The sequence below is a fragment of the Dryas octopetala genome, chromosome 5, assembly GCF_963921425.1.
Source record: "Dryas octopetala chromosome 5, drDryOcto1.1, whole genome shotgun sequence".
Classification (NCBI taxonomy): Eukaryota; Viridiplantae; Streptophyta; class Magnoliopsida; order Rosales; family Rosaceae; genus Dryas; species Dryas octopetala.
In genome coordinates, this window is record NC_141370.1 from 22501733 (window position 1) to 22573366 (window position 71634).

The 71634-nt window shown below is 36.1% G+C and overlaps 5 protein-coding genes and 1 pseudogene across 10 annotated transcripts; 3 read left to right on the forward strand and 3 right to left on the reverse strand.

The window, feature by feature from the left end:
• Positions 1 to 4778: 4778 nt before the first annotated feature.
• LOC147285893 (methylenetetrahydrofolate reductase (NADH) 2-like) lies at positions 4779 to 9369 on the reverse strand. The gene is made up of 10 exons (XM_086244660.1): positions 8595 to 9369; positions 8286 to 8346; positions 7911 to 8167; positions 7429 to 7602; positions 7217 to 7317; positions 6992 to 7103; positions 6636 to 6716; positions 6370 to 6547; positions 5261 to 5595; positions 4779 to 5095 (listed from the first exon to the last, which is right to left on the reverse strand). The coding sequence occupies exons 1-10, from the start codon at positions 8997 to 8999 to the stop codon at positions 5012 to 5014; spliced, it is 1788 nt and encodes a 595-aa protein (XP_086100786.1). The 5' UTR covers positions 9000 to 9369; the 3' UTR covers positions 4779 to 5011.
• A 2593-nt stretch (positions 9370 to 11962) lies between these two features.
• Positions 11963 to 19452, reverse strand: ASHH3 (histone-lysine N-methyltransferase ASHH3). Of its 5 annotated transcripts, XM_086243601.1 has the most exons (14): positions 19118 to 19452; positions 18234 to 18363; positions 17842 to 17953; positions 17374 to 17473; positions 16541 to 16619; positions 16279 to 16450; positions 16099 to 16179; positions 15751 to 15925; positions 13854 to 13881; positions 13671 to 13749; positions 13280 to 13328; positions 13117 to 13200; positions 12376 to 12430; positions 11963 to 12280 (listed from the first exon to the last, which is right to left on the reverse strand). In XM_086243601.1, exons 1-12 carry the CDS (start codon positions 19133 to 19135, stop codon positions 13129 to 13131), a joined length of 1095 nt encoding a protein of 364 aa, XP_086099727.1. In that variant the 5' UTR covers positions 19136 to 19452; the 3' UTR covers positions 11963 to 12280; positions 12376 to 12430; positions 13117 to 13128. The 5 variants fall into 5 exon arrangements, with proteins under 5 accessions (XP_086099727.1, XP_086099728.1, XP_086099730.1 ...); XM_086243602.1 differs by lacking the exon at positions 13280 to 13328; XM_086243604.1 differs by lacking the exons at positions 11963 to 12280; positions 12376 to 12430 and having other exon boundaries at positions 15751 to 15905.
• A 6414-nt stretch (positions 19453 to 25866) lies between these two features.
• On the forward strand, positions 25867 to 33407 carry LOC147285895 (E3 ubiquitin ligase BIG BROTHER-related-like). The gene is made up of 7 exons (XM_086244436.1): positions 25867 to 26393; positions 27106 to 27445; positions 27554 to 27594; positions 31850 to 31891; positions 31975 to 32096; positions 32170 to 32278; positions 33159 to 33407. Exons 1-7 carry the CDS (start codon positions 26148 to 26150, stop codon positions 33204 to 33206), a joined length of 948 nt encoding a protein of 315 aa, XP_086100562.1. The 5' UTR covers positions 25867 to 26147; the 3' UTR covers positions 33207 to 33407.
• Positions 33408 to 35223: 1816 nt separating this feature from the next.
• LOC147285896 (Tetratricopeptide repeat (TPR)-like superfamily protein) lies at positions 35224 to 38307 on the forward strand. The gene has a single exon (XM_086244762.1). The coding sequence runs from the start codon at positions 35579 to 35581 to the stop codon at positions 37898 to 37900; it is 2322 nt and encodes a 773-aa protein (XP_086100888.1). The 5' UTR covers positions 35224 to 35578; the 3' UTR covers positions 37901 to 38307.
• An 874-nt stretch (positions 38308 to 39181) lies between these two features.
• On the reverse strand, positions 39182 to 56919 carry LOC147285897 (Insulinase (Peptidase family M16) family protein). Its single transcript, XM_086243169.1, is given in 25 exon segments — positions 39182 to 39787; positions 40400 to 40517; positions 40951 to 41101; positions 41340 to 41441; positions 41552 to 41685; positions 41688 to 41842; positions 44274 to 44406; positions 44499 to 44625; positions 44714 to 44866; positions 44966 to 45193; positions 45386 to 45523; positions 46428 to 46577; positions 47444 to 47614; positions 47737 to 47940; positions 48712 to 48936; positions 49484 to 49618; positions 50920 to 51021; positions 51336 to 51635; positions 51747 to 51935; positions 52031 to 52138; positions 52387 to 52434; positions 52750 to 52948; positions 53121 to 53362; positions 55581 to 55824; positions 56581 to 56919. Coding segments are annotated over 24 exon segments (3897 nt in total). The 5' UTR covers positions 56757 to 56919; the 3' UTR covers positions 39182 to 39787; positions 40400 to 40434.
• Positions 56920 to 63565: 6646 nt separating this feature from the next.
• LOC147285898 (uncharacterized) lies at positions 63566 to 68954 on the forward strand (annotated as a pseudogene). Its single transcript, XR_015122352.1, has 10 exons — positions 63566 to 63887; positions 63991 to 64046; positions 64202 to 64373; positions 64464 to 64537; positions 64621 to 64702; positions 65238 to 65288; positions 67031 to 67131; positions 67776 to 67930; positions 68023 to 68235; positions 68602 to 68954. The product of XR_015122352.1 is annotated as an uncharacterized LOC147285898 (transcript).
• The last annotated feature ends 2680 nt before the right edge of the window (positions 68955 to 71634 follow it).

Sequence of the window (71634 nt, forward strand, 5' to 3'; positions counted from 1 at the left end):
ATAACACTTTCGTGGCATTCGACCTGGCAGGCACTGTTCTTCACTTATCAGGCACATGTTAGTGTCCTGGCCACGGTGGAGAAGATGAAGGACGAGATGTCGAGCTTCGTGGTGTGGAAGGACAGAGCGCTCTCAGCCGAGGAGAGGGTCGGTACCCTGGTTGCCCAGAACCAGGCGTTGCAGGCCGAGCTGCTGCAGGCCAGGAAAGAGGCAGACCAGGCTAGGCAGGAGTTGGAGCTGAGCGGGCAGGAGCTGAGCCAAGCCAAGCAAGAGGCGGACCAGGCTAGGCAGGAGTTGGACAATGAGTACAACAACGGCTATGCCATGGGCTTTGGCGATTGCAAATTGGAGCTCGAGGAGATGTGCCCTGACTTTGACTGGGACCGCGTGCGTGGTCTGCTAGGGGCTGGCAACGAAGTGCCTGGCAACGTCCCGGAGGAAGGTGCCCAGGAGGTAGAGCATGAGGACAGAGCATCCCCAGTTGGAGAGAATGATATCCAGAGCACCCTGCACAGGTACACAAAAGTGAGCGGGAAGGGCACCGGTGTGGTGCCGGCCAAAGCTCCTCCGACGCTCAAGTAAGTGTTCAGAGAAATCTGAGAGCAGAGTGAGTGAATAGTATAATAATGATTTCAGTTGTCCTTTTGTGACAAGAAGGTACCTCTTTTATAGTACCTTTGGAAGAGTGTCAACCAATCCGGTGACGACACGTGTCCTTTGTGGTGACTTGCACTGTACGAGCGCCACGTGTCATCGGTCTTGGGGATCCGAGTGAGTTGACACGGGTCGGGGGCCCGGGAGGCTTGAGCTTGGTAGGCCGGAGCCTAAGAGGCCGGGGCCCAGGAGGTCGTGGCCTAGGAGGCCGGAGCCTAGTAGATCATGGGCTAGGAGCCCAGGAAGGGCTTAGTCTTTTGGGTCTAGGCCCAAACCGCATGGTGTTAGGCCTTGTGTGACTTGTCGTTATGCCCAGACGATTAATCATACGAACAGAAGTCCCCCAAGTTTCCGAGCAAAAGATACTTCTTGGTTGGGAACTTTGTACACAAAAGAGTCCGAGCAGAACGACAAGTAACCACACACTTGTTCCTGCTTAAGCTACTGTCTAGACTCATCTTTCCGGCGGTGACCCCCTCCATCTTGTTCTTGGTGCCGGTGCCGTTTCCCCCTCCCTCTCTTTTCATATATCTCTCTCTCTCTCTCTCCTTCCCCTCTCTTTCCCTATCTCTCTTTCTCTGTGGCGTCCTTGCATTGTGTAAAACCCATATTTCGTAGTTCTTGATTTTTTGTAGGTATTATTGGTTGATTGTGTAAAACCCAGTCACCCACCCTTTGATTTTGTAAGAATGGATGTAGCAGCAAGGTTCAGAATCAATATCTCCGACCACCTCGAGCCATGTAGCAACCCACACGGAAAGGTCGTCATGGTCGCCGGCCGTCCTCTAGGCTTCCGCCGGTGACCGGTTAGATCTCCGGGGGTGGAGGAGGAGAGGGGAGGGGATGGGAACTGGGAAGAGGGGGAGAACTTCTGAACCTTGCTGAAGGAAGGTGAAAGAGCTGTTGAAATTTGATGGGTTAATGTGTTTTTATTTAAAAAATTAATTAAAACTTTTATAAATACATTAAATATAAAAGTTTTAGCTATAGTAAACTCATTTGACAGATGTCATGCATAGAAATAAGTGTACCTTAATTAAATTTGCTCGATTATGAGATATGGCTCTCGTTATTGTCTTATTACACGTAGGTTGGTCATCTAATTATTTTATACTATATTATTTTTTGGTGCTATTTTTTATACTATATTATCAATGCGTGCGTACCATTACAATTTATGATTATTGGCCAACTACAAAGTTAAAGATGACAAGAGTCTCTCTTGAGAAGATAGTCTTTATTAGGAGATTTTGTTTTTAATTGGTCATACTCATGACATTTGAAGAGAGATTTGAACTTGAACTTGATAGTTGAGACTTGAGTATTTCTTTTGGATATATAGAAGAATTTCTTTTTTAAAAATTTTTAGAGTTATTTTTTTAATTCCAAAATAAAAAATACAATGATAATCTAGTTTACTTTTAAAAAATCAGTAACTGATAATTCAATCTACATTAATGAAAAAATGCATTGGGCACCCCATTAGTGACTGATAATCTAGTTTCTTCATGTTTCAAATTATTGAATAGTGGTTGTTCACTATACAATAACTATAAAAAAAGAGTGATGTTATTTGTACACTTTTTTTTTTGCACACTCTAAAAACTTAATTTGTGAAATGACAAAAAACACCAAAAACCAAATTACCCAAAACCCTCATCCCTCTATCTCTCATTCTTTTTCTCTGCCCATCTCTCATTCCCTCTCTCTCCCCGTCATAGCACCCCCCACCCCAGACCCAAGCTCCATAGGAACCACCTTGATGACCACCATAGCCCGCGCCCGCTCTCTCTCTCTCTCTTTCACTCTCTTTGTCCTTTCCTTTCTCCTCTCCTTTTCTGTTGGGCTTCAAGACCGGCGACCTCCCCGCCGCCTCCCTCGATCTCCCCTCTCTCTCCCCGAAACCCAACCCCAGCTCCTCCTCTTTCTCTCTCCCCACCCTGCTTTCCCCCCCCCCACGCTACTCTCCTTTAGCGAGCCCCCAAAACATTTTGCAAAAAAAAAAATTGCAGGTTCGGTGGAAGACTGCCGAAAATATTAGTTTTGTTCGGTAGGTATCGACCGAATAGAACATAATTGTTCAACGGTACCTGCTGAACGAAACAACCAGTTTCGGCATTGGTTCGCCGAACCAGCAGCAACTTTTTTTTTTTTAAGGTGGATGTTCAAAGGGGAGAGGGAGAGAGATAGAGAGAGAAATAGGAGGGGTTGGGTGGGTCGAGTGAAGGGGGAGGGAGGGAGGGGGGGCTGGGTGTTTTTTTTTTTTTTTTTTGTCTGAGTTGATGAAGTGTGTTGTGGTGAGAAATTTTGTGAAATTGATAAAATAGGGATACTATGATAATTGAGAGAGGTTTGTATGAGAAGTGTGAGAGTGTAAAGTAAGAAAAAGTGAGAAAATAGTGTGCAAAAAAAAAAAAAGTGCAAATACCAGCTTTCTAAAGAAGGTATAAACATGATACTTATATTATATATTGTTTATGAAATCCATGGTGAACTAGGTTTTGTTTTAAAAAAAACTGTTTAACTAACTATATTTTGTCTTGCAGCATGTCCCAAATTTGAATATACCCATCTCCAAGGTTTGAAGAAAAGACAACATAATTTTTTTTTAATCACTCGATATTGGGAGATAAAGATTCAAACTCATAACTAACATTCTTATTCAGTAATTTGTGCAAATATCACCTCGACTATAAGGGCGTGTACATTTACCACCAAACAAATTTTTTTTTACTATTTGCCCCCTACACTTTGCCCCACGTAACAATGTGGCACCTATCATCTTCCGTTAATATTTCAAGGATATTTTCAACAAATCACAAATAGAACAATTAAAAAGCTAAAAAAAGTTTAAAATATTTATAATACACTCAAAATTGAATTATGAAAAACTAAACAGACCCCCACCACATTCGCTTTTTCCAGCGTTTTCGTCGAGGTGGAATCGATTCGGTTACCGAACTGAAATCCCATAACCAACTACCGAACCGACATTTGTCGGATGCCACAGAACGCAACCGCCGCCGGACAGAAGTATGTTGGTTACCGACATTTTAGGGTTCGGTCGGGGTTGGTTGACGATATTGGAGGTGTGGTTCGGGGTTTTGGTGTTTTGAGTGGGTGGTTTGCATACCGTTTCCGACCATCGATGGTGGCGGTTCAATTCGTTTTGCCAACCGAAAAGACACAAACACAACCGAACCGATTGGTTCGAATCGGCTTGGTAGGCGGTTTTTTTCGATAATTCGGTAAAAAATGCCAACCATGCCGTCGTCCACTCCCAAAAGCCGACAGATTTGCATTATATATCCTCCCATCCATTCTCCTTTTCTCTCTCTCTCTCTCTTTCTCTCTCTCTCACGGCACTATACCACCCAGCCCCTTCGCCTCTTTCAGTTGCTCCTGATACGATGCCGTTTTCTCCACATTGAATCATAATCGGTCCACATCGAAGGTGGTGACTGGTGAAGAGGCGTTGGCCGCGTTGCAAAGGAGCATGAGAAGCTCCCAATGGAGAAGCGTGGGGTTTGGGTGGTTTGAATCAAATTTGAAGTGGGGAAGAAAGAGAGAGAGGGAGAGAAAGAACAAGAGAGAGAGAGAAGAGGGGAGACTGATGGGGGAGGGTTGAAGATCAACACAGGCCGACACCGAAAAGATGGTTGGGGCTGGGTCCCAATCACATTGGGATGGGCTACTGATTTTTTTCTTTTTTTTGGACTAAGGCGAAAGGTTACTAATTAGGTGGGTGTTCTTTAATTTTTAATTTTTTTAATTTGATTAAACTTTAAATTTAAAATATTTGTTAAAGAATAATGAGCGAGCAAAAACTTTAATTTTAAAATTTTTATTTAAGGACAAAATCGGAAGTTGGTTACTTGGGTGAAAAAATATGATGATTTAACACAAAATGTCACCTAGGTTTTTGTGGTAAATGCACACCCCCTATATGTGCAAATTTTTCTTATTCTTATAATAAAAACTCAGTTATGCTAAGCACTCTGTTATTCGTATCTGTGGGTAAAATCATACCTAACGAAATATACTAATGCAGAACCAAAAAACCATCTATTACATTTCAATGAAATGTGGATTCCCATTGCCACAAAGCACATACTAGAAGCAAATGCATAAAGAACCAGCTCCCATCAATTAAACCAGACATTAGACTTTGATATAGGACAGTGATCAATCACAAATGCAGATGCAATTTGCACCTGGAAGCAGGGGGGTATCAAAATTCCAATGAGTTATTATTACACATCCCAGTGACAATAAATTAATAATCCGCCTTTAAGGAAAGCACCAGTTTAATGGCTTATGTGGCTTTAAGAATGGAAGAGCTAACAAAACCGCTCATTCAGAAATCAGCAAAAACAGCAAAAAGATCCCCATGGATGTAGTTATTATCTACCAAACTGACCAAGTAGCAGCTGTTCTGCACCTGCAGAAGTCATGGGAACAAGATCGTGTCACCATTAATAAACTAAATGATAGCCAAAAAATGAGTAAACAGGTGTCCGCAGTGCTGTGAGATAAGCATGCATTTGAAGAATCAAACCATAATTATGTAAACAGGTAAGGAGAGACTAGAATGAAGAAAGCAAACCTCTTCGAGCAATTTCCTAGATGGGTCACCCTCAGGGTATAAGCGGGCCCATCCTCTTGACCAGATTTCAAATGCCTCATCCTTCCAAACAATAAAACTAGCAGGATCCACGACAGTTGGTTGGATTATCTCCTTTGCTAGGAAGACTCCCCATGTTACCGCATTCACATCTGTTTGACCAATATTAGATATCCAACTCCCTTCTCTGTTCACGGCCATGTAAGTTAGAGATGGAAGAGCCTTGCATTTGTCAACAAGAGCATCCAACTTCTCCTTGGAACAGAAGAACTCTACATAGGCTTTCTGATAAACATATCCTCCAGGCCCACCCCATCCTGAAAACAAATCAGATGTAGTCTAGATAAATATGCAAGTTCCTAGATTTTGTATGATGTAGACAGAAAGGAAAGTACTATTAAGCAAGATCAAGATGTTCTCTTAGTCATTAACTAAATAAAGAGCTTCCATCTCGACCTCTTGAACTTTAACATTTGCGCATGGAAAGCTTTTACCAAACAGATAAGAAATATATTTGAAAAGTGAGGTACAAAAGAGGGTAATTTCGCAGAACATACGGTCAGTTTCACAGAAATAAACACAAAGGTACAATGAAAGCCACAAACAGATACTCAAACAGATTTCTATTAAGACTTCCCACTATGGTACTACTAGTAAAGGTTAAACCTCAATCTGGGATCTATCATCATCTTTCTGAACTCAATGTTGTGCTACAGTTATGACAAATGTAATACAATTTGGTCTTCGTGAATGGAAAATGAAAAAAATATCAAGTTTACATTGTACGCCACCATTAGACCACACAAAAAAAAGATGTACGCCATCAAGGTCAAGTCAGTTTATGGTTCCATTGAGACCTACACTCGTAATAATTGACTTCAGTGATTGATGTTAAACTCTTTCTTGATGAGAATTCATGTTAAACTCTTGATGATAAAAATCAAATAAACTATCATGAAGCCTCACTCACAAAAATGAGAAAGAAATTTACAATTATCATGACCCCATCCACCTACACACCCGCATTACTTACCCACAAATGGCGAATTAGATCTCTCTCTCTCTCACACACACACACACTTATTACTTACCAACAGATGGTGAATCAGATCTTTCCCCATTTACTGCTGGTTGGCTGTTGATGGTAAGGAAACCCTTTGTGTTAATTTTCCCAAGCAGTTCATTTATGATCTTCGTCTCTGGCTGAAGCCCATCGAGTTCTGACCAAGGACTGCTTCTCAATTTTCCAAGGCAGAATTCCTTAAATTTCTGATATATAGAAATTCCATTACATCAGTTTATATCTAATTTGCTGACAATTCAGAAGACAAAATAAACTGTGAGATGGAAATTTCACCTCATGAATATCTTCAACGCTTCTCAATGGGACAACCCATTCTTCAACAAGTTTCTTGTCACGTGCACGTGGCCGCATGAACTGTTAAGAAAATTAAGACTTCAGTCATACATACCCAGCCTAGTGCAAAGGAAAAATATAAAATAAGGGCATGTGTTTCAGCCAAGCGAGGTTAAAACTTTAATCCTAATAAAAATAAATTGGATTATGGTTAAAGGTAACTGTTTCTTTAAGAGAACATCGTTGGAAGGTTTAAATAGTTAACTATTTTGAAATTTTGATAAATATAAAATGATCCACCCAACTTCATCACAAAATTACAAGCAACAAGACTAAAGTTCAGTGATTATATGTACCTGATAATCAGTTAGTGCTCCATACGAAGGATTACGAGAATCACCCCACCGCCCATGTGGGTATAGGTCCCAGCCTATGGTCCTTGATATGTAGCTTTTTGGACGATTGGCCCTAAGACAGTTAGATATTTTGAATGACAAGAAGTCAGTGTAATGTTTTTTGTTTATTTTGTGTTTGTGTGTGTATGTGTGCGGGTTGAGAACAGTCTGATGCAGTTTGCATACCAGAATATTGGACGAACATCTTCTTTAATACGAAACACATTTGCAGGGCGTCTCCAAGGTAAGGGCCTTGATATTTTGGCCTCTTCAATCAAACCAAGATTCTGAAAAGGTCGTACAATTAGAAGGGCCCAGATTTGGTAGTAAGTATTAATCATGCAAAGTATATTATATACATCTCCAATCAGACAATTAGGAAGGTATGAGAAAAAAACCATTAATATAGCCAATGCTGATTTCTCCATGTTCAGTGTATAGAGATGCAATGTCCTAATCCCATGAGCTAAAATCTTCTTGCACATTTCCGTTCCAAGGTGAATTCCATAAGATTTCACAGCTTCTTCATTGTCCTTGATAGGCTCCAAGGCAGCAGTAATCTCAGCCGGTATCTACAGTATGTCATTAATTGCAAGCATTGTATTAATTCCTTTAACCCAACTTTAAGACCAAAGTTCGATGCAAGATATTTAATTTGAGCATCAAACTATAGGGTAATTTGATAAAAAAGTTCAGGAATGGCTATCTTAAGGCTGGACCTGGATCACCGTAGATGAAGCAACAAGGGAGAAGGAAGGTAAAGAAGAGGGCAGAGACAAAGGGATGCAAGCAATTCACAGAGCAAAGTAGAGTTAAGAAAATGTTAAGAAGAAATAAAAATAAATAATGTGAAGGGAAGAGCCAAGAGGGTTATAGCTACCTTGGTTTTGCAGAAACCAGTCATGCGCACGAAGCCTTTGTAGTTATTAATGGGCATAATTCCAGGAACAATAGGGCAAGTGATTCCAATTTGGCGACAGTCATTGACGAATTTGAGGAAAACATCAGTATCGTAGAATAGTTGAGTGACGATCAAATCAGCTCCAGCATCAACCTTTCTCTTCAAATAAGCGAGATCATTTTGATAGGCCTCTGGTGAGGCAAGGCCATCGTTTCCAATGGCATCCGGATGTGCCTCTATAAAAAAGGATGAGTGATGAGTGAGCATTGGTTTCATTGACAATTGCCATTCTCATTTTTAATTAGGTTAAAAAATAGCAAGAAAACAAGAGCATGAGTATGTATGTATGTATACCTGGATAACCAGCAACAGTGACGCCAAAGTAGTCACCATATTTGGCTCTGATATGGGTGACCTGCGTTCGCACGATTTAAAATCCTTAGCAATTTAGCATCTAGTAAGTAAGACTTGGGGTAATTCATAGTAATTGGTTGTGATTATGTGAGAGTATGCAAGCTGAGAGATTATGCCGAGATCTGAGATCGGAGATCTGGGCAATGTCATCATCAAAATGGCATTTGGCAACATCATCATCATCAATTGAGTGTGAGTGTGAGTGGGGAGTGTTGAGTGTGTTTAGTAAGACGAGGACGGAGGACTTACCAGGTCGAGGGCGCAGGCAAAGCCTCCTTGGATCTGAACAAACTTGTCCTGGCCATGGGGTGGGTCACCACGGAGAGCAAGAACGTTCTGGAGGCCGTTGGACTTGATGGTGTCGAGGGCGTGGTCGATCTTCTCCACAGGCATGTTGGTGCAGGTCAAGTGCATCATGCTCTCCACGCAGATGATGTTCTGCATCTTGTGCGCAATGTCCAGGGTCAGATCGGCGGTCGACCCACCCGCACCCCACGTAATGTCGCAGAACGTCGGGTTGTGCGCCACCATCCGCTCCATCCTCTCCAGCAGGTTCTCCACTCCATCCTCCGTCTTTGGCGGGAAGAACTCGAACGAGAACACTACCTTCTTCTCCTCCAACGATGCCTCCCGGATCTTATCGATCACCTTCATTCTCACTTCACTTCGATGATTTCTTTTTGTTTTTGTTTGTGTTGTTCTTTAGACCCACCCTAAACTTTATACCCACCTACCTCCCTCCAACACTGAGGCTCGTCAGTCACCGACACGGCACCTCTCTCTCTCTCTCTTTCTATGTAGTGTTACAATGTGACGTATGCTCTAATTCCTATTTTTTATGATAACTAATAATTTCATTTGCATCTAGATCCAGATTTGAGGAGGAGAACAATGCCATAACATAAATAAATAACTAAATAAATATCAATTCATGCGGTTGGAAGTTGGATTGGTCAGCAACGATCTCGTTTCTTATTATATATCCACATCCCCAATCGCCCAAAGTCCAAACCAAACCCCAAATCCCAATCCACTGGAGTTGGTGTGAGTTGGTGTTGGTAGGACTTACGAGCCCACTAATGACAATCACATCCCCCCATTTCTGATTTCTTTCTAGAAAATCTTTCCTTAGTCTTTACTCATAATCAAGGAGCTAACAAAATTACAAAATTACAAAATCATTCTTTTTTAACTTCTACAACTCTTAAACCACAAAATAAAATGTCCAAACCATTACCAAACCAGGTCAATTAATTGGGGTTATTTTATTAATATACAACAATTTTTTTTTTTTACTTTTCTTTTCTAAAACTTACTTTTTTAATCTTTTTACATATGAAATGTCGAATTTACCCTCGCAATAAAAAGCTCAACCTTATGTCGACCATGCATTTCACAACGTACTAGACCATAAATTCGACCATCTTCTTTCCTCTTCCTGAAACCTCGCATTCCACAAATGGACCAAAAAATTAACTAGTTGCTTTTTTTTTTTTCGACGACGATCGTACGATGATGACAGTCGTAGTTGATCAGAAAATGAAGAAAAAGATAAAGGTTGAAGAAGACGAGGAAAAGCAAAAATAAGCTGTTTAAGTTCAAGGAGGTTCTAGGTTTTCTAATCCGGACGACAATCTTTTTTTATGGCAAAACAACCCCCACCACCATCCCAGTAGATTCAACCCACTACCATCTTCCACCTCCCCCACCGACTTCTCATCTCTATCTCTCTCCTTCCCTCCCAAACCACTTAGAGAAAACACCTAGATCTAGGAAAAAAAACTGCTTTTTTTTTTTTTTTTTAGATTTGGGTTGAGAGAGAATGGAAAAGAGATAGAGAAAGGAGATGATGGGTCACTAGCCGATGAGGAAAGTGGTGGGGTTGGCAAGTGGGGAGGGAAGGGTTTAGGTTGTCGCTTTCAGTGGCTTTCGCCGTCTTCATGACTGCTATAGGAAAAAAGTGGAGGAAAAATAACTGATGAATTTTTTTGTTTAATATGCGGTCTACATATAATATATATATATATATAAAAAGGGTATTTTAATCTGAACAAATGTAAAAAGAATATAAATATTAATTTTGAGAGGTGAGAGTTAAAAAAAATTTATTGTAGATTAAAAGAGGTTATTTAATAAAATCACCCAATTAATAGCTTCATTCCAATTTCTTCTCAATTCTCATATGCTTTATAAACAACTATGTACCACACTACCACTTGATGGATAATGAATTCCCTTCCTCCAAAAAAAAAAAGAAAAGAGAAAGCAGCAAATATAATAAGACTCAGACCGATTTAATAGCTGACACTCAACTCAACTTGTCACATCCTTTCTACTCCCATGTCCCCCCTGTCCACTCTCACCAGCACCCAGAAAACGGTGGACGCTTGGATTGGGTTTGGTTTGGTTGGTGGCGTGGGTCCTACCACACCTACTCCCCTTCCACTCATCGCCACTAGCTAACGTAACAAGTGGAGAGAGGGACCCGCCTGGCTAGCAGTGATCTATCATCAAAGATCAAACTTTCTGTTTTTTGTTTTGCTAACGTAACTAAATGAATCAAATGGAAGTTTTAAGACAAAAAAGAATTGTAAGACCTGGTTAATTAAAGAAACTCGTTTGACACGACTTCTTATAAGACGTTTATGGTTGGTTGGTACTTGGTAGTACTTTTGCTGAAAGCAATTATGCTTAAAAGCACAGTGTTTCTTTTAACTTATACAAAATGTCTCTTACATAAAAAAATAATCATATTTTAAAAAACTTTAAAAATTAATTATATATAAAAAAAAAGCAATATTAAATTTAAATCACAAATAATATTTTAATATTTTATTAATTCATACATAATTTACCCTAAAAATTATTTATTTCAAAACAAGTAAAATACTAACATATATATATATATATAATCACACATCATCATTTGAGGTCCAAATTAATATTATTAATTAGAAAAACAAATCTCTATCTCTTTTCTCTCTCCCACCTGAGCACACCCCCACCCCACACCACCTGAGACACCAAAACCACTTGAAGTGATAAAGCAAGACACAATAAATTCTAGGTGGTTATGCGAGACTCGAAAAAACAGATAATAAGCCGAAAGAAAAAATTGAGAAAAATTGAGAATGACCGGATCAGTAGAGTACGGAAAAAAACTATGACATTCCAAAGGGAAGAATAACTCATCCCAAATAAAACAAATTTACACAATAGTGGCGTTCTTTTAAAAGGGCTCCTCTACTACTGTGAAAAAAACACTTTTCAGAATTAAGCATAAAAAAGAACACAAATACTGTAAAGTTGGCTCTGGGTCAGTGAGCACATAAACACAATAATAGTGCTCCGGCCCTGTACTGCGTATCAACATAAGCACATCCACTGCTATGAATGACCCTTAATACATGATGTATACCAACATTACTACATTAGTGAATAACCAAAATAATTTATCAGAAGCATAACGTTCAAAAGACTCGATCACTGATTCCAATATGTGAATCAGTGCACAAGTAAATAAAACCGCAGTTAAAGTTAACTAGCGCACATGGCAACCAACTTCAGCACCGGGCAAGTCACAACTCTCATGCAAAATCCCTCCTGCTGTCACTTGGTTTTCTCTCAAGCAATACCCTTATTTTCATAGTTTTTCCAGCCAAATACTTATCACAAAAAGAATTATCTCTTATGCTTATAGGAGAAAGTTTACACATTTATTCCCCAAAAAAGAAAAAAAAAAAGTGAAGAAATACATTTGATACATCCTCCTGAACCTTATCTGAATTTAATACCTATGTTTTTCTTTTTTCTGTTTTGGATAATCACTTAGGTTCATACATTTGTTACAACAGGCATTGCAAAGAATTGATCCTTGTTTAATGAAACCGCAGAGTGCAGGCCAAATCGCTGACACTAAATTTAGTTCCTGATACCTGTGACAGAACAAAGTTAATTATCAGCGTGACCTGGTTGTTTATTCAGTTTAAAGCAATTATTAGCCATGCCTCAGAAAGGAATGTGTACATACTGTTATACATGTTACAATTGCTGCTACCACAAATCATCCTTGCTTCAAAAAAATCCTTCAACCATGAAAATAATCACCAAAGCAAAAGATATCATCAAAACATTGCACAAGAAAACCTAGTAATACCAGCAAAAGGAATACGCAAGACACTACTTTTTTACACAAGGCTCAAGTAGCAGCCTTATAAACTACTAACAGAAACACAGATGTATATAGCACAGTGCCAAATAAGAGTGTTGCAAATTCTCCATGAAAATGAAAGTAAAGGTATGGCAACATAACCATGCAGCATCAATGCGGTCAGCTATGTCTTTGAAACTTTTTCCTCCTAAGCATCCTCCCCTTCCCCACTCCTATTAGACCATAATAATAATTGAAAAACAAAAACAAAAAACAAAAAACTCAAAAACTGTATTGAAAATCAAACAGGCCAATTGCTACTTCAAAACACAAACACACACAAAGTCCCCTTCTTACATATCCATATATATGTAAGTATGAATGTATATACTCAGTTTATAGATCTAGCCTTGCTACTGGGAGCACCCAATGCTCATCTTTGATCAAAATAAAGATGACACCCTTCCATATTACAGTTTTTGCTTAATTCTTATACTCAAGATTGCTTAGAAAGTGCAAAGAGTTCGCAAACATGATTGTGAGACATCATATGGAAAAAAAATTTGGAACAAAGCACTGAGGATAAGTATATAAGCTGCATTATTTAAAATTTGTACTTGCCTCACAATTATATCACAATGTAACAATTTCCCAATCTTCTTTCGACATGTCAAGGAATTCAACGTCACCGTCTTCAAACATGATCTGCAACCAAACACACATGATTTTTGTTACAACGACCAAATGTTTATTTACAAAGACCAAAAAGTAATTTGTCTCTTACTGAGTGTTTTTTGGAATATCTATCAAACTGTTTGATCATTCCAAAAGACCTGAAGCATTTGGAGAGTAAAAAGGAAACATTCAGTAGATTAAATTAAATAACAAGTGATCTGGTCCACCAAAAAAAACATGTAATTTGAGAATTCAAATCACCAACAGCAATTTATAGAAGCATAAAGAACCCACATCCATCTATGGAAAGACAAAAACAAGATACATAGAGATCAAAAGCAGAAGAGGATTCGGAGTTCTTACAAACAAAATGTTCTTGGTATACATAAAACAACTAACAACAGTGCATAACACTTTAAGGAATATGGAGCACTGTTTCAAAATGAAAGGTTCATAGACATTCAAAAATTACCTCTGATTGTATACAAAGAAAAAATTACCTCTGATTCATGGCGCGACTTATTTGAATCACTTCACCAATGCAATTACCTCTTTGGTTACGTGTAGGTTGTGAACTTCCTAACAGAGAAAGTAAGATGTGTAACAAGACATTCAAATCAAGAATATCGTCAATTTTGAAACACCAATAAATGACAATAACCATAGAATAGAAAAAAGCTCACCTATATGCAAACCCCCATTCTGATAAACCTTTTCCAGAAAAGAGTCCCACAATTAGTCCAAGTTTTGCAGAACTTCATATATAATCATACAATACACACAAAAAAGATAAGCATCCATTTGTGCAGAAAAAACTCTACAAAGCCAAAGATGCATCAAATCATAGGCAACATGACAATATTTCAGTGGCAACTCTTGGAGCTGATTTCACACATCTATCCTCCAGTATATTAGTCATAACCTACTTAAATCCAGTATGGGTAGGTTAAATTGGGAGAGCTAGGGTGCTGGGAAGGAAAATAAGCACAAAAGAGAATAAAAAAAAAAAATACTATCAGTATACAACTAGCCTTTCATTTCTACAATAGCCCATTAATTTGTAAGAGGGAAAAATTAAAATTATCATGAGCTAAAATTAATTTTTCCTAATAGGGAACCATCTAAAACTAAATGAATGGTGATTACTGAAAAATGGTCTACTACGACCAAACTTTAAAATTGGCAGTAAAATTTTGTAGGGCTTTGGTAGATTGGTGGTGATATTGATAACACAAAGCATGCTCGCTAAATTTTCTGGGTGAGGGATGAAGCTACAGCTTTGGACTTACATTCACCAAGGACAACAATTTTAAGTTGATACCTTTCTTGCTCAAAAGGCATTTTCCCGAAAGCAGGGTGGCACAGTTAAGAAGCCTCCTCGTTCGTCCACTCAAATTAGTTTTACATTAAAAATTCTCAAAAAAAGCATCATCCTACTCATGACTTGGTGATCAGTTAGCAAGCCAATTTCACTGGAAGCTTATTGATAATTGATTGAAGCAAGCCAATTTCACTGGATCCAAACACATGGGTGTAATAAGCTTCACTCCTACTCTTAAAGAGTAGCAAAGCCTTGAGTAGTTTCAGGCAGGTGACTTGGACTGAGGATTCTTACTTCAGCCTTCCCTTGCATGCAGACCTTCATATTCACCACAAATTTTTCCTTTCAAAAAGTTATGTTCTTGCTCCTTAAGCTAGAAAAAAAATACAAATTCTTAAAATATACTACAGGGCCTCCAACAATGTCGGCAAAATGTAATCCAATTTCAGAATAAATACTAAGCTAACTTACTAGCCCACAAATACAAGAACAGTCTATTCTTATTTTCTATGATCTCTTCCACTAGAGGAATTTAAATTTTTCTATCACCAAATCAAGTAAGCCAAATTGTCTGACGATATAAGGGAAGCACTTTCAAGATTTTAAATTCTGGTTCACATCCACACAACAGTTCCTTACAGAAACCAAAAAGAAAGCTTTCAGGCGGCTGATACTAAGGGATACTATTGTCACGTCTCAAACTCTCAGTATCATCATATGATTCCTAAGATTCTATATATTGGCACTCTAATCAATATCTAAAGATTTAAGGGATACTCATTATTAAATATTTAGAGCACTTCAAAGTACTAATACTTTGAAAATCAACAAATGCCTTTTAGTAACATAGTTGTTGCTTACTTCCTATTCTTTCAATATCATGTTAAAACTGTTTTGTAAAATGTCAAATTTCTGTAACACCACCTGGTCATGCTATGTGACCTCGTTAAGTATTTCCCTTTTGCAATTATCCTAACTATGTGCCTAAGAACTCATCGAATAAGTAAGCTTATCTTCCAACCTGATTGCTACCTTTACTGGGAAATAAATGCTAAATTGGGTTCTTATGAAACCATCCATATATCCCAAACATGGTAGTTAGACACAAATTTAGCATTGAGGATGACAAAGACATGCATTCCATTTCTTTATCCGGGGATAGGAAACAACCAATAATTGCAAGAAATTATACGCAACTTGAAATTATCAACGCAAAAAATTTTGGAAAATGTTCGAAGCAAACAGGCACCTATACATACATCTTTTGCAGAGAGAATTGCTTTCAATTTGGGAGAGGACACAGCCACCTGGCATGCTACTAGTTTCAAAGCAGCAACTGATGGCATCTTTGGCTTGGTAGGTCTGGCACCAAGTTTTTGCCGACAACCAACAGCACCACAATGGCAATCTTGATCTGCACCAAATTGGACAAACCTGCTAAATTTATTAGACTGGACTATAGAAACACATTTCACATCCAGTAATGATAGTGTATAGTGCACACGAAGTCCATCAAACTGATGTTTCCATAAAAATATACTAGATTAAGCAAAGATGTAGTAGTTAATAAAAGTATCAAATTAAAGCGTCATGAAAGGTGTTCATACTGATAATCATAGGTCAGGTGCTCGCCCTTTTTTATGTCGCGAGTTGCAAATATGCCAATTCTTGTTTCACCATCAATTATCCTTCAAAAAAAAAAAAAAAGAACAACACATGTAAGATATATTATTAACTATTAATCTTTAAATCAGTATTGAAGTCCATATTAAGATTCAGTAGGAGACCATTTTTGCATCTCAGTATTGGGACAACAACTATGGTTTATATATCTTGACTTGTTTCCCTTGTATGTGGCATCGATAACCATATCTCGATTGATTTCACATAAGTAAAAGTTTGTTTCTCCACGGTGTTTCATATTCCAAAGCCTTTCCTCACAAGTTTTGTCATCAATAACTGTAGAAAGAAACAGCATTAATTAGTAGCTCTCGATATATAACAAGCTGCGTATACTGAAATGGAGAGCAAAAATAACTAAAAAGTCACCTTCTCCCACATATTCTATCACAAATTCTCCTTGCGTAATATCTTCATCCGCCACAATTCCAGAACCACATTTCTCAGTCTACAAGAAATACCTTAATTTAATTCAGTATATTAACAGTGTCTAGTAAATAATAACAATTCTAGAAAACAATATCGATCTATATTAAGGCATTAGAAAGCCAAGGGGAAAAAATAATAATAAATGACTACCAATCAAGCAATGCCCACAGTCAATCACTTGAGTGAAAAATATGTTACCCTAGAAACTATCTTCTTAATTTCAATAGTTGTTCAATAAGAAACTCTTGACATTCTGATGGAGAGGCAATCAATCAGATAAAAACCTGAGTTGAATAGTCATATTGCTCAAATGTAGTAACATAGATGCTAATAAATTGCATATGATGCAAGTTTAATAAAGGTCCACCAACATGAGAGATCAAAGTATGAATAGATAGTCGGCTCTCTTCAAAGAACTTGTTGGCCTTCAACTTATGCTAGCTTGTATTCTAAAAATGTGAAAAGCAATATATGCAAGGTAATAAATTGCATATGATGCAAGGTTCATAAAAACCTGAATAGCGTCTGAAGGGATGCTAAATTTAGAGCGTATAAGCTATTACTTCGGACAGCACTTCCACTTATGCTAGCTTGTATGTTTAAGCTCGAGTATTTCATAACTTAAGTAGTTCCTTCTGCCCTTCTTAAGACATGTCTACGATCCTCCCCCATGTAAATCTACTAATAGTTTGTCTCCTTATATTATTCTCTTTCCAAAATTTGCTCAAAATCTTAATCACTGCAATTCAGACTTTTCAAAATAACATGCATACCTTCACCAGTTTCATCTTCTTCACAGGACGGTGCTGGAATGGTTTGTTCAGACATGAACTTCCACATTTACAGCCTGAGGAGCAGCTAGACAGAAGCATCCTGCACACATAATACATTCAAATTATTTTGTTTTTGGAAAAAGATAAAACCTGAATTTCTACTATCAGATAGAAAGATGTTGACCCTTTTCCCTATACCTACATCTTCCTTCATCCTTTAATTCATAATTCCTAAGGATACAGGTCTTCAAGCATCATAAACATAGTTTCTATCCCCTTAATCAGTTCCCAAAAGAAGTTAGGGAGAGAGACCATGCTTGAAGATGCACATCGAAAACATCAAAATGATATACAAGTACAGGATGATCAAATGCAGCCTACATCCCTATTTTATTACACATTTTTTTGTAAGACCTATTTTATTACACATGAGGTAACACAACCATCATTGATCCAGACCATCCTTACCCACAATGGCAATCTCTACCACAAACACTAGAAGACCCTGCCGATGGGCTGCAGGAACAGAATATGCCATCATCCTCAAGTCGTCTTTTAATCCTCTTCGTGAGATATATATCTTAAATTTGTCAATGAAACTAAATTTGAAGAGAGAAGTGGCAACATTTCCAACACATTACGCATATAAAACCATTAAATCAAAGACATATCGAGTGTGTCAGAGATAATAGACAGCAAGATAAATATTCAACACAGGAAAATCCAACATTTGAGGCATGTACCATGGATAAAATAATAATGTGTGCTCACAATGTCTGGAATTATCCACTTGCGGCAAACTTCAAACATGATAGTGTTTTGCAAAATAAATTTTAAAATTTGCAAATTTAAGAGGATACTGCGCTTTATAAAAGTGTAGGGCACGGGCTTCCATTTATTCAACCAGTCAGGAAGTTCAAAATCAACAGGATTTCCAATCTGCTTCAGCAACTTGTTGAATACGTTTCCAATGTGACTGCGCTCAGAATTCTGATAAACAAGAACTCAAGTCATAAAATTCTAAAGCATTAAAAGGCACATATAAGGAATTAAGACCATTAGCAACCATTGCTTGGGATGGGTTTTGGGGGGGAAGGGGAGGAAAGCTAATTGAAAATGCCATAACCAAGCAGAGTCACTGAGGAAAAAAGAAGAAGAACAACAACAACAACAAAATACAAGAACATCTGCAAAGGTTCTCTTGATTTAATTTATGGACAAAATTGGTGAGCACTGGAAGTCTCTCTCCAACACTCCAAGAAGCCCAAGAATTAAAGATAGGAAAGAATAATTAATGCAAAGTCAAAACCCATAAACCAACATATTGTAAGAGGAAGACCCCATTAGAGATGATAGGGGGTTATTATACGCAAGATCCAACAGGTAATTGAACAAAATCGTGAGAGAAAGGAATTCTCTCAAAATGAAAAGGAAATAAGAAATACATTTTCCAAACATGTCTCTCAAGTCCTTTAATTTACATCGAGATCAAAATGAAACAGAAATAAAAATAAAAATAGCATGTTGGCAAAAAAATTTCTCGATCGGCATCCTACAACGTCAGTTAACTTATGAACATGCGCACATTGACATATATGAGTTATACAGTAACCTAATTCGAGTAAATAAACATTTAAAACCAAATCAACGAGAAAATTAAGATAAAAGGTTAAACCAAGAAAACAAGGGCCATATAAGTACATCGACAAGTTAGGAGATACGAAAATGGAGAAATTCAATTAACCTTCTTCATAGCAGGCATGGCACCCAGAACCGCTATGGCGTAATAAATTTTGTTCGAAATAACAACCCACACGATCGACCAATGTAATCTGCAGATTCCACTTGACCAGGACGGTAGGACCTAGGTATATGTTTTGCAATATATGGGTGATGACTGATGGCCAAGTCTTGAAGTAAGAAAATAATATGTTCAGTGTTGATTTAAAGGAAGGAGAAAGAATAAGGACTGAGTATGGGTTTTTATTTTTGAGTTTTGGTACCACTCCGGGGATGGGTTTGGGCCTTTGGGGTGAGGAGAAACGGTGAAATTCTGTTGGATGCGACTGGAGACGTGGCTCGGGGGTTTGATGCGCGTATCAGTGCAACTCTGTTGAAAAAATAAATAAATAAAATTTTTTAATTGTTACAATATTCAAATCCTGTACCTATTTAATAAAATAAAACAAAAAATTTCCTAGTTATTAATACAGGTACATTGATTTTAATTATTAAATTTCAATAATTTTTTAATTTAAATATCAAAATTAAATAACATTTTAGATTAAGTACTAGTTGAAAAGTCAAACAAAATAATAAAGTAAAAGATATTAGAATTTACAAATATTATATCACATGTCACTACAATAAAAAAATAAAAATAAAATTACATCACAAATATTACATTAATTTATACTATATTGTATTAAAAAAAAATCAATCCAGTCACAATTTAACTGTAACTGTCTTGAAAAATTGAAAGAGACAACTCACACCACTATACTATGTATTATTTTGAGTAAAAGTATTATTTTGACCTCTATTTATACTATATTGTAGTATAATTTCTCTAAAAATAAATGTATTTTTAATTGTTTTTTTAGAAAGTATTTTTACTCAATAACCCTTTTATTGTCAACTATTTTGTTAGAAATCACATAAATTCTTTTAAGAGAAATAAAAGTACTTATTGTAAGTGATGGTTTTTTTTTTTTTTGTTGGTGTCTGATTTTCTTACACGTCGGTGATAGGGGTTTTGGGTGTTTGGTTTTAAGGGGTTTCATGCATTTTCTATTGTTATGTTCGAATGTTATAATGGTTGTATATTTTAACAAATATTGGTTTATCGAATCTGCAATATATTTTGGTTAACTAGCCAAAGAAAAAACATATATTGGTAAGCTTTTGTGTTCATATTTTGAAGAGAGAAATTTGTGGGTTTGAGAAAAAAAAAAAAAAAAAGAGAAATTTTGGAGAAAGGTTGGAATTGTCATGCCCTTTGACATTTATACCGTTTACCCTAAAATTCTTCACTTTATGAAATTTGTCAGTCATTGAAACAGTTGTGAAGTAAAGTCAGTTGTCCATATCTTAATTTCTAATAATAATCATTTGTGCCAATATAGTACTTAGGGCCAGTTTGGTATTACTGTGAGAAAAAACAGTTGTGAAGTAAAGTCAGCTGTAAAGTAAAGCAGTTGAGTGTTTGGTAAACTATGTTTTCAAAAGTGCTGTGAGTGCAAAAAACAGTATCAAAGTGTTTGGTAAATGTTAATATAAAAATGTTGTGACTGTGTATAATTACTAAAATGGACATGATGCTGAAAGTGCATTTCACTTATTTGTTTGGTAAAAATAAAATCTTTTTTTTTACTTATTTTGAAATTTTTATTAGCATTAATTTTTCTAAGAACAACATTATTAAAGAAGTATGCCTATTTTTTTTAGGTATATTATAATTTTAATCGTATAAATAAAATATCATAATTAATTATCACAATATAAAATATAACTAATAATAGACATATTTTTTAATTTAAAATAAACAAATAAAAATTATAGAAATTAATGAGGATATTATGAGTAAAATAAAATATTCATTGTTGCTGTGAGTCACTACAGCTTTCAAAAGCACCTAGAAACCTGCTTTATGTTTTTGCTGTGGGGAGTTGAGAATTGTGGGGAAAAATAATTTTTTATTTTTTTACCAAACACCAAAACTGCTGTAGGTGATTGAGAATTGTCATCCACAGCAACTTTTGAATCCTCCACCGCAATCCCAAACGAGACCTTAAACTTATTTTTTTGGTTATGTGATGCAATGCACATGACTACATTCTCGATTAGCGACAATTTTACCATTGCACAAAGGTCCTACCCATCACCCTCTTCCATTTTTTTTTTTATTATAGTCAATCATCTCATTTCTCATCATACCATTCTATGTTATTAGGGGCCCACATTCATTTGTATTCCCTCATATGTTAAAAAAGAGGAATATAAAAATAAGAATAATTCCTAAATATTAGTAAAAACAAAAATATAAATCATTCTCATTCTTCCCATTTATATTCCTAGTTAGTAAACTATGCCCTCAATTTTAGCATTTTCTTTCAAACTAAACATAAAACAAAGGTGTTCGAGAAATCAATGGAAAAAAATCTAAATATGTAATATTTTTGTGTTAACTTTGTTTGGGCAAATATTTATTCAACCACCTAATGTGTGTAATTCTATGGTCATTTTAACTGGGCTACTCTATCAACTGCCACCCAACGTGATTTAAACACATAATTCATATAAACCTCCTCAAGTTAAATATAATGTTAGCATTAATATATAAGGGCTCTCTCTAATGTTAAACGTGTTTTCTAAATTATTTATCAAGAAAAACATATTTTTAAAATAAATTTGTACTTTTATTTTGATAAAGTAGATTTTGGGTATCTCTCTGATATATAAATCTTACCATTTGAAAATCACACAGAAATTTTAGGCCATTCCATCAAAACTTCAAAGGTGAGAAAGAGCATTGCACACTACTTCCCCCTTCATGAAGAAGGAAGGAGAAACTCACCGAGGTGCTAGCTTTTTGAAAAAGTTTGGGTGTTTTGAGGAAATCTTATATTTGTCTATTTATTTAATTTTTTTGGTTCCTCTCATCTTTGGCTTTTTCCTTTTTGTATTGCTATATATATATTTTAAATGATGTTGGTAGTGGTTAATAGCTTTTAGGACATGTTTATTTTTAAAAAAATTAGAATTAAATATTAAATATCAATAGTTTTTCAATAAAATATCAAGACGCTAATTTTTTAGTTTAGGTATTAATCTATAGCAAGACATTTTGAATTAGGTCACAAATTGGTTTGCTATACAATTGTGACTCTCTAACAGTCACAGTTGTAATTGATTCAAATTTATAAAAATTCAAAATTTATAAGGATTTAATGTTTTTGATTTAGGCTTGAGAGATGAAGTCCTATAACCTAGAGAGTAAACATTAAAGTTTAACCCTTGCATATATTGGAAAAAATAATAAATTAATGGAAAAGTTAGGACTGTTAGATAGTCACAATTCGGTATAACCATATTTTTTTAAGTTGGTACATAAACTGAAGTTTAGTATTTAAAGTGAAATGACATAAACATTTTGGTAATTAAAATAAAAAAACATTACAATTTGGTACCTAAAGTCAACGGACCTTTATTTTTTAGGTTCATTGATTTTAACTACAAAATTTTAATAACTTTTTAGTTTAGGTACCAAAATTAAATAGTATTTTAGATTAGGTACTAGTTGAAAAATCAAACAAAATAATAAAGTAGAATGTACTAGAATTTACAAATATTACATTACATGCCACTACAATAAAAAAATATATTATATCACAAATATTACATTAATTTATACTATATTGTATTAAAAAAAATATATCAATCTAGTCACAACTTAACTGTGACTCTCTTGATAAATTGAAAGAGATAACTCACACCACTATAATATGTATTATTTTGAGTAAAAGTATTGTTTTGACCTCTATTTATAATATATTGTAGTATAATTTATCTAAAAAATATTCAATTAAGTCACAACTTAACTGTGATTGTCTCACAACTTAGATGTGAATGTCGTTCAGTCACAACTAAACTTGAAGTTGTGAGTGTCGTACAGTTACAACTAAATGTGAAGTTGAGACTACAATAACAAATTTTCAATATAATATAAAAGCTTCAAGAGCAATTTTGTCAAAACTTTATAAATTTTAACTAACAACCATCATATGTGGGCCAAAGGACAAAAATGTCAAATGGAAAATACTCAAATTAAAGGGGCCAACATGTTTGTGACCTAATCTAAACAACTACATTTAAATTTAGTAGTTCAATTGAAATATTATATGGTTTTTATTCTATACCAAAAAATTATAAGGATTTAGTATTTAATCATAATTTTTTTTTGTTATTTTATTTTAAAATTTAACATATTATTTGTAATTTTGAATTGGAGCATTTGCTTTGAAGTAAATGATCCATAAATATATTTAAATTTCTAATTGTATTATGAACTCACTTAAGAAAATTGATTTTCGATTTATCCAATTTTTTACAAAAATGATATTTTAATAAAAAAAAAAAACGATTTAAATCATTAAAATATAATATAGAGTAAACCCCATTAAAAATTTGTGTTAAAATTCATATAAATAATAATATATCATGGATCCACCCCTTCACTTAATATGTGCTATGTTAAAAAAGTCCACCTAAAATTGTATTATGAAGATTAGTGCTATTTTTATTTTTAGTGCCTAATTTTAAACCCTCTAATCACCTAAAAAATTTGCCTAAACCCCCACTCATCTAAAAACTCTTTCAAAACCCCCTATAACTTATAATCCTAAATTACCCTTATGACGCACGCTGACATCACTATAACTGAATTTTGGTGAAACTGTTTTTTTTTTTTTTCTGGAATTGAAGTTTTTGCTAAAACTCAATATTTCGCTAAAACTAGAATCAAACACTGAAATTGAATTTCATTACACTAAAACTGAATTTCAAGAATTCAATTACACTGAAACTGAATTTCAGAAATTCAGTTACACTAAATTAAAGAATTCAGTTATGAATTCACTTACTGAAACTAAATTAAGTGATGAAACAATTACACCTTAATTAAAAAACAATTACACTTCACTAAAACAGTTACACCTTTACTGAATTTCGTTTCACTAAAAAGAACACAGCAACCTTATCAAAAAAAATAATACAATAATACAACAAGCCATCGAGATGAGAGGAGTAGCCAACACAGTAAGCCATCGATGTGAGCCTATCAAACAACTATAGACTAAATTCAGTTTCAGTCTGAATTCAATTTCAGTGAATTCAGTTTCATTGCATTCATTAAATTCAAATTCAGTTAACTGAATGCACTGAAACTGAATTCACTGAAATTGAATTTAGTGAAACTGAAACCCTAGACAACGTTGTCCGATCACCTCACGCGCGACGAGTACACGACAGTCACCACTGCCTCGTTCTGTTTCTACCTGCAAATTTGATTCATCATATTTCAGAACCATAATTTCATTCAAAATTCCTTTAAAACTCATGTTTCACGTACTGAAACTGTTTAATCAATAAATGTAGACTTAAAGTTCCCTATCCAACTACTGTTTTTCTAAACATCAACTAATAATTTAAATAATAATGGAAATTAACCTTTAAAACCATCTTTGAGCTCAAATCCAAATTACACACAAGGACAATCCAAAAATTTAGTTTCACATTGTTTGCTGTGTCAAGATAATTCGCCTGACAGTTTCAATCCAGAAGTTCTCATCCAAGAAACAAGCATCTGCTAACAGGCAGAAACAAAAAAAACCACTACTAATTCTCATCCAATTAATGGTGTACCAAAATAAATTACGAGTTTGAAGTTTCCATTACTCTACCTGGTTTTGCAAGACAGTAGCAAAATCACCATTATCCAATGCTTGGCATACATGAACAAGCTTATTAGGAAGCCAACATAGCAATCCAACTGAAACTGATGTAGGTATGGTGATAGAGATAGGTGAAATGGTTACAGATCGCCACTTCCGATCGCCATCTCAGGTCGTCGATCTCTAAAGAAATCGAGAGCATCATGATGTCCAAGAGCACCAGCATACTCTGGACGACAAGAGGAATCCATCCATGGTGGTCCGGCACCTCGTCGTTGTTGAAATCGGCAAATCGCGAACGAGAGAGCTCGGGTCTTCCTAGACCCGATCTGACGTCGATGCTTGGTTTCACGACACGTGGAGGGCATGGGAAGAAGATGGAGGAGAGACGAGAAGATCGGGATTAGTCTCGCCGTCAACCGTCGTTGGATGATAGAGCACGCGCCATCGACAGTCGCGTGGGGAGAGAATGCACCATATGAGAGAGACAGAGCACAAAAGTGAAAGAGAGAGAGCGTGAGAAGGAGAGAAATAAAAATGGAAAACTGATTTTGAATAGTCTAGGGTTATAATATGGATATTAAAACAAAAAGGAGTTAAACCAAACTGGGTGTTAGTTGACGAGGGGGTTATGAGATAGTTTAAGTGACTAATAGGGGGTTTTGGAAGAGATTGATTTAGGGTGGGGGTTATGAGAGAACCTAGTTCTAAATAGTGGGTTAGTAATAATTTACATTTTTATTTTTTACTTTTAGTTCTTTTGATCCCTTATTCCGCAGGATTGTGTACAAAGGTGTAGATTTATCTCTCACCCGACAAGATTGTGTACTATAACTGTAAGGTAATTTGTCTGTCCAGAATACTGATGTCAAACAACTGTAGATTGACTGGCAATTTGACATACATTTACCAATAGATTCGTTGACTGTTAAGCTTAAAAATCGTGTAAAATTCATAATAACCGTTGCTTTGACTCATTAAAAATTTAAAAGTGGACCTATTTGTTAAACACTTCAGCGCGTGAGCCGTTTTGTTCATGGAGCCCTCCATTTTTTTTTCCCCCAAAATGGAGCCCTACATTTTAGCTTTTATATACTCAAGATTTTTTTGGTCTTAGTTCCGAATTCCGATCTTACTCCAACAACACCTGCTAATCCTCAGAAATCATCTCTCCGCCCAGATACCCAACCCAATGGTCCCCAAACAGTATCGGACTATCTCAAATTCTTGAAATATTCTGTGATTCGGTCTCTTCCACTCCCTCAATTTCGATCTCTTTCCAGTTTCTCCAATTTCTTGGCTTTCCAACCTCTCTTTCTATCCATGGAGAACCACAACGCCAAATTGGGCTCTGGCGGTGGACTCAAACCCAACAACAACAACCTTAGCGAACAAGAACAAAACCCCAATTTGAATCATTGCGAAGAACAAGAACAAGAAGTAACTACTGAGTCTTCGCAATTGGTGGAGCCTCCTTCACCTCGTGCTCCGCAGTCTTCAAGAACTCCCTTCACTAATCTCAGTCAGGTTGATGCTGACCTGGCCCTTGCTCGAACCCTCCAAGAGCAGGTTCTCTAACTCTCTCTTTTTCATTCAACTTCGTTTCTTTATCTTTTCCGTAATGGGTCTCTTTCAATTTCATTTCTCTTGTTGGTATTGCTTTGCTTGATTGGTTGCCGAGGAAGTCTGTGAAAATTGAAACATGATAGACTCTGAATTATCTGTGTTTTTACCTTTTCATTTGTTACGGTCACGAGGAAACGATTAAAATAATGCAAAAAGGGATGTTTGTTTAATGATTTTTTAGCAATCGAAGTAGGACTTAGAATTGTATCTCGGGGTGGTTGTCTGATTTCTTTTTTGTCTAGCAAAATCCTATTTTTTCCCTAGCGATCTATGGAAATTTCAGTATGAAGAGATTCCAATAATCAATCTCAATTTGAAGTTCGACTTGTATTTTCAGTTAGGTTACTTTCATTATAAATTATTGAGCTTGTTATGTGATATTCTGAAGTTAAACACAGCCTAAGATGTAATGTTCAAGTTTTTGTATCATCCTTGTTTTTTCACTTTTTGCAGCAACCCTTTAAGGGGCCAGGGTTTTATCTTATGAATTTTAATTTTCAGATGTCTATCGCTTGTGAATCTTAACGTAAATTCTGTTCAATGTCGACTTCAATTTATAAGTGCTCTTGGTTTTTTTTTTTTTTGGGGGGGGGGGAAGGTTTTGTTTGATCTTGTTCTGCTTGTGATTTAATTTGTGTTGATGGCTATCGAGTAGGAAAGGGCATACATGATGTTGCGAATGAACAATGATGGGAGTGATTATGGAAGTTGGGAAGCTGGAAGTTATGTGCATGACGATGAGGATGATTTTAATGATTTTCATGACGATACTGATGGGAATGACGGTGAGGAGCAATATGATGAAACTGATGTTGACAATGATGAGGATGCATTTGATGTGCATGCTCATGATGATGCTGGAGAGGATGATAATCCCGTTGTCGAATATGACCCAGCAGTTTTTTCAAGTGACGAGGCCTATGCAAGAGCCCTGCAGGATGCTGAAGATAGAGAGATGGCCGCTAGACTGATGTCCCTTGCTGGGATTAATGACCGTGAGTGCTTGTGATTGTTTTAGAATCGTGGTACTCTCTTTTTATTGTTGCTTTTGAAGTCCTTGTTATGTAATAGTTTATGCTTCTGGTATCTTGTCGTGTTTGTAGGTGAAGCTGAGGACACAGAGGATCATGGAGGTAACTCTCAGGTACTAATTTGTTGATAGCTATCAATAGAGTTTGATATTCCTACATAACTTGTCTTTTTGCCTCTGATATTAGCATGGCAATTGAGATGGGGGTGATTCACACACCATTGTTTAGACTGTATGCTGTAGAACAGGAAATCTATCATCTTTGGACATTATCCTGCTTGTCTGAACCTTGTTGCTAATTACGTGAGAGGTTGGGACATGCATGAACCAGTACACACACACACAAGACATATGATGTATACATTTATAGTTATCATACCATAAAAAAATATATGTATATTAGAATGATTAAAAAGAGGAAGTATAATTAAGTTGAAAATAATTTGAAAAATGGTACATGCTATGCACTCAAAGACTCTTTTTGACAATACATGAGGTGGTGGCTTGCACTGAGTAAATCTTTTCTGGCAGAAATTTATCTGAATTTCTCAAATATAGATTGAATAGAGTAGAGTCATCTGTATCTGACTTTAAAAATCATTCATTCCTCATATGTGTTTTCTATCTTGAAAATTCTACTTTTTCCCATTAAATGGACTACCTTAAGATGAACTTTTCTAGAAAATCCTAGAACATGAAAGTAGAGCTTCTGAAGATGGTCTGGATTAAAAAAAGCTTAGGATAAGCAGTACATGGACATGACATATAGAATTTAATGGTTTACTTAATATGAACATGGGTATCCAAGTTGTGAGATGTGCCGTACTTGTCTTTGTTTTCTTTAGCAAATCACATATAGTGGGACAGAATTAAGGAGCATGGCTCTGTTAAATTGTTGTAGGGTGTGATATGGATAATAAATATGAATTGTTGATGAAGGGAAAACTTCTCTGGTGTCCCTGAACTATGCCCCTTGTGTCTGAAAAAAAGAAAAGATTTCGATTAATAGCCCTTAACTTTCAAAATTTTGCAATGTGGGTCCTACAGTCAGTTCCATCCAATTTCCTGTCAAATATTGTCACATGACACTCACATGACCCTTTTTTAGGACAATTTGGTCAGTCTCATCTCTTTCTTCTTCCCATTTCTCCTTATCTCTTGTTTCGCTCTGTTCTTGTTTTTTCTCAGCTCTCTCTCTCTTCCGTTTCCTCTCTCTTCCTCTCTCGTTCTCAATCCGTTATCAACATTGATCCATTTGATCAGAGACTAGAAAACAACGTCACTTTCTTGATGCTCGACAACCAGTTGCTATCAAAAGATCATATTTCCACAAGATGCTGTTACTGATTTCTTTCTTCGTTATTCAATCCCTTCGGCCCTGCCTTTTGAGTATTTGGAACATATCCCAACAGGCAATTCCTAGTTCAAAGGAAACGTAGATACTCATAGTGTCCAATAATGGTGTGAGTATTTCTTTCTCAACAATGTAGAACTAGAAACTATTAGCCCAAAGATATGCACTGCCATGGCATAGCACCAGCTGCAATTAACTCCTCTACAAACTGACTATAGCCAATTTCCATTACAGTATGTACCTGAATGACCGGAATCCAAATGCCCAGATTAGTGAAAATCTAAATCCCCCAAACAAGCAGATAAAGAGAGGAGAAAAGAGAGAGAGCTAGAGAGTGAGAGAGAATAAGAGGGGGGTAAGGAGAGAATGAGTGATGAAAATACCCTAGAAAAAGAGTCATGTGTGCATTATGTGACCAACTTTAACATAAAATTTGGATGGAATTGACGGCAGGAACCACATTGCAACATTTTGAAAGTTAACGGGCTATTAAATCTTCTTATAAAAAAAGGGCTATTAAATCTTTTTTTTTTTTTTTTTTAAGGGGCAATGTGGAACACAGTGTACAGTTCAGGGGGCACTAGAGGAATTTTCCATTCAATGAATGAAATTTTTTTTGAGAGCTGCTATTTACACACTTTTTTTTCTTTTTGCACACCTTTATCACTTAGTGAATTTACAGATTTATTTTATTGTGAAAAGACCCTAAAACCCTTCCTCAACACACCCCAGACTCTCTTCTCTCTCTTGACACTCTATGTTCTCTCTCCTCGCTCGCTGCAACCCCACCTCTTCTTGCCCAACGTTTCTGCAGTAAAAGATAATGTCTTTAATATAAGATGATGCTGTGTAGACTGTAGAGTGCAATGGTAGTATGAAAACATGGCAGACTAACTATGGTCTTATTCCAAAGAAATAGAGGAGAAAGGTACCCATAATTATAATGTCTAGTCAATTGGAATGAAACAATAAATTAGAGAGCTCTCTCTCGGATTTCCTCTGCCCGGCAGCTATCGTCGGTGAACCAGGTGGTGAGACCACCACCGGTCACCTCCTCCTTCTCTCTCCTCTCTCCCTTTCTCTGTTTCTGGCTGTGAAAGAGCCAAGCTGCCACCAGCTCCACTCCCGCGTCGCACCGTCGAGTTGCCGACATTGTAGCTGCTCCTCCAGCTAGCTCGCCATTGCTGAGCATAACACGCCGCGCTTCTACCTGCTGCAACCACAAAAAAACTGCAGCTGGTTCGGTGGGTACCTGCCGAACTGGTCCTGGATGTTTGGTGGGTAGCTGCCGAACGAAACTCACATTTTGGCCGATGACTGTCGAACGAAACTCACATTTCGGCGGATCAGTGCCGAACGGACTGTGGTGGCGTAGGCAGCGTGGTCGGGCGTCGGAGTAGCAGTAGAGAAATTGAGCATGGGCAATTTGGATGGGCTAACCCCTTTCGAATGTAAATTGTGGGTATCATTAAAAATAGCAAATGGAGAATGATCAGCTCAAACATTTTATTGAGGTTTGAGTACGTTGAGATGTAAGTGGGAATAGGATAAGCTCATTAAGGTATTTACTAATACCGACATAATAAAAAGAAATCAATCATTTTTTTAGGGGGCACGTTTTTTCTCTCTTTGATCTAGTTATTTTTGTCAACACTTAATTTTCCTCCATTACCTATGTGGTGTACGTGCAATTACTGGGTAATGATAAAGGTTGGAGAGGAGGCAATGCATGTAGTGTGTTTTTGGGTTTTTCAGAGAGAGAAAAGGGAGGGAAGAGAGAGAGGTGGGGTTGGGGGTGCTGCAGGCGGTGGTGAGGGATGGCTGGGGTGGGAGGTGGGGTCGGGGGTGGGGTGTGTTTGCTGGAAGGGAGGTGTGTATTGTTTGGATGTTGGGTGGGGTGTGTGGTGTTTGATGGGGTGGGGTGCGTGTGCAATGAGAAATTTGATAAGATGACTAATTTAGGGTATTTTGGTAATGGGATGGGGTGTGTTAAAAGAAATTTTAAATTTTAGAAGAGAGTAAGGGGTGTATAGGAGAAAATTGTGTGCAAAAAGAAAAAAAAGGGTGTGCAAATAGCAGCTCTTTTTTTGTTTTTTTTTTTTTTTTCTAGGAGTGGTGTGAGACTGGTTAGTTATAAGAATATGGTGGTAAACTGTTTACAAAAACTTGGGTTTGTTGCATGTTAAAAGCCTAATAGTTAGGGTTAAGGGCAAATTATATACGACCATACGAGGATAAGGAAAGACAGTCAGTTGGTTTAATTCTATTATTGTACTATACCTAGTGTACAATTCGAAACGTTTCCTTAATGATTTAACTAATTCCATTGTCTTGAGGCATCATGAGTCACATAAATGCCTTCTCGGTTTAAAATGTTGGTATGATATATATATATATATATATATATATTTTTTTTTTGATAAAAGACATACTTTTATTAATCGAAAACAGAATGTACATCATAGTGGACAAACTATCCACCATCACAAAGCTACAAATATACAGTAAATAACAACTCGACAGAACAGAAACAAGCATAAATTAAGAATCTAAGACACTTCAGCCTTCCAATCCAGCGTAATGATAGAAAAAGAAAAGTCTCTAAACTCCGAAGAAACCGAAGCCCATAGGGAAGCTCAGAATCCGACTCTCTTCCATGAAATGTTGGTATGATGAATTTCTCCTCCTATTGTCAGGTGAATATACATAGGGTAGGGTTAAGCAGTTGTTGTCCTTTTAAATATGTCATTTGGAAATGTATTTCCTAACTGTATGAGGTACAATTTTCTCTCTATAAAATATATATGTTTTCTCTGTGTATATAGTTGAATGTGACATGGGACCTTGTGTTTTAGCCGGTCATATTATGCAGCTCTTTCAACATTATTTTCCAATTGCTTTATCAGCAATAGATTTAAGATTGTATGAGACTACCAAATTTTACTGAATCTTATACAAGACTGGCATGTTCTGTCGGCATTGAATCTATGCATCTCATCTACTGTTGGTTTGTAGGATACATGGGAGGAGGTTGACCCAGATGAACTTTCATACGAGGTAAGCTGGCTTTGGATTCTAGTGCTTTTAGTAGTGCATTTATTTCATGGCTTGTTTCTATGAACGTTATATAACTATCTCAGGAGTTACTTGCACTGGGTGAAGTTGTTGGAACTGAGAGCAGAGGGCTTTCAGCCAATACAATCGCCTCATTGCCTTCAGTAAGCTACAAGACAGGAAGCAGTCAGAATGGAAGCAATGAGTCGTAAGCACGCAATTTTTACTTTTTTGAGCTTTTATAGAAGTTGTGTTTTTATATTTTTGTACTACTGTTTCAGGTGTGTCATTTGTCGGTTGGACTATGAGGATGGTGAGAACTTGACCGTACTTTCTTGCAAACATTCCTATCATTCTGAGTGCATAAATAATTGGTTGACAATAAACAAGGTATGGTTTTGAAAATTTTGAGTTTTCTGTACACTGCCAATTGAATGGTTGTTACTTCTTTATATAATCTATTAATGTAATTAATTTTTTTCTTAATCCTTTTCTAAAAAACAGTTTTTTTTATTCCATTCTCTCAAAAATATACTTGGAGACTTTTTCTTTTTCCTTTTTTTTTTTTTTTTTCAAATCAAACTTGATGCTTTCTGTCATCAAGTTCTGACACTTGTAGTCTTCATTACCATGTGTTTTGTGAATTTTGATCCCTTCAAATCTGTTAGTCTGGTTGAGGGCTCTTAAGCTGGAAATAATGTGGAAGCAGTTTGTGTGAACCACCATATTTTTCTTTAGTGGTTTCTGATACGTGAGAAAAACTAATTTGGGACAATTTATATGTTAGAGTTTCCTGAGGGTTGAAATCCAACCTGTTTATCTTTGTCAGGTGCTTTTTGACATGCTCTGGCATTAAAGTTTAAACCAGTTAAATTATTGTAATATCGATATGTATATTATGACAAACAGTGTTGTTAAAATTGGACATAGTTTGCTGAAAAGATGTGCAATTCTTGTTATCTGGTCGTGCTTTGAAAAGTTGTCATATGTTTTCTGGTTCCAATAATTTCTTAAGTACTGTGAAGGAAATTCTGAAAATGGAAGATGATAAGAATAACATGCCCATGGTTTTCATTTAAAATTGATTTGATTTTAGTTGAAGCATTGGTGATTTCTTATTATTATTATTATGCTCTTGTGGATAAATGGTACTTCTCTTTTTTGGATATATAAGCAATATTGTATGTTACTGATAATATCAATATGCTGTAAATGTATAGGGTTTTTTTAGCCTGAAAGCTACTAAATTATGACTTGCACTGAACTGCAGGTCTGCCCAGTTTGCAGTGCTGAAGTCTCCACATCTGGAAACAGCTAGCAGAATTTATGGACCATCTTTTTCTAGCAAATTAAAAGATCATTTGTACAAGTTGCACAACAAGGGTTATAGCCCTTGTATGGTCATTCATATTATGTCTCTTTCACTTGGGAAAAGACTATTCATTGCTGTGTACAATGTTTGTATTATATGGCCTTGTTATTGAAATGAGAAACATGGCGGCCAAGTTCTGCTTACTTCTGGATTTCCCATCTGATACAAGATGGTCGTTTCACAGTACATTTTTTTTTTTTTCACTAAAATTTGCACCAACTAGTTCTTTCCGATTTTCTTTGGCAGATTTGCTTGCATGTTATGTAAGTTTGGCCATGTGCATGTTCTCATGTATGACATATAGATATTAAGATTAGACTATGAATGTGGAAAAGGTTATGATGACAGTAGTAGTAGCATTACGACAAGAATTAAAATTAAATAGCAAAAGGGTGAGCTGAAGAGTTGGGAACCTCGTTTTCTTGTACTGATATTGTGATTATGTATAATATTAAGTTGTTTTAGGTTTTAATTTAGTTATCTTTGATCTTTTCGTGGGGCTTATAGATTACCTATCTCTACATCCGATATTTCAAATTCTAATTTCTAATCCTCTAATATCGTTTGGTAAGAAAAGTATACTAATCTTTCCATATATATTACTAAACTACAATCAAAATGAAGATGTTTTTTTTATTTCTACTTCAATTTAAAAATTAATTTTTAAAGATTGTAACAATCCTGCTCTAAAGTTTAAAATGAACAATTCTAATAAGGATCAGTTTGATTCAGGTTTTGGAAGTGTATTCCCATATTTGGTAAGTGTAGACGTAGAAAATCATTTATTGGCTAATGGGTAGCTAACGCCCAAAAAGGGAAAAATGAATACTTATGGGAATCTTACATTTTCTTCCCTTTAGAAAATGCATAAAACCAAATAGGCCCTAACTCCTTCCCATATTTAGGTAACAAATGAGCATCAGCAAACACCAACGACTAGAGTTTGCTGCCCCAAAACAACCTGAAACCAAACTCATGACCATATATGGCCAACAAAAGCTTCAAAAGCGGGTCCGGGCTCTGACACGAATTGAGGAAGACGCGCCTCTCGCGCGTCTTGAAGACAAAGGGCCCAGGTTATCCGACTATTGAAATCGGACGGTCCTTGTTTAAATATGATGGCACATTTTGATTTGAAGACTGTGTGGCTCAGATCAATAGGTCCTTGCAACTCATCGGCCTAGATCTTGTGTCCATTATATTTTGGGATTAATGTCATTTTGCTCCCCAGACTATTACACATGTATCAGTTTGCTCCCCAGACTTCTAATTTGAAAAATTAAGAACCCTGACTTTTTCAATTTTGCCAATTAAGGTTATTCCGTTAATTTATATATTTTTCATCTAAAATGTCGAGATGATCAACCAGAATTTAGCGAGAAATAAAAGAGAAAAAATGATGCATGAAGAAAAAATGATAAGATCTAAATGGAAGAAACCATTTTGCCCTCAAAGATTTGGATAAAAAATGTGTAAATTGACGGAAGAACCTCAATTGGAAAAATTGAAAAAGTCAAGAGTCCTTAATTTTCCAAATTAGAAGTCTAGGGAGCAAACTGATACAAGTGTAATAGTCTGGGGAGCAAAATGGTATTAATCCCTTATATTTTTTTATCATAAAAATTGAAAAAAAAATCTGAAAACATATCAAAAAAATTCCAGAAATTTTTAATGGCTAGAAAACCCAAAACACTGTATATACCTCATTCATTGATAGTTTTTCTTCACATTTTTCTATCTTTTACACCAAATTTTAATCAAATTTTTAGTTTTCAGTTTTCACTGATTAGAGGTGTTCAGTGAAGGCTTGACTAGAGAAGTCTCCAAACGCGGCACTTGTGCCAATCAAAGAAACCCAGTATTGTAGGAAGAAATTTATGCTATTTTAAGTATAAATTGGTCACTTGTTGCGTTTCCTCTGACCAGCTGCTCATTCATCCTTATGTTCTCGGAGGTGGACCAATTATCCTTTCTTTTGGTCTGGATAAGATGTCGCAAAGTAGAGTACTGATGAAGAAAATATATTGGAAATACATTTGTTTAGCCCATCCGTAGATTAGATCTCACTATTCCTCTACATAAGAGGGGTTTAGGGTTGAGGATGCAACTCATGCAACACTTATAAGCTGCTTTTGCAGCAGAATCTCTGTCGCGCGTATTGAGCCGTTGAAAGGTTGAGGATTGGTGGGCACACTTATGACGGAGACTCAGACTCTGAGAGAGAGAATTTCACAACATGACAAGGCAGGTGGCATCATAGTCGTTTCGTAATGACATTGCCAAGAATTTCAAAAAGCCATCAAAATCTCTGAAAATCAATGAAGTCCACCAACCCAAATGCGCTTCTTTCACTCTTCTTCACCAAGAACCTCAGACCCTCATTAAATCCTCCAAGACCCATTTGCACCAAAACCCATACCGACCCTTCTCTTCCTTCAGACCTCAGCCACACCACCAATGGTCTCATTTCCATCTTCACCAAGCAACCCTTTTCCCCAGACAACCCAGAGTTGAAGAACCTTGCCTCAAGAATCACCACCAAAGCAGTCGAAAATGTGCTAAATGGCCTAAAGAGCTGGAAAATAGCTCACATGTTCTTTACATGGGCATCAAACCAATGTGGGTACAAGCACAATAGCTATACTTACAATGCCATGGCCTCTCATCTATCACGCGCTCGACAAAATGTCCCAATGAGAGCTATGACAATGGAAATTGTGAATTCCAAGTGTTCCATGACTCCTGGAGCTTTGGGTTTCTTTATAAGATGTTTAGGTAGTGTGGAGTTGGTTGAAGAAGCTAACTTTTTGTTTGATCAAGTTAAAATAAAGGGTCTTTGTGTTCCAAATAGTTATAGCTACAATTGTTTGTTGGAGGCTATATCTAAGTCTGGTTCAATTGAATTGCTTGAAATGAGATTGAAAGAAATGCGAGATTCTGGGTGGGAATTCGATAAGTACACACTGACCCCGGCATTGCAGGTTTTTTGCAATGCAGGGAAGTTTGAAAAGGCTTTGAATGTTTTCAATGAAATGTATGAGAGGGGGTGGGTTGATGCCCATGTCTTGTCTATCTTGATGTTGTCTTTTAGCAAGTGGGGTGAGGTGGATAAGGCTTTTAATTTGATTGAAAGAATGGAAGACCACAATCTCAGATTGAATGAAAAGACATTTCATGTTTTGATTCATGGGTTTGTCAGGGAGTCCAGAGTGGATAAGGCCCTTCAATTGTTTGATAAAATGGGGAAGTCAGGTTTCTCTCTTAATGTTTCTCTTTATGATGTATTGATTGGAGGACTCTGTAAGAATAAAGAGCTTGAGAAAGCGTTGTCTATGTATTCGGAAATGAAGGAGTTGGGAATCCATTCTGATGCTGGGATACTGACAAAGCTCATATCATCTTTTTCTGATGAAGGAGAAATGATTCGGGTACTTGAGGAAAGCCAGGAAGATTTAGAAGAAGAGGATATGCTTTTTCTTTACACTTCTGTGCTGAATGGTCTTATCAATAACGGCTCCATTGATAAAGCTTATCAACTGCTTCAGGCAATGACTGTGAATAAATCTGATGCTGATGCTGAGGCTGAGGTAAATAAACTCCTTATAGTTAAGAAAAGGGTTCGTCCTGTCACCACTTATTTTGAAATTGTTATTAATGGTCTACTGAAGTTTGAAAAGTTGGACATGGCCTTAAGCCTCTTCGAAGATATGATTCAGATTGGCTGTAAACAAACTGTATTAATTTATAATAATTTGATTGTTGTACTGTGCAATTCAAATAGATTGGAGGAAAGTTATAAGCTTCTGAGAGAGATGGAGCAATCAGGACTTAAACCAACACATTTTACCCACAACTCTATATTTGGGTGCCTCTGTAGGCGAGAGGATGTCGTAGGAGCCCTTAACCTAGTGAAGGAGATGCGTGTTTGTGGACATGAACCATGGATAAAATATGCCACCTTGCTTGTGAAGCAGCTGTGCAAACATAGAAAGGCAGTTGAAGCTTGTAATTTTCTTGATAACATGGTTCGAGAAGGTTTTCTCCCGGATATAGTTGCCTATTCTACGGCTATGAATGGATTAATCAAAATTCAAGAAGTAGATCGAGCTTTGCAGTGCTTCCAGGACATCTTTGCTCTTGGTTATTGTCCTGATGTAGTTTCTTATAACATATTGATAAATGGGCTTTGTAAGGGAAAAAGAGTTTCAGAAGCCGAATACCTTCTGAATGAGATGGTGATGAAGGGGCTTGTTCCCTCAGTTGTAACCTACAATCTGTTGATAGATGGATGGTGTAAAAATGGTGATGTGGATAAAGCCATGCTTTGCCTCTCCAGGATGTTTGGTGAAGATAGAGAACCTAATGTGATTACTTACACAACATTAATAGATGGGTTATGCAATGCTGGAAGGGTCGATGATGCTCTTGTGCTTTGGAACAATATGGGCAAGAAAGGATGTGCTCCGAACAGAATTGCTTTTATGGCTCTCATTACCGGTCTTTGCAAGTGTGGTAGGCCTGATGGGGCTTTAGTTTATCTTCGTGAGATGGAAGAGAAGGAAATGAAACCTGAGATTTTTGTGTATGCAGCAATAATAAGTGCTTTTCTCTCTGACCTTAAACTTCCCCGTGGCATTTGAGGTTCTAAAAAGATGGCTGACAGTGGAGATGGATGTTCTAAATTTTTAAGTTGAGAGCGCAGCGAGGAGGATGCTCTGATTAATTTTCCCCTGCTGGGTCCCCTTGGACCTTGTTGATTTTATGTCCCACCAAAGTCCAGCATGTCTCTGGTTCAACTGGCAGAGAGGGACAAAGAGATCCGTGAGAGAAACCAAAATAATTTCCCTGGGATGGTTAGTAAATTGAAGCTGCAGATGAGCTGCTGGCTACTGCTGTTGAATCTCTTTTATATGTATAAACGCTACGTGCTTTGTTTTCTGGTCATGTAGTTGTTTGAAGGATTTGGAATATCTAGTCTATACCGTCTTTGTTGGAACATTTATTGGAACTATAAAACCTCAGTTGCAAATTGTAATACTTCAGTTTTCTAGTGAAGTATGTTTAACAAAATATACTGTATGTCATTATGGATTAATGGGCTTTATTCACTCTGCTGGGGAAATTACCTGCCCTGAATAATTGCAGAAGAACAAGGTTGGAATAACTGTAAATGGACATTATCTTGAGTTTTGATACTCTTTATTTATTTTTTATTAGGGGTAGGGAGATTGATCTTGGGTGTAGTAGGAGCAATTCAACGAGGCTTTCAATTGGACTATCCTAAGTTCCTAACAAATGCAAAAAAAGAGTATCTCGAGTTTTGATACTTTTTTTTTTTTGTGGTAAAATTGTCATCAACCTCTGAGCATTAACTTAAAGTAAATTTGTATCTTACCCAGTTTTTTGCTAAGAAAATCTTACCCGGTCTGTTAAAGCTACATACTGACAATTTAACCATTCATGGTTTACCCATGTTGCTTCGTGAATTTCCTTTGCTTGACTTGTCATAGACTATTGTTGATTACAATAAAAGTTCTATAAATCAACGCTGTCTGGAATCCAATTAGGTGTGTAATCAAGTCTATACTGAAACGTCGCTAATAGAAAGCCAATAAGTGAAGCTCACTCAGCAGTGGACAGATCATCAAAATTAATTGGGATCAATTAGCATGAGTATTGCGAGAGAAGTTAGGGAGTTGGGAATTTTAATTGGCGGGAAGCATAGCTTGCAGACTGCTATATAGAAGTCACCTGCGCAAATTGCAGGTGTTAATTGTGTAATGATGTGTTGCTTAATATTACACGTCCGTGTTATTCTTCAGTTCATTCTATTCCTTTAGTTGCATCCTGCAGTCAGGTAGAGGGTTCTACCAGTCTCCTGAAAATGGAGACGTATCTCAAGAAAACTCTGAGGCCGCAGCTGAAAACAAGTACAATACAAAGCATGAATCTCTATTCGGATTTGTGAAATCTAATATGAAACTGTTACAGCATACATTGGCCACCACAATAATCCCCAAGGGACATCCTGATTGCTTAAGGCCATCCTTCCTCTGGGGGATTCAAACCCCCATGTCCTGTCCACACTTCAACTAGTTTTTTTTTAAAAGGAACCCAAAAACAAGTTAACAGTAGCAGACAAAGGTCAAGGGAGTGTTGACTGCAGAGGTTAGCAAATTCAGAAAACGAATAGGCTTATGAATTTACAATATGAAAGAATTGGCCTAAATTCCCAATCTACTTGACCTAGCCGCAATTATGTACTAGTGTACTACACAGTGATGACCATAACTGTCTTTTTAGTTTTCAATGTTCAGTTGTACTAGGAATGCATTCAGCATCAGTGGATTCCAAATGCTCCCGATGGAAATAATATGCAGGAGCATGTCAATCAAGCCAGTTGAGGTGTTCACCTTGAATGGTCTGAGATGTAATGTGCACAACAGCTCCATACAATAATTTGTTCTGCCACAACTTTGGTAACAAGGCCTTTGAAATCAAGTGGTCCTCCCTTCTGACAATCAGACCTGTTTTCCAAATGTGGAAAGTCAAGTACACCTCTAATCACCATAACGCAAGGTCAAAAACCATTTACATTTTCAGTGAGTCATATATACATGCTACTGAAGCTACAAAGTCAATATTCTCAGTCCCAGACATGAAGCACATGAGCACCTTACGTCTTCCCCTTCTTTTGTCAAGAAATTTCATGAACATGGTGTCATTTATTGCCATAAACGACGCAGAGTCCTGACAATCTACTCTGTGAAAATTATATACATTCATACCTAAAACTAAGTTATTAGCTCATTTAAAATTTTTTCATTGCAAATACCAGAACCACATGAGAATCATTCTTTCTTCTTCTTTTTCCTTTTTTTTTTTTTTTTTTTTTTTTTTTTTAAATATGCAGCAAATTATTCTGACCACTTTGTTAAACAGTTATCTTTAATAAGATCCATGACATAAATGCATTTAATCCAGAAAATATAGTCGTAGTCATTAAGAGAACACTAAAAGAAGATGAAACTTTGAAAATGTATTCACAGGCTTCCCCGAGTTGCCTGCTTATAAGTTTCAGTGACTCTCAAACAGCCATATCAAAACGAAAAATGAAAACCTCAAGCTTGTGGACATACCTTAATGCTACATATCTCTTTACTACATGTGAAAGTCATGTTGTAGGCCGTGTCATTGTAGTTAAACCACGCCCAACAGGGAAAACTCCAGGAAAGCCTTCATCTGATTCTTCAATTTCTACAGAAGCAGCACAGTATAGGTTCATGAGATAAGGAAAGCAAGTATAACTTATGTGGCAAAAGCAGACTCGGTAGTCATTACTAAAGGTAATGCACCCTTAGGCAAAGTAAGCTGGTTCAAAATTTCAAATATACAGAAAAGGTGAGGCCCCGTTCGGTTTGGGATTCCAAAACCAGTTTTCAAATATTTTCTTCCTTATTTCATCTGTATAAACCATAGATGAAAAAAAATATATATATATCGGAAAGGATACCAAACGAACCCTCATATTTCTATAAGGTCTCATTACCACTCTAGTTGAAGTCAATCCATGTATCTAAAAACCTTTGTTGATTGGTTAAGATAATTCACTATTCTTTGAAAGTTTCAACTGTAGTATGCAGATAGACAAGAGTTCAACACTTAAACGGAGTACAAATTATGTCCTCACCAGCCATTTCGTCACCAGCCTGAGCCCCAGCAATTCCAATGCATGAGTATAAAGAATCATCATCAACTTTCAATTGATCATACGCAAGGTATATGTCCTCAATAGCAGCAACTTCATACAAAATTGTAAGATCTTTGATGCAAGATATGTCCTGAACCAAACAGCACTATGAAACAGAATATCTTGATGTACAACAGTGTTTACTTTGATTTTTGGTTACAATTAATTTTGATTTTGAACAGAAACCTTAAGAAATTATAAGTCAAAGTGACAATTTAAGCACTAAAAACAGTAATAAAATTGTATTCTATCCACTTATTTATTTTTCATGAGTATCAACTGTAATCTCTAAAGAATGGGAAGTTACGGTAAAAAAATTTATAGTTTACCTTCCTTGGAACAGAAGAAGCTTGCAAGTGAGCTAACAGTCCAAGCCAATAGGCATTCGACTTGATCTCAGCTTCATGTCTCATCATAAGGGTTCGTTTTGCCTACAATGTTGACATAAATAAATAAATAAGAGACAAGATCAAGAGAATTCCTCTTAATTAAAACAAAATCCTTTATTAGAACACAAAACCTGAAAAGAGAAGAAACTAACCCTGTCCAACTCCCTTTGAGAAATCTTGTTGCTATGCAAACCTCTAAGGACATTCTTGCATGCATCAACAGCTTTGTGAACCTGAATGTTTATTAGACCTAAACCTGTGAAGAGTGTGGGTATGGCAGAACATCTTTGCTTGTATATATAGACAAAAACAGAATACGTACCTTTCCAGGAGTCGATGTTACAGATATGACATACCATCCAAGATTCAGCCTATCAAAAAGGTTCAACTCGAATGATACATCATATGTCAATCCAAGGGAATCTCTGACAGTTGTAAAAAGCCTGTGCAAAGCACATGGAATATTTCACTTTAATGAATGATAGAAAACCAACAACAGGAAGACTTACAAACACAAGTCATTGCACAGCATGGAGAAATAACACATTTCATTGCAGAGCATGCAGATCACGGGTAAGGATGAACACATTTGCAGATAAAATTGAACTTCACAGGCTTGCTTTATGCAGATGTGCAGAAAAAATTAGACTTAATTACACTAGTGCCCCCTGTAACTTGGTTAAATCTCACATCCCTTGAAACTTCATTTGTCTCACTTTGTCCTCTGAAAGTTTTTTTTTGTCTCACTTAGCACACTTCCGTCAACTCCGTTAAGAAATCCATTGAAAGTGCTGACATGGTACCTACGTGGGCCCAACTTATGTAAAAGACATGTGGATGCCATATGGACAAACAATAATAAAAAATTGTTTAAAACTCTAATATTTAAAAAAACTATAACAAAATTGAAAATTCCGCCAAACAAAAAAGTAAAATAACTAAAAAAATAAAAAACACCCAAACTCCTCCCCCACCTGCAGCAACTTCCTCACCCCATCCCTTTCCCTCTTAATCTAATCGGATGTTGATCAGCATTGGGAAATACCTCTTCCAGAAAAGCCATTTTTTCTACTCATATTCTTCCACTCCTTCAGAATAGGGAGAAATTATTATGTATAACCGATATACTGTCACATGGTATAACTAATCTATGTGTTATAATATGAGTGGATGTTATCAAAACTATACCCTATAAATATAAACATGTCGTCAAACAATACCCTTACACGTGGAGTGGTTACACCATGTAGCGGTATATCGGTTATACCCAATAATTTTTCCACGACAGGGATGGAAAAACAAAAATATCCCTCAAAAACCAAAAATACCCCTCATATTCTTCCTCTCGTTCACGACAGGGAAAAACAAAAGAAAAACAGTTTTTTTTTTTTCTACTCATAGACCATCTCTCTCTCACAGCCCATCTCTCTCTCACAGCAAGAACAGAAATGAAAAAAGAATATAACATTCATCTTTTACAAGAAAGGAGAAGCCTTTCTACAGTTTTGAGAGCTTCCAACAAAAGCAAAACAAGGAGGAGCTTTAAACAGTAAGCTTGATGCATCAAAAAACTAGAACCAAGGTGTAGACAAGCATCAAAACCCAAAACAAGAACACTGGAATCCACTAGATTGAGAAAAGTCTCAAAGTTTTATTAAAAGATTATGATAAACACAGCAACTATGCCTTTATATAGGCAACAAACCCTACTCTTACTAGGAAAAATAAAAGGGAAAGCCTAATTAACAAAGGAAACTAATTCATACCCTATTTTTACTGGGAAACATAGAAGAGAAACCCCTCCTACTGGGAAACCTAGAAGAGAAACCCCTCCTACTGGGTAACCAATACTAATCCTAATTGAAATATGAAACCCAAAGATTAGAAATAACCCAAAACTATTATTTTGACCCAAGTTGTCCTACATAAGCTCCAATTGGGCCGGCCACCCGACTTTGACGTACGACACCACCAGCGCTGATCTAAAACCCCTGGTGTTTGTATTGCCAACTGATTCCGAAAAACCATTGAACATGCCTTTCTCTGCCACTGCCAAAACTTGTTGATGGTGACCTGGGTTGCCAATGCCACCATAGAGTTTGGTGTTTCGCCAACACAACCACTGTCTCCTACTCTTAGAGTGGCTACCAGTGGGATGAGTCTCCGGGGGTGAGGAAGGGAATGGAAGGGGTCAGGTAGGGGAGAGGAGGGTGGGTCTGATGTTTTTTAGGTGGGGCTTGTTGTTTTTTATTTTTTTACTTAATTGAATTTCTAATTTGTTTTAACTTTTTTCAAATATTAGGGTTTCAGATTTTTTGCCCACGTGGTAAGTTATGAGTCCTAGTTAGAGCATCTCCAGCCCTTCCCTAAATATTTCCCCCAATTTAAATTTGGGGGAAAATGACTTACAATACAGCTCCAACCCTTCCTTAAAATATCCCCAAATTTGAGCTTTTTCCTAAAAATTTCCCTAAATCAAGTTGAATGGATGAGACTTCCCAAACCTTCAACCGTCATTTTAGACTGGAAATCAAACGAAAAAAAAAAAAAGACTTGGGGAAAATTTCAACTTTAGCATTGGATAGCCACTCCCCAAATTTAACTTTTTTTCTCAAACTTATTCTAAAATTGGAGGAAAGTATTTGGAAATGAATGGAGATGCTCTTAGTGGCAATGAGATGGAAATGACGAACTGGGACCCATAACCTGAGTTTGTGAGAAAGTCTAATTGAGAACTTGACATAATTAGAAACGGGTTTTTTGAAACACGGAATGAAGTTCAAGGAGTGACGTGAGACAAATGAAGTTTAAGGAGCATAGTGAGACAAAAGTTATGTTCATGAGGTAATTGGAATAATTAAGCCAAAAAATTACCTAGAATTTATAATCTCGGCCAGGAGCCCCATTGTGATGCCAAAGAAAAGAGGATGACCACGAAGTTTTCTTTGCAGATCCTTCTGAATATCCTTACCCTCCATAAGCAGCTCCTCAGATATCTGTTGTGCATCTGCATAATCAATTACCAGCTACAACACATAAGTAACTACATCTCAATAAGATGCAAATCCAATACCTAAATCCAGATTTGATACAACTCACCATCATTAGTTGAAACATCACAAATTGACTCAAACAGGTCTTTACCATCGACAGTAAAACCCCAACGGTTTGGTGCAGGGCCTGCAATATATGCACATGCTCTCTCATCTGTATCTTTCAAGAATACCTGTTTAAAAGGAAATAAACAATGAGCACAATTCAAAGCATTACAGACATTCTGCCATCCAAATTTCAATAAATGCAAGTATACGCACTTGCTGAGACTGCAAATCAGAAGGAGATGATCGAAACACAACCGGATTATACTTATGCTCCCCCTCATAATTTCTTGTCGATCTTACAGTTCCCAGGTAATCAAGAATACAAGACTCAATATCCTCATGCGAGAAGTCCCCGACAATACTTACCTAAAAAATAAGCACATGCAGCCTTGGATAATGAGAAATGTTGTATTTATGTTATGTTCAGACTCGCACAAAAAAATCACCAGGTAAAAAATTACACACCTCCATGTTATTGCCTACAAATTGGTTCATCACTGCATCCTTTACAGATTGCAATGTCAAATTTTGCAATGACTTTGGTGTAGGCTCTACAAACCGCTCATCTCCGTCCAACATTGCTAACATGAGTTTGTGAGCAGTTGAGCGCTCCAAGCTTTTGGGAATGGACCGGTAATATGACAAATACAATTGCCTTGCTCTATCAAATGCATCATCCAGCCAGACACTACGCTGCAAGTCAGCAAGCAATATCGTCCAGCATACATTATAAATTCATCTATTCTAAAGCATGCATCTGCTATGCCCCCTAGGAAACAGAAACTACAACACATTGTGTCCAAAACATGTGAACAACACCATGACAAGAAATGCCCAACAACATCCACAAACCAGTACATAGATCACAAGTCACAATGGGGTTACCTCAAGTACCATATGAAGCAACTGGAACGCCGCACGCATCCCATTATCTCTTAAAGTGAAACGGAATTCCATAGAAATAAACTCCTCGGTGGACTCCAAAGAGCAATTAATCAGGTGATTCACACAGAACAGTTCTACCTGAGAACAACAATACACACACATGAGACATAATATCAGCAAAATGAGGGAAGTGGAGATATTATAATGAAAAGAGTAAAGTGCTCCTAATATTAAAAAAAATTACAGATACCATATTTAATAGTCTGTATATGATTATGGATCTCTTCTTATTGATCAACAACTGCTGTCACATAAAAATATTGCAAGTACACAACATAGTCCCACTTTATAATTGAATGTCATTTCCGAGAGGGGGCAAAAGAGTTATAGCTATAAGAAACAAAATAGCAAACATGTAGTGCTCAGTTATTTTCTAGATATTTTTTGAATACACAACTTGCAAATTATTGAAAAATTTATTGCCAGATAGTATGGAAAACACAGAAAATGACTCACAATTAATAGGTCAGCTATTTGCATTTCCAAAGATTACTTGTGAGTTGTGAAAGCTAATGTACATGATGAATTTATGATACCTAATTTACTTAACAAACATACAGATATAATTATGAATTATCCAAGAGGAAAGAATCTCCTATGCAGAAATAATTTAGCAATATTAAAAAAAAATCTTACATGCATCTAATATATGCAAACCTTTAGCGAGAGGGGGGGAGGGAGGGAGAGAGAGAGAGAAAGCAATACAGATACCTTATTTCTCTCTCTCAGTCTCTCTAGCCAGCTATTTGATCTTTCAAAGATTACTGGTGAGTTCTGAAAACTAATTTACGTAATGACCCTTTATGATTCCTAATTTACTTAACCAACATCCGACTCAAACGTATAATTAATGAATTATTCAAGAGGAAAGAATCTACTATGCAGAAAAAACAGCAATATATAAAAAAAAAATTCCATGCACCTAATATTTGTAAAAGTTGAGAGGGGGGAGAGAGAGAAAGAGAGAGAGGAATTGAGATACCTGCTCCCTTGAAAAGTTGCCAACACGACCTCCCTCGCTAAGAGTCCGTACACCTACAACAACAGAACCTCTTGACTCAGAACTTTCTGCTGCTCGTCCACCGCCAACAATAAGCCGCATTACACCTCCCCGAGCCTCACTTTTTGAAATCTGCGATTGAACAAAGATATATGTGGTCAGTTGGTAACAGCCCATTACTCATGCACATATTCCCATCAATAATGGTTAAAGAAAATGATCACAAAAATGAAAGAAACTACAGGTGTAAGCTAACAACATCCTATGTTTCAAAGTATTGATTGATATCAACTGTGATGACTCTTCAACACTGTTAGTCATCTACAATAATGTTACAGTCTATTACTCATGCGCATCTTCCCATCAATAATGGTGAAAGAAAATAACCATAAAAACGAGAGAAACTATAGGTGCAGGCCAATGACATCTTATGTTTCGAAGTAATGATCGATATCAACTGAGATTACACTTCAACACTAAATAATCATCTACAATAATGCATGTTGTGATTAAGAATTTAAGCTGCACTCACTCTTTCACAGATCTCCATATTTCAATCTTCTTACATAGCACAATGATGAGAAGTGAAAAATTATTTAATAGAAGAGAGATAGAAAAAAGTACATGACTGACAAGTTTTTTTTTTTTTTTGGGAGAGGAAACAAAACTTTATTGCTATGCACAAAAACAATACATGACAATGGAGAGTGGACAAAGTCAGATTCAGGTCTTCTCTTTGGGCTTCGGTTTCTTCAGAATTTAGGGGCATTTCTTTTTCTGCTATTTTATCAGATTGGAGAGCATCTATGTTATAATCTAAATTTAGTCCCCGATTTCAATTTGTAGATTCGAAGAAATTTGTGTTGTAATTTGCTTTGTACTGTACCATTGGCGTGGACTCACAAGTAAAATGACTGACTTAAGAAAAAGAAAAAAGTACCAAAACTTGATTACGTGTCAAAGGATCCCATTACCATAGAAACATAAGCAAGAGATACCTTGTAATTTACAGGAATTCCATTTGAAAGACGACATTGAGTGATCCCTGTTTCCTTGTCATAAACTTTTGTCACATTTGTTTCAGGACTAAAGGGAATGAAGGATGGCACGCACTCCTGCCTTAATTCCTGTAACTGTGACGAAGATATCAATTCTTTTGGCACCTCAAGCTGCGCAAATAGGAGAGAAAATGAATCAGCCATAAAGTCAAATTTGACAGAAGAATTTTGCATAGATATTTTTACAAATGGAAGTAAAAAAGTGAGCAAGCCGTGTTTATTAGGAAAGAAACCTCTGGCTCAGCTTCAATGGGTTCCTCCAATCCAGCTTTCATAGCAGCTGTAATCTCATTAGGGTAAAGGGTGAACTCAGTTTCACCCTTTCCATCAACATGCACTTTCTTTGGAACACAAGCAACAATTGCTGCAGGAAGGGGTGCACTAGGTTTTCCAAAATCAGAAACAAATTCCAACACCTTAGAACCAATAGAGTTCACCTACACAACAAACGATTAAACTAATTTTAGTTCATCAATCTCAGTGCAACAGCATTTCCTCAACAATATCAACTTAATTTTTTTGCCTAAACTTTTGACAGGTAAATATGTAACTATATTAAAGAATAGAAAACCATCGACCCCAGCAAAATCATTTCAAATTTTGAATGCATGTTTAAGGAATGAAGCTTAAGTTACTGGGATCACTACACCCCCTAACCTCCTACATACTACAATACAGATCACATCACCCAAAACATGATTCATGTGTGCTTTGGATCACCTAACTGACATCCCCAATTCTATCCTTTACTTGTTTATTTATGATTAACCAAAATACATCGTTTACATCAACAAAGGATTAAGTAAATACATTATAAGTTCTTAACCAAGAAAAGCACACAAAAAGTTTATCTATATTATTTTTAACATATACTATATAAATTATACATTTGACACATATCACTAAATCTCTCCTTTACATATGTCGTTAAAAATAAAAGTATTGTACCAAACTGACCCTAAGTATTCTAATGTGTCCTGCTATCCAAAATGGCGAACTAACTATAACTAAGCCTACTTGTAACACGTGCCAGAGTGAACCATGCTCTAGGCAACATTGATAAGCATATGAACATACGATATAACAAGAAGTACTGCCAAGTAGAATACTGCTGTTCGATTTGTGTTTATATGTGTTTTTAACGATTCATTCAGAAGCTTTAATTAAATTCACAGTATCAAGTGAGACTAAGAAATGATTCTCATTACCTCTTCGAGAGTAACTGTTCCAGCAACAGCAACCAAACTATCGTGTCCTTGTCTCTGATCCATTACGGTATGGCCCAGCGCATCACTCTCCATTATAAAATCCAAATTATCAACAGAAGATACATTATCAATCATAGCTGCCAGATGTTCACTATCTTTTAATAAAGCATCCATGTAGCGAGTTAATTCACCCTTAGTAACACCAAATTCTTTGAGCCTTCTAACCTGTACCAAAGAAAATATATAACATAAGGGATGCATAACATATCGGTAAGAAAAATAAATGCTGGAAAATTGGATCATAAACCGGAAATTCAATGGGATTGAGCCAGCTGCAAAGTTTGTTCTTTCAAAGATTGAGCAGGAAAGGTACAAAAAAGTGCAGTTCCAACAAAGCAAGACATCGCAATCATCATGTTTAATTTCATAACTTATAAAATATTGTTCATTAATTCATGTGTGCCAACTAATGGAAGTACACGAAAATATATATAAGAGTTCAACAAAATGATTTATCTCCCTAAACATTTAGTTTAGAGAGCTAAATGAAGCCAAAACTGAGTTCATTAAACAAAACTTGCATAATGGCATCACTTTTTATAAGAAAAAACGATTTTATTGAAGTTACAAAATAATGTCCAGTTGGGGACAAGAAGGATTGACCATCTAGACTCTAGACAGCAGTACAAACAAATAAACTGACAACATGCAAACTACACTCAGAAACCCAAGAACAAGCTTCCCTTTCAGAGTGCAAGACAGAAATGCAAACCTCTTGAACAGCAACTCTTATTGCACTTTGCCAATTCTTAGGTTCGGCAGTCACCGTAAGAGTAGTAACGGTGCATCCTTCCCTTCCGGAGTCACTATGATCCAATTCAATTGAAGTGAATGGTGGATTTGAGCTCTGTAATTTTTGAAAAATTAGCTAACTTATAAAGGGATGCATGTTTTTTCAAAAAAATACATACAAAAAGTACATAACAGGATTTCAGGTATACAAATATAAGCATTTCTGATCAACCAGCTGATGATGTATGCAAGGAAATTTGTTTTTTAGAGGTGTAGGTGCATTCCCTATGTTATTTAGACTTATTTTAAGAATTTTATTTAGAGATTTAATTATTATTATTAGTTTTTATATACAATAACTTAGGCGTTTAATTACTATGTTATTGCATTATTTTACTATGCAGGGATTGCCTACAAAAAGGCCTTATTATTATTGGATTGGAGAGTTTTCACATTAAATTGAGAAAGAAAACATAAAGTTGCCTTGTGTCCCTCTTTCTTGATCTTCTCTCCCTCTCTTTCTCTCTTCTATTTTCTTCTGGCTTCTACATCCCAAGCTTTAGTACTAGCATGATTGGATGATCCAAATATCCGATTTGAGACTTCAACAATGTCATAGAACTTAAAAACAAATAGATGTTACTGATTATTTAGCACTCAAAAGGGACTAGAGACACAATGCATTATCAATAAGAATTTCAGACAAAATTGCAAGAAAACAAGATAATATGACCATCACTCATGACTTATAACCTCAGGCATTGGGTAAAGAAAGTTCAACATCCCTAGTTTGCTGCAGGCTTAATTCTCTCCATGAGCAAAACCCATATATATTTTCATACTTGCACAACATATAATAGCGTCACGAACAACTTTAGTGGTGTGCGAGCTTGGCTCTTTTGTGGATTGTTCGTTGGAAAGAAACAATTGACTTTGATTTTGCTTTGAGGGTGTACCTTGCTTTTGATGGCTTCTCGTATTTTATAATCTTTCTCCTTTTTTTCATTAATAAAGCCTGTGTTTCTTATGAAAAAAAAGAGAGAGCAAAACACAAGCAATAAAACAGGCAAAGCTTGTGTTCCTTCTATGGGGGAGGGTCGTTTTTGGGCATCATTATGGGCTTCAGTTCCTTCAGCAGTTAGGGATATCTCTTTTTCTGCATTACTTTTAGATTGGAATGCAGCTGTTTATTAGTTTCTTCTACTTTGTGTAATTGCTGTATTTGATATACAGCTTGTATAGTTATTTGCTAAGTTCTTGCCTTTTAAGCTTAGTGGATATTGTACCACACTGTTCATATTAATAAAAGTTTGTTTCCAATTAAAAAAACAAAAGATAACATGTTAGTAAGGAAAAGTAGCCATTTTTTTTTCATGGTGGACACTGGAAATTGTGCACGTAACACTGAAAGTGCACCTTGTATCTTGTATTAATCCGGAAATGCAGAGCAGAGAGAAATATTCTCTTCATTAGAACATTTCGCAAGTCACCATAAGTTCGAACCCTGCTCACAGGAATCTGCAGTAGTTCACAAAAATATTTAGAGAGAGCAAGAGAGAGAGAGAGAGAGGGGTAACCATTTTTATATCAATACAAAACAATAACTAAACTACTAAGGATTTATTGAACTGAAAATATTCATAATAGTCCAATAGAAATGCAACTTAGCATAGAAATAGAGAGAGAGAGAGAGAGAGAGAGGTAACTAAATCTATATGAATAAAAAACAATAACCAAACTACTAGGATTATCGAACAAAAAATATTCATAAAAGTCCAATAGAAATGCAACTTAGCAGATAATTAGAAGAAACTCTCCAAAACCAATTATACCTTGCAGAACATATTGAATGATAAATTTTGAATCAATTCATGCTGAAAAATCTGTGGAGGCTTCAAATTCGTGCTATTTCCAGGGAGTGACCAATTATGCTTCACAGGAGGACGAACTGTGTGCCTTTCCTTTTTAAAGATTTTTGCTTGATCCACCGAATTAGAAGATCTTTCGTTAGGTAAACTTCCAGTCAAACCAACTGAAAGCTTAGGAACAAGGAAACTAGCCATTGCACCAAATGCACTAGGAGTAGGTGCAGGAACTGTCTCATTTTCTAGGCCAGTTTGTCCAAAGACAGCCTGCAACAAAGCAACTAAATTTAGTCTATACATAGAAGTGAATCCAAAATTGCTAATCTAGACACATGAAAAAAAAAAAAAAAAAGATTCAATAATTGAATTCTTGCATACTTCAATTTGGTAAATTGTTTTTGAGATGTTATCAATATCCCCAACAATGTATAAGGTTGCATTTGCGGGGAAGTACCAACGCTCATGGAATTTCCTTATTTTATCTACATCCCACTTCTTAATCTGCTCCTCTAATCCAATTGGGAACCTTTTGCTCAGCTTGTTTTCAGAATGCAGATGTTGTAATAACTGCACTCAAAATCAAAATATGTAAAAGTTGAGATAATGATGAGGAATAATAATATATAACTAGCTAAAAAATAATAAAACTACTCAGTCCCAACCTGGCAGTCAACGCGATAATCTATAGTATTCATCATCTGTAATTCTGAAAGTATAGCACGCCGTTCTTTTTCAACACGAGAAGAAAGAAATTTCGGGTGAAAAGCGATCTGTACACATTAATGAAGCAAAAGTAGATGAGATGTCAAAACAACCAACTTCCGGGTTTTTTTTTTTTTGTCAAACAGATGATTATAGAAATGTGTTCTGAAAAGATAAAGGGGTTTGACCAAAACAATGAAAGAAAAAAATAAAAGGGGTCAAATTTTTGACATACAAACAACATACTAATCATGTATTATATCTACTGCACCCAGGCATGCATCTAAGCTCATATAGAAAAATCAATCATCCATACCTCATTCAAAGCATCCAGTACATATGGAAGTAGATCTCCATCAGAATCCTGAAAAGCAAGATATTATCATCAATACATGTATAAGACCTAGGTTTTAAAACAATATACAAATTAGTTTACAGTGCAAATTGTATTTATAGTTTTCTATTTTTGCAAAAACATCATCAGGTTTTGAGGGGGGAAATGTATGTATTCTTTCTCAGATCATTAATCTTAATGCATTCTGTTTGACATATATCAAAACTAGAACAATCAATACCAATTCTGTTAGTTTGCTCGGGTATTGACATAGATAAAATAAAAAATTAATAAAAATGGCAAAAAATGAAATCCTGAATGCTGGTTTATGAAAAAGGGGAATACCTTTGTACTAATGGGAGAATGGATGTGAAACACTGTATGATGGAAATCAGTGTAAGCATTTGATCGAGCCCCTGTCCCCAGAAGTTTCTCGCGTTTCTTACTTCCAAGGAAAGCAACATGTTCAATCATATGTGCGATTCCTTGTTCATCGTCTTCCTCATCGATTGATCCTACGTGAACTTCCATGTGTGCTTCAAACCTAAAACTCCAACAGATGTGCTCTATTTGTAAGAGAGCAGGTATGAAATTTTTTAAAAATAAACTGGATATGAAACCCGGATTTTTCTATTATCACATAGGATTTACCCTATCTTTCTACATAACCAGAAAAGCATAAGCCAATTAGATGCGGTCCTGTGGAGAGGCTAAACCTGTTTGGTGGAACTTTATTTGGTAAAATCAGATAGCGCAACCCATTTTTCAGTTGTCCTCGATACAACTTTGGATGAGATGGAAGTTCAGAACTTAAAAAGCCCTCTAACTCTGTTTGTTCTACTCCCGGATATAATAAATCCAGATCCTGTTTCTCAAGAATACCATCTGACCAGGCTGTACTTGCTGCATGTGGCTCATCTGGTCCCAAGGTTGCATATGGAACATGAACATGCTTCACCTAAAAATTATATGGACCACAATAAATCAGAATGAAATTGTCTTGGAAGTTTGAGCATTAATAACAGGTACGTCAGAATGTTTCCTATTAAAACCATCAAAAGTGCATCAATATCTGTATTTTTTTTCGCCATGAAACACAGAGGACAAGATGTCCATTGCACTAAATAAATATCCTCCAAACAGCACCTAATAACAATAAGCACAAAACAAAAGATGCATCAAAGACAACATTCCAAACTCTAAGAGAGAGCAGCCTTCCAATCCGAAAACAAAGAAAAAAAACTGCCCCTAAATTATGAAGATAAAGAAGTCCATAAGGATTCCCAAAACTGAACCCTCTCCCACAAATATTCCTTTTCCTCACCCCTAACATCATCAAATACCCTTCTATCTCATTCCACTCAAATAACCCACAAAATAGCCAGTACAACACATCCCCCTGGAACCACATCCCTCTTCCGCCCTACAAAAAACTTATGACTCTCACAAATAATGCAACACAAGACTATGGAATGACCCAACTCAGATTAGCTTCCCTGAACAGTCTTAGCCATAAGAATGATGCAACCAGGCAATGAAGAAACAGATGATTCGCACTTTCAGCACCCTGTTTAAACAAAACACACCAAGTGGGGAGAGAGACAAACAGAAGCTCTTCTCCTCTGAATCATGACACATGCATAACTCTTCCATGACCAATAATCCATACTAAACCCATAGCTGAAGAGGTACCTTAGCCTTCCAAATTACACAAGAGGGAATAAAAGGGCAAAGGGAAGGATTGCCCATCAGCTGCTTTGAGTAGGGTAAACAAGAAAAAACCCCAGACGACTCCAACTTCCACAACCTCCTATTCTGCCTAGAAGGAAACAGCTTACATTCTCTAATTGAGATAATAATGAAGTAACTCCCAACTTCCTGATCATTTAGATTCCTATGAAACCCGAAATTCCAAGTCAAAAGATAAGAAAGAGCATCTGCACACAACCTTGTAATGGAAAGATTATGGAATTGTGACAATCTGAACATACGAGGAAAGATTAAGAGAAAGCTGTTTCCTCAGCCCAACATTCTTCCCAAATAGTCACCATTTCCCCATTTCCCACCTCCAAACGACAACAAGAAGAGAGATAATTGTTACCTTGAAAGATGCCTTTTCATGGTCATTGACTTGAGCCCTTTATCACAAAATTGGTATCCGAATCATTCTCATGCAGCCCATATTTACTTCTAATGACAGCAAACCAAAGGGAATACCTCTCCTCCAAGAATCTCCACAACCATTTCCCAAGTAACACCTCATTTCTCTCCACTGAATTCCCCACCTCTAAACACCCTTTGTCCTTGACTTGTGACACCACATCCCATTTAACCAAATGACCTTTCTTCTTCCCTTTTGCCACTCCTTCCCATTAAAAACTTTTCATCAAACTCTCTAAACTTTTGGCCACACTGCTTGCAATCCTGAAGGGTGAGAGATGATAATTGGCAAGCTACTTAAAAATGATTGAATTAGTGTTAGTCTACCTCCCCTTGACAAAAAGGCTTTCTTCCAACTTTCTATTCTCTTCTCCACTTTCACCACTACTGCATCCTAGAAGCTACTTGCCCTTATATTTCCTCCAAACAGCAATCCCAAATACATCAAAAGCCACCTCCCTACACCACCTACACCACAACCCAAATGGTGTATCGTAACAATGAATATTGTACAAATACAAAGCAGTCCAACATTCCCATAAAATTGTATCAGTAATTTTCTTTAAGAGTCATTGATAAATACCACATGGTGTGAAACAGTTTTAAGTTTCATTGATAAATACCAAATAGTGTGTACAATATCAATCATGCTGAAGAGAAAGAATGCTGTTTTGAGCTGAAGCAGCAGGGTAAATTTTTTCTCCCGAAGAGAAACAAAAGTTTATTAACTCAAAAATTGTACAAAGTACAGATTGCAGGGTACATTTTCAATCATTTTCCATCAATTCTATAATGAACATATCTAGGGCCCAGAAGGAGAGAAATAAAAGTATAATCCATGCCAAATTGTTGAAATAATAATTTTTTTCTCATTAATATTAATATTAATACTTTTCGACCTGGCTAGTATCACAAGTTATAAACATGCACAAATACAACAGGACAAATGATGTAAGATTGAGTATAAATGTCAGATGGTGCATCAAACAGAGGGAAATTTGGGGTGCCCTACTTACAAAAGCATTGTCAAGTTTAGGCTTGGATAAACAAAAAGATGTTTTGTCAGGAAAGACACTTGGTGTAGATGTTCTGAGGCGATGCCGAATTCTGCTTTGGCAAAAAGAGCTAGAAATGCAGTTATACTTCCCGCAAAAAAGTGCTTTGGTCACCGGCTCTCCAAGCGTGGAGATACATTGTTCCCAAGTATTACTTTTCTTTCTATGTAAACCTGATCTACCAGCACCAACTTCAAGCAGACGCCTTTCATTCACAAGAAAATGTCAAAAATCAAATGAAAATTATCATTTACATCCAATGAATAATATAGAGGGCATTGAAAATGTATAGCTACATAATATAGAGGTACATCTTAATACAATAGCTATATATTCAAAATTAACCAATGAAAATTTTCAGGTCAACACCACTCCATTATTAAACATGTTAAATTGGTATGAAATATACTGGTCAACACAACAGGATTATGAAATATGTCAAATTGTCAATTCATGCTATCTTCAGGTTAAGCGGGTTGAATTGAAGCACGCCCAGTTTATTAATCTTGTTGAATGGTCAACACTATTTCGACATGAACACAATTATGCTCAATGCGAACCCACTAATATCACATGTCGTGTCAAAAATTGTCATCCCGGTTTCTATTCTTCTATATATTTGACGGGCATTAGCAATCTTGTTTACTCTGAGTCTATGCCTAATAGTACCAAGGCAGTAACTTCTTTCCTGTTTTAAATTTTCCTGTCTTTTTAATCTTTGAAGGGTGGTGCTACAGTGTTCAAAATGATGAGAGATTTGTTGTATTTAATGTCAAATTATAGCTCAACTATTGTAGTTTTTCAGTGAATTTTGCCATTGCAATCATTACAAGTGTATGTAATTCCTTGCCTAGTTATTCAAGGGATAGCAGAATTAGGAATACAACGATTTGGGAATAATATAAGAGGAGCAAAGAGCTAAGAAACCCTGAGATGGAATTTGAAAGAAACAAGCAAATACCTGGTCGGAGAAAATAAGGATAGACGATTAATACGTAAAGGGCTCAAAGGGGCACGACCACCACGAATACAGACCACCGAATTCACCCGGCTTTTCGAATAACTGTCATCTCTGCTTTTTTTCCACGACGGACGGGTTTGGGGCACGCTTCCCACAAGAGAGCTTATGGCCGCCATTGCTATGCGAGAGAGATAGGGCCTTCGATTTCGGATTCTTGCTTCAGTTGAGACTTGAGATAATAGAGATAGCCAGGTAGGCTTCTAATCCGCCACCTGTGGAAAGTCGCCTTACACACAAGGAGGGTATCGCTAACTCTATGAAGTGCTGATGTGCGTTCCACAAGATTTAGTCGGCAATGAGTATTTGAAAATAAAAATCAAAAGAACAAATTAGACGTAGGTATCTTAATCCATGTTTATAAATAATTACCTCAACATTAAAAAGTTGTACAAACGTATCTCAACTTTTATTATTTGTCAATTTCACACCTCTGTTGTATTTTTCGTCAAAAATTTTGTTATCTACCTACATGGCACACATATACCCCACCACTAAACTTTGACGTGACTTTTAAAAATGACCACCTAGATAAAAATAATAAAACCATTAAAATAAATAAAATATAATTTATTTATTTTTAAAAGCCCAACAACACCCCCACCGACATCCTTTTTATTTTCCATTCTTTGCAACTTCCCCACCATCTCCATTTTCCACCCACCACACCTTTAAACATAAAAGGGAAAATTGCAAAGACTACCTCAATTTTGGGGTGTCTTACAAGTTGATACCTCATATTCAAAAGTTGAGTTTAAGCTGCCTTAAATAACTAACGTTGGCTCTAAAATACCTCTGTTAGTTCTTATTTCCTATTATGTGCTGACGTGGCAAATCACTGGATGTAACCTGAAAGCTTCTTTATTTGATTAGCTTCTTAGTATTGAAATTATAAGACTAGGTTGTTTACTAACTGATCTTTATTCGAAACCAACCGAAAATTTGACTTTGTTGAATTATCTTCCGCAAAGTCAAATTATTTTTTTTTTAAGTCCAGGGTGACTCGGGACCATTCTAAAACAATCATTTGGCTTTTCATTGTGGCTCAATGTTGGCTCTTTGAATTGGGCAACCAATGCTCTATGTACTTTTCATTTGGAAAAATGAGATCAACAACTGCTTCGGGCCTTGGCAACCCACTGTCCTTCTTTTGAAAAAAAAATTTTTATTTTTTTCTTGAGTGATTTGATTCATCAATAGGGGAGCATCCCATACCATAGGAAGTTGCTTCTTGAAATGTCGTCGTTCAAGCACATGTTGACCACTAATTCAATCTTCAAACCAAAAGCCAGATCTTACTAGTAGAAAACCAAAGAAGCACATAAGGCATATCTCGTTGAATCAGTCTTTTTAAAAACTTATCTTCTTCTTTTGCACTGCCTATTCTGTCGTCTACTAAATAATATATATGCTCCTGCAAGGGTAGGAGCTCTGGCTACCTGAATCAATAAAGACCAAATATAATAAATGACAAGAGAAATTTTATATCGATAGAGGAAATGATTTGGAAAACTCTAACGGTCTTCTTTTATATATGATCAAAGTGTCTTTTGTTGAGTAGAAATGAAGTGATCAAACAATTTTTCTTTGAAAACTCAAGGGATTTGGAAAAATGCCACGTGGCTTGACACCCTGCCATGTAACATAAAATAAATTATAAGTAATTAATAAAATGTTTTTTATCACAAATAGTCCCTCAAGTTTTACCAAAACATCAATTTGGTTTCTAAAGTGCAATTTTACTCCATGTCATCCCTCATTTTTGCCACCGAATATCAATTTAGTCTTTCCGTCCATGTTTAATTTTATGTTTAAAATACCATTTTTTAAGGGCAAATACGTCTTTATATCTCTAGACACTTTCAAAATTCGTCAAAAATAGTTTGGGACTCGGAAAAATTTCTCAAAATTTCCTATAGACTTGTCTTTACTATAACTATTTTTATATGGGGTCAAATTAAAACAAAATGGTATTTTAATTTTTTAGAATCTAGTTTGAGAATTCCAAATTTTCTAAAAAATACTAAACGTCAATTTAATAATTTGACCACATATAAAAATACTAGTAATCAAGACGAGTCTGCAGGAATTTTCAGGGAATTTTGTTTCGTGTCTTTAATTATTTTTGGTAAATTTTCAAAGTGTGTTTAAGGAGTGTTGAGACATATTTGCTCTTGGAAAAATAGTATTTTAAACAAAAAATTAAACAGAAGTGGATGGAGGGACTAAATTGATGTTCGGTGGTAAAAATGAGGGATGACATTGAATGAAATTGCACTTCAGAGACTAAGGGCTTGTTTGACACTGCTTCTAGGAGGGCCAAAAACGCTTTTAAAATAATAAAAGCACTTTTTTTTTTAAATGGTGTTTGGAAAAAAAAAAAAAAAGTGCTTTGAACCAATTAAATAAGCACTTAAAAGTGGTTTTGGAAGAAACACATGAGAGGTGCTTCCTCCTAGAAGTGCTGACAATGAAAAACACGGGAAACACTTGGGCTGGTTTTAATGAATTTTTCAAGCTTCCAAATATATCCATATTTACTTGAACAAATGCCCAAATAACCCTCATATATCAAAACCCCAGCAAAAACCCTCTTTATTTTTTTTACGAGGGAAGCGTTTCAGTTTGGCGGGAAAAAAAACAACAGGCCAAAGGCCCATTGTGTTCCATGAAAATCCTTTCTCTCATATAAGAAAAAAAATAGCAGTTGCCTTCAGGCTTTTCTCTCGGTGCCAATCTCCATCCTTCTCATGTCAATATCTCTCCATCTTCAAGAATATCTTTTGAATTTTGTCATCACTTTCTGAAAGAGGGTGTTAGTTGGATTCTTTCTATAAGGTATGAGATTAGGCTTTCAACCTCTCATTCTATTTATGCTTTTTTCATTCCAAATTTTATGTCCTTTTTGAATGGGTTTGTATACTTTCTATTGAGTTCTAAATGAGTTTTTTGGGTCAACTTTACTTTGTTATTATCAAGGAATAAAATTTTGGGTTTCGAGGAAATTTCGACGGAAATTTCGAAAATTTTTAAATTTCGACAAAAATTAGATGGAAATGACATAAATTGCTATCAAAATGCGGAAATTTTGAATGAAACTTTACCATATGTTTATTTAACATATTATCTACTAAATTGATAAAAAACATTGAAGAAATCAAATTATATAGTAGGTTTCATGTGATATAAGGTGAATATAATGCGCGTTGGAGTAAATACTGTTAAATAAAATTAGTATAATGAATAAACAAAATTAGTATATTCTTTACACTGTATAATTTAATTATACACTAAAATCTAAACCCTAATACTCTATATATTCTATATACCCTAATACTCTTTATATTTTATAATCTATACATTAAACCCTATATACTCTATATTTTTTAGGATATTAGGTTTTAAGCCCTTTAGGATACTTTTAATTATTTTTTTATATAGAAATGTATTAAAGTTTAAGGTTTAAAATAACTAAAAGAAATCTCAAACCTTTTTCTCTTCTTTCCAATTGCCCAAAGGCCCCAAACCCCCCTCATTTTTTTTCTTTCCTTACTTTTTTTTCCTGTGCCTCTCTCTTCAGTGGTTTTTTTTTATCTTTCCTTCTTTTTTTCCCGTGTCTCTTACTTAGCCAAGCTTTGTCTTCACTAAGTGTAACAACCCAAATTTTGGCTTATGGTAATTTTGTTACTTAAATTTTTCAAATTTGTTTTAAGGTTTGTTTAAAGGAATTAGAAATTTCTTTAAATTTATTTTAACTAATTTAGACATTTGGTTGTAGTTTTAGAGCTTAGTTGTGAAGAAATGAATTTTAGAAAATGAAAATTCAAGAATTTGACGATTATTATTTATTTCAGAATTAAATTATAATAGTAGGATTTTTCATAATTTTTTTTGAAAGCAATTTGACTATTTTGAGGTTATAGGAAATTAGTACTCATCAATACGAGTTCGTAAAATTTTTCGGTGAATTATTTGGAGTCTCGAGCTATTTTTGGTGAATTTCTGTAGTTGAAAAAAAATATGAAAATTTCGATAAATTTTGGTAAATTTCGGTAAATTTCGATAAATTTCGGCGAAATCTTCCCGAAAAATTATTAAACATGTGTTTTGATTTCGACACCCTAAAAAAACGAAATTTAATTCCTTGGTTATTATGTATGGTTAATTTGAATAAAATTGAGATGGGTCTGAGTTGTTTTGATGTTATGGATGAGTTTTTCTGAGATGGATCATGTCTGGGTTTATTTTTGGATTAAGTCTTTTTGTTTTCCTTTTTGGTTTTTTTTGTATAGATATATACAAGGAGTAAAATTTCGTTTTTTAGAGGTATGGAAATTTTAACATCATACCAAATTAATTTCGAAAAATTTCGCCGAAATTTTCGATGTAGAGACCGGAGAGAAAGAGGGGAGGCTGAGACCGGAGGGAAAGAGGCAGAGCCGTCGCCGCCGAAGGAGGGAGAAAAGAGATCCGGGGAGGGAGACAAAGAGGGAGATCGGGAAGGGGGAGGGAGAGGGAGCAGAGAGAAGAGAACATGGAGGAGGAGGGAGTGAGGGACCAGGAGAGAGAAAGAGAAGATGAGAACTGAAGAAGAAAAGAAAAAAAAAAAAGGAAGAGGTGAGGTCAAACTGGTTAGTCACAGGCTGGGCAGGGGAGGAAGAACTGAAGAAAGAAAGAAGAAGAAGAAGAAAAAGAAGAAAAAGAAAAAGAAAGAGAGAGGGAGGAGAGAGAAGAGAGAGAAGAGAGAGAAGAGAGAGAATGAGTGTGTAGTAGGGCTGTAGGGGTAGGCGTGAATCACGGGGAAAGAAAAGAAAAAAAAGAAGAGAAAAGAAAGGAAAAGGAAAAAAAAAAAAAGGAAAGAAAAAAAAAGGGAAAGAAATTTTTTTTTTTAAGGTAGATTGAGATTTGGAGTCTTTAGGCAATTGGAAAAAAAAAAAAGTTTGAGATTTTATTTGGGGTTTGATTTGGTCATTTTGGTGTTTCGTTTAGTTGTAAACATAAATTATGAAAAAGAAATTTATCCCCTTATCATAAAGTTTCATTTCCTTAATGTTTGGTTTTTCAATTATCATAATTTGTAAAATTGAAATTTTAAGTAAACCGTTGTCGCCACTGCTGCCATTGAATTGGTTCTAGTTTAACCCAATTCGGCTTAATTTAACTATCGAAGACCATTTCCAAGTCCCTTTCAGTAAGCTTGCTATTTTCCGTTGCCACATTGGTGATTTATTCGTTTAATTTATTATGTAATTATTAATTAGTGAAGTATTTTTTTAACAGTATTGTCTCCGGCGCGCATTATATTCATCACATATCACATGAAATCTACTATATTATTTGATTTCTTCAATGTTTTTTATCAATGTAGTAAATAATATGTTAAATAAACATATGGTCAAGTTTCATTCAAAATTTCTATATTTTAATAGCAATTTTCGTCATTTTTGTCCAATTTTATCGGAATCGAAATTTTAATCGAAATTTCCGCGAAAATTTCCATCAAAATTTCCATCGAAAATTTCCTAAAAACCAAAATTGTACTCTTTAAATATATATGGTTAATTTGTATAAAATTGAAATGGGTCTGAATTTTTTTGTTGCTATGGTCAATAAAAGCATAAAAGTACCACTCAAAACGTTGCTAAAGATTAGATGATTAGGAAGAAGGTGGAGGACCAAGTAATGAATTGCCTATATCTTGGGTCCTAGGTCGGTCAGCCATCCAGTACAATAAGTGTCAAGTAATACCCATATATTTAGGGGTGTACATTGAGAATAAGAGCCAAACAAATTTTCTCTTTGATTTATTATTACTAGTATTTATGGATATTAACAAATATACACAACCCAGGAGTCAATCAAAGTCAGAGCATGTCATAATTGTATATTTATTATTACTACTATTGTATGAATCTTAACAAATATACACAAACCAGAAGAAATAAAAATATGGTTTAAAAGATCAATAGAATGAATAAATAGTCTATGCAGACCTTGGGGTTGGCACCCTTGGACCAAAAAAAAGAAAACCACTCTTAGCAACCTATCTTTTTGTGTTGTCCTTTGATCCCCCGTGAATATATATTTGCATATGGATGTGAATTCTTGCATGCTTTGGTTCATCATCATTTATGTATGTTTGTCCTAGCAGTTTGATCATAGACTATTCATTCATTCTATTTAACTCTTGGGTTAAAATTATGCTTAAAGCTAGTTAGGAGTTGAGGATGGTAATAGAAAGATCAAGGTGGATATCACAGATTTTCACATTCTTCTTACTTATTTGACCATGCATAATTAAATGGCTTAGGTGTTTTGCTTTGGAGGAAAAAGATGTAGATATGCTATCAAAAGTTATTCCTTGGTGGGGTGTTAGAAGTTAGAAAGAGGCAAGAATTCAGGTCGTGGTAAATGCATTATAACAGGGGACTAAAATTACTCCTCAATGGAGTGTCAACTTTCAATCTACATCTAGAGGGTTAGGTTGTAGAGTCAAAATACCATTTGTTGAAGGGTTGTAACTTGTAAATGCTCTTAATATTATATAGTTGTCTATGAAAGTACAGTTCTAATGCTTTTTAGGATGCTATATATCATCTATAGCTTTGTTAATTTAGACAATGAAATATATTATTTAACTGCTGATATTTTTTTTATTAATTACCATAAGTGCTGAAATTTTGCTTTCTTATTTGTTACTCTTCATATTAGGGATTTTTTCTCACAGGAAACCTTAAGCCCTAAAATTTAAATTTTGTTGGGAAAAAATCCAAAACTGACCATATGATCATGCCTTCTTTGGCCGACAAATATTAATTTTGTCGGCATAGTTAGACGGAAAAAATGAGGCGGGATCGAGTCCCGCTTTGCTGAAATGTGGTGTGCATATATTTTTAATTAAAGCACACTTGATTTTTACTTTTATGTTTTTATTTCTTTACTTTTTTCACACCTTCCCTCTCAAAGACTCAAACTCTCTCGCTGTGTCCCTCCCTCCCTCCCTGGCCGTCGCCCTCTCACCTCGCCGTCGCCATCGCCATCGCCATCGCCATCGCCATCGCCATCGCCATCGCCCTCTTTTCTTTCTTGGTCTAGATCGTCCTCATCCTCTGCTCCCTCGTCTTGACCTCTCCAAAACCCAAAATCCACGGGCTGAGCTGCCTCTATGCCTCCCGATTTTCCTCTCCTCCCTGGAAAACCCTAAGAATCTAAGATCCCCTGGAAACACTAACACCCAAATGTATAAAAAGGTATTTTTTTGCATTTTTATTTTTGTTTAATGCCTGCATGTCCGGTTTCTGGTGATTTTTTTTTTATTTTTTATTTTTCTGAAAACGTTTTTTCATGTTGCAGGTTAATTTCTTCTTTTCAATCTCTAATCTTTATTTTTATAAGTCTTTGATGTACAGGTTAGTGATTTTCTGCTTTCTTCTCTTTCCATAATTGGTGGATTTAGTGACGGTGTTCTATATGTGTTTGGGTTGATTTGCAGATTAATGTTTGGGTGAAAGGATTATTTAAAAAGCCTTGGTAAAACTATTTCTTGTTGGGGCAATTTGCATAGCGTGTGCGTGGGTGAGCAGCAGAGCAGAGCGGCAGGCCGCGGGCAGACGATGAAATTGTTTGACGCCCACTGTCACCTGCAAGACCCAAGAATCTTTGACAAGGCACCCGGATTAATTGCAGCATCCCTTGAATCTGGCGTTGTTCGTTTTGCCGTTAATGGAGTCTCTGAGGTACCCCTTCCATATCATACCTTTTTCCCTTTCCTTATTCTTATGTTCAATCCGCTCCAACATCTCCACCATTCTAATGTTTCCTTTTAGAAAGATTGGCATTTGGTGAAGCAGATTAGCGAGTCTTATCCTTGCATAGTTCCCTGCTTCGGTCTCCATCCCTGGTAAGTCTCTCTCTCTCTCTCTCATTCGAGATTGAAGTTCTTAATTGTATCTTTCTTTAAACTTTTTCTTCTCTTGTATGTAGGTATGTTGCAGAGAGGACACCCAATTGGCTTAACACTTTAAAACAGTTCTTCGAGTGTACACCCTCTGCTGCAGTTGGAGAGGTTGGTAGCTAGGGCCCGTTGGCTTGAAGATTTTCTTTTTTGTTTATGTTTATATCTTCTGTTTTCCTGTCTGCAAATTACCATTCTGGTTTTAATCAATCACTTGAAGTGAAGAGCTCCCTTTTGAAAATTCCTTTGTGGTCAGTTTCCTTCAATGCCCTTGCCCTCACTATATGAATTTTTCCTACCCCAAGTAAGAAAGCGGAAAAATTGGTTTGTCACTTGGCTCTTGGGGTTCAACTTCCGGGTTCAACATTCATTATTTCTGAATGGCTACCCATTTGAGGGGTTTGCCATGTTATCTTATAGGAACTTTTACGAGCAAAGCTTAGGATGTGTGATCCTAATATTACCATGCCACTGCTATCTCTTTCGCTGATTTCTGTTTCTTTATGAGTCAGCCACATCAATTTTTTAGGTCACGTGAAGTTCCTACTATATAATCTGATTTGCTACAATAAAAAAATTAATAGGTTAAAAAATCTCTATACACATAATTACAGGCACCTCTAATACAAACATGTAAACCTTTCAGATTGGCTTGGACAAAGGTTCGCAAGGGAAGAAGGTTGATTTCACAGATCAGGTTTCTATTATTCCAACTAATTCTTGCTAAATATTCGTATGAGTTAGTCATCTCTTCTCATGGGAATCAACCGTGGGCGAATCTGTGAAGCCTTTGTGGCAATGCCATCGAGTACGTATATTATCCGTTACTTGCACTTGTTTTTGTTGGTGGGGGGACCCGGGATTTGCCATTGTAAGTTTTCATGATAATCTAAGAATTCAAATATAAGGACAATTCAAGTTCTATTATTTTGTTGTAGTCGACAAATTATTTTTCATATGGTTATACACTTACCCCTCATAAAACCCTTATAAGAAGCTTCTTTATGTATATAGATATGATAAGATAAGGATATGAGAATAGAGCATTGGAATCCTAAAGAGAAACTTTGTGGATGCTTTGGCACAGTGAATAGTGCCCCGTCAACTATATGCATATAGCATTAGAGAGAACTCACTTATCCTCACTCATCCTCACTCAAAGCTTGGGTTCGAGTCTCACCAGTGCACATGGTAGGGTATGCTCTTGGACTATGTGTTTGACCTCTCCTGTCAGCTAGTATTTGCGGGTTGGGGATTGCACTTCCCACCCCACCCTTTTTTCGTTGGTGGAAAAAAAAAATTCCACTTGATATAATTACTTGATAAACACATACAGAATTCACTTAACACCCAAGGAAAAAGAGTCCCTAGGATTCTTAGAATTTCTACAGTGACTATATTTAATAGAGAAAATTTCTGCATAGGAAGTTTTATAATTATTTGATAATCACAAAAGATGCTTGTTGTAACTCTAAAACTAATAACTCAATTTAAGAGAAGAAAATTCCTTTAAACTCCCCCTGGATTAAAATTTGTCACGAAGGGTATCTGAATTTTCAATTGTGTGCCACCTTAGTTCCTACCGTCAATCCCGTTAACCTTTATGTCAATTTTTGATCATGTGCCGCACACAATTTTTCATCAACTTTACTGTAGGTTGACGAGCGTCCGAACAACCGCAAGTGCATTCAAAACTGGACCACGTGGTGCATATTTTTCTGTGTTGGGCCATTTGGTATCTAGCGCGTCCAATTTGGCCTGCATTGTAAATGAGGCATCTAAAAACTGTTTTAGTCCTAAACTCCTAAGGGGAAAGCCTTTAAAACCATACAAGACTTGTAGCCTAGACTCCTTAGAGATAAAATAGCAGCTAGCACTGTTTATGTTTGCATTGTACACATGCACCCATACATGCACAAATACACACCCTCTGACCACATACTCTGCTTTGACACAGACATGAAAACATGCAAACACTGTATCTGTGCACGCAACTCACACACATTCGCATGTAGAATCAATTTTTTTCTTCTAGTGATAAGGTTGGAGCATTTTGTTGCGCATTTCTTTTTTGGAGTTACAATTCATGGGTGCTATGTTTTAGACTCAATAGTTGGGATGCTATTGCAATGTTTTCGGTAATTTACCGCACCAAAGAGTATTGACCCATGATCTCACTTTCTATCCTTGTTCTTAAAGTTGGAAGAGGTGTCAATGAATGAAGAAGGAAGGCAATTTTATTTTTCCTTTTTCCGTCCAATCAATCAGCCTCTATGTTGTTGTTTATCCATAAACATTTGAGTTTCCATGCTACAAAGATATGTAGCTGCTTGCATATGTTCCTGAAATCTTAATGGGCTGATCAAAATAATTTTTTATCCCATTCATCATCGATACCTTCCTTAGAATTGTATACGTGTTATAAGGTTTCCACTGCAGGTTTATGTATTCAGGAAACAACTTGAACTTGTAAAAGAGTTAAAAAAGCCAGCATCCATCCACTGCGTTCGTGCTTTTGCTGACCTTCTTCAGATAATGAAGTATATAGTTTTTAATTTTTTTACTTTTATATGTATTTTAATCATTGCTTAATGATTAGGACTTTTTTAGTAAATGGACATGGTTGTAACAACCAAGAACTAAGAAGCTATTTTGAGACCTTGATGGGAATTAAATTGAAAGTGGGGCATTTACTGTGGGTTGCTCAGTTATAGAGTCTGATTTTTGTCTGTGTCTCCAACTTCAATCCTAGAAATTTGTTTCATGCATCCTTCCAGCCAGCCAGCCAGCCAGCCAGCCAGCCAGCCAGCCACCGGTTTCTTGCAATTTTTGAAGTTATCTAACCACTGAATTTCATGGATTGTAGCTCGTCTCTGTAATCTTTCCTGTAAAGTCTCTACCTATCGGCAAAATGCCTGTGCTCTGGGTTCGTTGAATCATTGCTTAATGATTGCTTTCCATGGCCCTTAGGTTTTGCACTTTTGTTTTTGTGCAGAACAACCTCAAAATGTAGGTGTATTTTGTTTTTCCATGCCATAGGTGCTGCATTTTTTTTTTTGTTTATAGTAATGTTAATTCATAATTTGTAATTTATGAGGTTTATCCAAAGTAATCATTTGTCATTGCCTTGTAGCTTTTAATTTTTTTATTCAATACTTTCTAAAATGGATAATTATTTTGTCAGATCTTTGGGGCCTTTTCCTGCTGGTGTGATTCTTCATTCTTACCTCGGTTCTGCTGAGATGGTTCCTGAATTTGCCAGTCTTGGTGCGTACTTTTCCTTGTCTAGCTTTTTACATGTCCATGAAATTACAAAAGGCAAAGAGGATGCTGAAGATGGTTAGTTCAATAATTAGGTTGTTGTGTGCTATTTAATACACTAGACACTGTTGAATCCAATAGTATCTTCTTTTTATATTATTCGTTTCTAGGTGCCTTTTGAAAGAATTTTACTGGAGACAGATGCACCTGATGCATTACCAAAGTCTGAGTTAGATTCTCTGCATCTGGTTGAGGGAGATGCTTCTCTTCCTGTAGAGCTTCAGTCACACTCACGAGAAGTTCTCTCAGCTTCAAATGCTGGTGCAATAGATGCATCAACACTTCCAAAAGAAACACTAAATCACCCGGCAAATATTCACCTTGTATGTCTTACTAGTTACAACAGTCTTGCTAAGTATTTTGTTCAAGTATATTTATTATTGTTGTTGTTTCCGCTGCTGATGTTTGGTGGTTCTTTTCTTAATTTCTTGATGGATGATGTGCAGGGGCATGTCCTTTTAGTACTTGTGTTAAGAATAGAAATTACAGACATTACTCGTAGAAAAAGAAAAGAATATCTCTTTCAGCAGGGAACTTTATGATAGTAGTTGATTTTTTGTCATGTCCTTTGCTTTTATATCATAGTAGTAATCATGAAGCAGGTAGAATTCAAATAGACATTGTAACATCCTTTATGTCATTAATGTTTACGATATATGTTTGTTTACATTTCATGACTCCAATTCCAGGTACTCGTCTATGTTGCGTCTTTGCTAGAGATGCCCAAAGAAGAAGTTGCTGAAGCAAGCTACCAAAATGCAGTACACTTATTCTCTTAGGACATCTTTGAAGGGCTCTTTTAAAATTAGTAGGAACTACTTAACTCATACCTGAAATCAGGGCTGATTGCGCAGTCGTGCTGACTGAGAAAGATGGCATAAGTCATATATCATTTTGGTGTTGCAGTAGCACTTGAAAATGAGGTAACTTTAGCAGGTGCAACCCGCGTCCTCCCCAAATTACCTTGTAATCCTGATCTCCTTACAAAGGATTTTATTGTCTTGGATGTAGATGACAAAACTCATAATCATCTTGGGGTGGGGCGGGGTGGGGGGGGGGGGGGGGGGGGTGTGCTCTTTGTTCATATGCTAAAAACTGGTCATTTTGTCTCAGTTGTCCTCGTAGTTTGTTTTGTAAAATATGTTTGGATAGATGGTGCAATAATAGCACCACTTGAATAAGGACCCATTTAGCACTGTTTTTACTAATCTAAAAGCGTTTTTAGAATTGTCAAAAACGCTTTTAGATTAGTAGAAACGTTTTTGGTAGCGATTGATAAAAATAAATAAAAATACTTTTGGGTTATAAAAGTGTTTAGAGGTTTTTTGGTTATAAAATAGATATTTGTGTTCATGTTCATGGGTCATCTTGTTTATGTTCATGTAATTGCCAAAAGCGCTTTTGGGTTATAAAATAGATATTTGTGTTTAACTTCCTGATAGAGGATTTTCACAAGAATCAATTGACAATGTAAACAAAATCAAGAAAAACAAAGCCAAATATGATATGTGTAGCACTATTAGAATCCTTTTATTAGTATAAATAGATTTCAAAAGGGGAAAAAACTATGTTTTTACAATCCAAATTAATAAATGAAAATGAAAAGAATTGGATTATCCAAAATTTATTCATGAAATTGGGAAAAAAGAGTAAATTTCGAACATCACAGACAACATTGCATTTGAATTGATTGAATTCACAAGTTATGATGTATTATTTGAGTTGAGTCCATATGCAACTGGAGAGTTGGGATAAAAAAAACAATAACAATAATAGATGTAGTACTTTTGGGTGTTAATGATGACTCTTTCTACAAATAATTGGATCATTGTACTGATGTGATACAATCCTTTTTATTTTGGTTACAAAACAAAAGAACTAGGACAAAGAAGGTGGACAAATAGTGTACTGGAAATGTGCTTCTAGAAATGTGAAAATTTGAAAAAAGGGCAAGTCTAACTTTTTCATCCTGGACATAACAAAGTCATTAAAGGACCTTCTTTTTGTAGTTATTTACCCACTTGGCATTCTTTTTTGTTTCAGCTTTGCATCAAATCTTTTCCCAATATGTAGAAAATTAATTCTCCCTCCATCCTACCTCTCATCCCATCCCTCAAGTTTGACTCCTGAATTTTTCCACGAGAAGAACCGTTGAACAAAATTTCCTAAATCCTAAACACACTAACAACACAGTGCCAAAACAGGTTCCATCTGACCTAAATCGTAGACACACCCACATCACACAATAATGGAATAGCAATCCAAACTGATTTACAATCCATCCCAACAAATATGCAGGGCAAGGTACAAAAATATTAGAAGATAATTCCATTGCAACATCCAACAAGGACCAAGAAAAAAAAATGATTGACCAACTTTGCTCCTTAGTGACACACAACACCCTACATGGATAATGGATTTGCACTCTACACAGAGCAAAAAAGATGTACATTTTGGAGAAGAGAACGACGTCCCTTTTTTTTTGGTGAAACGGCGCCTAAGTTTGTTACTGGAGAGATAGCCAGACGCCGCCGGAACAAGATCTCCCCTCCACTGGAGTACGGTGGTGAACAAGAGCATGAAGGTTAAAGACGAGAATGGCAGAGGGACGAAGAATCACCAATCGGCTGGAGCACAACGATGAGCTCATTGATCTTTGATTTGCAGCATCCCTAGGTTTCTAATTTTTGTTCAAAGTTTAATTTTCGGTTGGTTTAATAATTTATAATTTTTGAATCATGTGTTTTCTTCATCCAAATATTTTATATCAGGTAATGGTGTAAGGTTGAATTTTGTTAGTTCGTTGATTTCATATTTAAATGTTTTATCTGTGATTATTTATTAAATTGTGATTATTCAAGTAGGATTACGATTAGAGTTATGATGTGGGTTACAATCGGGTTATGATTGGGGTTACAAGTTTCGATAAGGGTTACAATTTGGGTTACAATTGGGGTTACGATTGGGGTTACGATTGGGGTTACGATTAGAGTTACAATCGGGGTTGCGATAAGATGTTATCGATTAAGTTTACAAACGGTGTTACGATTTGGGTTACGATTAAGGCTACGATTAGGGTTTGAATCATGGTTACGATCAGTGTTATGTTAAGGGTTACGATTATGGTTTCAATGAGGGTTAAGATTAGGGTTATGATCAAGGTTCAAATTTATGTTAGGATTGGGGTTTCGATTAGGATTTTGATCAGGGTTTCATTGAGGGTTATGATTAGTGTTCCAATTAGGTTTTAGGTTAGGGTTTTGATTAGGGTTACGATAAGGGTTTCGATTAAGGTTACGTTGAGGGTTTCGATTCGGCTACATTGAGAGTTCTGATTAGTGTTTCGATTCGGGTTATGATAAGGGTTTCCATCAGGGTTATATTTAGAGTTACGATTAGGGTTTCAATTAGGTTTTCGTTGAGGTTATGATTAGTATTCCGATTGGGGTTTCAATTAGGGTTGTGTTTAGGGTTAAGTTGTAGGTTTCGATCAGGGTAACGATTAGCGTTTGGATTGGGGTTACAATTAGGATTTCGATCAGTGTTATGTTTAGGGTTCTAATTAGGGTTTCAATAAGGATTACGATTAAGGTTTGGATTAGTGTTGCGTTTAGGGGTCTAATTATTGTTTCGATCATGTTTACAATTAGGGCTTTGATTAGTCTTCCTATTAGCGTTTCGATTAAAGTTACAAAAAGAGTTTCGATTAAGGGGTTACAATT

Excerpts from the sequence above, each read along its gene's own strand:
- LOC147285893 (XM_086244660.1), bottom strand. The coding sequence starts at position 8,999 with ATGAAGGTGATCGATAAGATCCGGGAGGCATCGTTGGAGGAGAAGAAG. Across the intron at positions 7,318-7,428 it reads CAGCATTGGCTATATTAATG|AATCTTGGTTTGATTGAAGA; the intron begins GTTTTTTTCTCA and ends CGACCTTTTCAG. Across the intron at positions 6,717-6,991 it reads GAGCACTAACTGATTATCAG|TTCATGCGGCCACGTGCACG; the intron begins GTACATATAATC and ends TTTTCTTAACAG.
- ASHH3 (XM_086243601.1), bottom strand. Across the intron at positions 15,926-16,098 it reads CACCTGACCTATGATTATCA|GTTTGTCCAATTTGGTGCAG; the intron begins GTATGAACACCT and ends TAAATTTAGCAG. Across the intron at positions 13,329-13,670 it reads AGTCGCGCCATGAATCAGAG|GTCTTTTGGAATGATCAAAC; the intron begins GTAATTTTTTCT and ends CAAATGCTTCAG.
- LOC147285895 (XM_086244436.1), top strand. The coding sequence starts at position 26,148 with ATGGAGAACCACAACGCCAAATTGGGCTCTGGCGGTGGACTCAAACCC. Across the intron at positions 31,892-31,974 it reads CAGATGAACTTTCATACGAG|GAGTTACTTGCACTGGGTGA; the intron begins GTAAGCTGGCTT and ends TAACTATCTCAG. Across the intron at positions 32,279-33,158 it reads ATTGGTTGACAATAAACAAG|GTCTGCCCAGTTTGCAGTGC; the intron begins GTATGGTTTTGA and ends ACTGAACTGCAG.
- LOC147285896 (XM_086244762.1), top strand. The coding sequence starts at position 35,579 with ATGAAGTCCACCAACCCAAATGCGCTTCTTTCACTCTTCTTCACCAAG.